Raw genomic sequence first — 72089 nt, 5'->3', positions numbered from 1 at the left:
TTTTTTTAATTTGTTCCTATTTTTGTGGGGTTTTTTGCTGTTTGTTTTTTTATTAACTATCACTGAAACAGTAAAAATTGTGAAATGGGTGGAATATTTTTTTTCTTACTTTCATACTGGTAACTTTGTCACAATCCTGATATTTATCTTGGGTTGAATCAGTAAATAAAAACCAGTCTCTATGGTCATTATCAGACTGTATTCCAAACTTAGTTCATTTGATTTATGAAAATTATTTGCCTATTAAAACAAAAGCAAATGATGCTGCTTTACTCTGAAGTATAGTGTCACTGTTTTGTAAACGACATAATTCTCATTAGACTGACAGGGTGGGAAGGATTTGTATATTTATACTCGATATGGTACAAGTACCAATACTGTGAATGTGTTCAGTTCAGTAATCCGTGTCTATTGACCTTGTCATTTTGATTCCACTGAGAAAGTGGGAACTGTATTTTCACATCTTTTATTTACTCACAGGCTGAAATTAGTTCTATGGCCTATGGGCTCCCTGAAGCTACTTCTGAGATTCACTGAATTGCTTCTGCTGTGTTATTGCACATTAGAAATGAAATAACTGCCAACAGCAGTTGCTTTCTGACCAATACTGCAGGCTAGAGATACTTATACTAAAACATGTTACAAGAGGTGTCTTCAGAATAAAATAACAATGTTTAACTAGCCATTATGGATGAGAGCAAACTGTACTTGAGCTGTATTTAATTCTGAGCCCAGGAAAAGGTTCCAAGTTAGGACTAAAAGTGTTTTTATTATCTGTGACAACATTATTTGCCTGCATCTTAGTAGAAGATCAAACTACTTCAGCCTGAAGCAATTTTGAGCCATACTTGAATAAAAATGTAATTTACAGCTGCTCTTCAGAATTCACTTTAAAATTAAAGTGATCAAAAATGTTGCAAATTACAGCATACCAATCCTAAGGGATCCAAGACTGCTCCTAAACTGTCAGCCAAGGTGCACACTCGGCCATGTCCTAGCTCTGTGTTAGGATGAGACCTGGCATGAAAGCCAGAAAGAGAAACACAGCTGAACAGTCTCCCAGGCTGGACAGCCATGCAATCAGCGTTACAAGCCCATACACCACCCTGCACACAACTGCAGAAAAGCACCCTAAATAAAACCTCTCAACAGTAGTAAATCAGTAAAATATTTAAACATTTACTTAGAGACAAGTAAAGGCTGCATGAAAAGGCTTTTCCAGATCAAGAATTCCATTCGTATTTATAAAAATTTGTCAAATCTGCACTAATGAAAGTATGTTTTGTCTTCTTCATTGTCATGGACCATCCAATGTCATGTGGTTGTACATTTACATGACAGGATGGTGCATTTCTTATCTTTTTTTGTATCAGCTTGTAGTAAGTATTCATTTAAACTTTTCATGCTGCCTGTTGTAAGCATGCTTGTAGCAATAATAATTATAAAAAGCTATTTGGTTAAATTCATATTTAGCACCCTGTACCTTCTGTGCACATATAGATAATTAAAATACCATAGGGTGCATCCACTATATTTAATAAGCATTTCTATAAGCATTTATACACCATACAAGGCACTGGGCAAACATTAAGTGATCTTCACCCCTTTCCAAGATTATATTCACTCTAATGAACATTTTCACAAGTCAGAGAGCACCAAGAAAATGTACTGATATGCAAGGCCATAATCTTTGGAGCCAGATACTTTCCTGCTTGTGCCAAGACTTGCAACGACTATGCCAGGCTGACACTGTATGTCCTGAACACTTTGAAGTCACATATTAGCAAAATATTCTATGTTATTTCAGAGAAAAAAAAAAAAACAGCTTTGTTGAATCAGTGTCTCCATTTTCCAACGCTAATAAAATTCTCCTTTCTGTAACACAAAACTCTGAGCCACGTAGTCCCTTAAGTTCCAAACTATTTCATGACAAATTCAACATACTAAGTTCAATAGGCCTAACACAGTTTTAAGCACAAAGGAAATAACAGGGCACCATGCACTGTGATCATTTTTAGAAACACATAACACAACCACAGCTGTTTAACTCTTGTCCTGCTTGCAAAAAGCTTAATTTTTCAAATTTAATCCAAAAATCATGGAAAATATCAATAGACAGTAATATTAGTAACTGCATTACATTAGTATATAATACATTTATGTCTGCTTCTCAGTGATAGTAAATCCACCAACACCCTCAAAATGAAACAAATATTAAGATATCATCAGTTTGCAGAAATTAAATTTTAAAGCCTCAAATAAGAGTTATCATTAAGAATTTATTGGCAATTGAAAGTTACCTATCTATACCACACAAATAAACATATTATCGTGTGTGTGAGATCCTACAAAGACAAAAGTGTTAGAATAATTAGAGATAGAAAGGTGTTGGGTTTTTTATCCCAAAGCTTAATATTATTTTGTCTTCCATAGCGACTTATTACTTTAACTATACATGAAAGAAGGGGAAACATTATACTTCCAACACATAATAAATATTAAGTATTCTAAAGAAAAATTAGTTTTGGCATTTTTGGCAAAACTACAAGCACATTCCATACTATTGAATCAAAGTTCTTATCATATGATTTCCTCAGGACAGTGAGAAGAGTGTGCAGCAAGCTCACTGCCCTGGACTTCAAAAGAGCAGACTTTGGCCTCTTCAGGAACCTGCTCAGGAACGTTCCATGGGATACAGCCCTAGAGGGCTGGGGGGCCCAAGGCTGTTGGTTGATATTCAAGGATCATCTGCTACAAGCTCAGGAGTGTTGCATCCCAAGCAGAAGGAAGTGGAGCAGGAGGGCCAGGAGACCTCCTTGGATGGATAAGGAGCTCCTGAGGAAAATTCAAATGAAAAAAGAGGCTTATAATAAGTGGAAGCAAGGACAGGTGGCCTGGGAAGAGTACAGGGATGTTGTCCGGGAAGGTAGGGACCAGGTTAGGAAAGCTAAAGCCCAGTTAGAATTAAACGTAGCTAGAGGTATTAAAGATAACAGGAAGGAATTCTACAAGTACATAGCAAATAAAAAACAGACTAGGGAGAATGTAGGCCCCCTCAGGAAGCTCTCAGGAGAACTGGCTACACAGGATTTGGAGAAGGCTGAGGTTCTGAATGACTTCTTTGCCTCGGTCTTCACTGGCAAAGGCTCTGACTGCGCCACGCAAGTCTTGGAAGGCAGATGCAGGGACTGTGAGAATGAAGACCTTGCGTCCACTGTAGGAGAGGATCTGGTTCGAGACCATCTTAAAAACCTGAACGTGCACAAGTCCATTGGTCCTGATGAGATCCATCCACGAGTCCTGAAGGAGCTGGCAAATGAAGTTGCTAAGCCACTGTCCATCATGTTTGAGAAATCATGGCAGTCAGGTGAAGTTCCCGATGACTGGAAAAAGGGAAATATAACCCCCATTTTCAAGAAGGGGAAAATGGATGACCCAGGGATTACAGACCAGTCAGTCTCACCTCTGTGCTTGGCAAAATCTTGGAGCAGATACTCCTGGAAAGCATGCTAAAACAAATGAAAAACAAGGTGCTTGGTGACAGCCAGCATGGCTTCACTAAGGGGAAATCCTGCCTGACCAATTTGGTGGCCTTCTATGATGGGGCTACAGAACTGATGGACAGGGGTAGAGCAGTTGATATCATCTACCTGGACTTGTGCAAAGCCTTCGACACTGTCCCATACAACATCCTTGTCTCTAAATTGGAGAGACATCAATTTGATGGATGGACCACTCAGTGCATAAAGAACTGGCTGGATGGCTGCACGCAAAATGTTGTGGTTAATGGCTCAATGTCCGGCTGCAGACCAGTAACGAGTGGCGTCCCTCAGGGATCGGTGTTGGGACCGGTCTTGTTTAACATCTTCATTGCTGACATGGACAGTGGGATTGAGTGTGCCCTTAGCAAGTTTGCCAATGACACCAAGCTGTGTGGTTCGGTTGATACACTGGAGGGAAAGAATGCCATCCAGAGGGACCTTGACACGCTTGTGAGGTGGGCTGATGCCAACCTCATGAGGTTTAACCATGCCAAATGAAAGGTCCTACACCTGGGTCCTACACCATCCCAGGCACAGCTACAGGCTGGGCAGAGAAGATATTCAGAGCAGCCCTGTGGAGAAGGACTTGGGGGTGTTGGTTGATGAGAAAATGAACATGGGCAGGCAGTGTGCGCTCACAGCCCAGAAACCCAACCGTATCCTGGGCTGCATCAAAAGTTGCATGACCAGCAGGTCGAAGGAGGTGATCCTGCCCCTCCACTCTGCTCTCATGAGACCTCACCTGGAGTATTGTGTGCAGTTCTGGTGTCCTCAACATAAAAAGGACATGGAATTGTTGGAACAAGTCCTGAGGAGGGCCACAAGGATGATCAGGGGACTGGAGCATCTCCCATATGAAGACAGGCTGAGGAAGTTGGGGCTGTTCAGCGTGGAGAAGTCTGTGTGGAGACCTCATAGCAGCCTTCCAGTATCTGAAGGGGGCCTATAGGGATGCTGGGGAGGGACTCTTCATTAGGACTGTAGTGATAGGACAGTGGGTAACGGGTTCAAACTTAAACAGGGGAAGTCTAGATTGGATATGAGAAGGAAATTCTTTCCTGTTAGGGTGGTGAGGCACTGGAATAGGTTGCCCAGGGAGGTTGTGAATGCTCCATCTGTGGCGGTGTTCAAGACCAGGTTGGACAAGGCCTTGTGTGATATGATTTAGCGTAAGGTGTCCCTGCCCATGTCAGGGGGGTTGGAACTTGATGATCTTAAGGTCCTTTCCAACCCTACTATTCTATGATTCTATGATTCTATGATTAACTAAAAATGAGAATGAACAAATACCGTATTTGGAGAAAATATTTACAGACGTTTATGTTCCTAAGATTTCAGCAGTAATAAATGTCTTCTGTATTACCAAAAAAAAGTAATGCTTTGTGTAAATGAAAATACCTATAGTCTTCACAGGAATCCATGAAACCTTATTCTCAGTTCATTAGGTAAAACACTAATTTACAACGGTCATATTATTTTTTAACTGATTATTTATGAGTTCCTTATACTGAAAACCAACACCCTGGAGAAATATTTGTTAACATACTGGCCCAGATCCTTTGGCATTCCTGGTCATTGCATAGCTCAGAATTATGTATAGAGCACCTCCATTTTCATTCAGCTCTCCTGCTTTAAGCTGTGAATATCTGAAAGCCATATAAAATTTTAAGGATCAACTCATTGCCCTCAAGACCTTCTACACAGATCTCAAATAGCTATGGACTCATCTCCCCTTTCTCAGTTTACTGTGGAAAGTGGCATAAAGGTCTTTTTGAACACTTCAGCTTTCTGGAAGATCAGCCTTAACACAGTAAACCAAATTGTAAATTCTAGCAGTGAGGCAAGATTCGTGATTGCCAGAAAACATTCAAAAGTCTCAAGAGAGGTTTTGAAGGAATCAGAAATAGATACAATAATGTTTACACTCTAGCTACTTGAATTTGTTACCCCACAGACAGCAAGTCAATTCCAAGTCTACATACACAGTCTCCAAATAAGGCTAGAAGAAAATATGCTTACATAGTTCTCTGTCAGGACAATACCATGACTTGTATATTGTTTGCAGTGTTGTCAGAGTGCCTCAATATAATACTGAAATGAATATCGAAATTATTTCTTAATTATTCCACTGACTGATTAAATTACATATGAAGCACCCAACTTTCTAGGCAGCTTAGAAACCTCTGTTTTGATATTTTAAACATACCACTAGCATTAGGCCTATCCAATATCTCTGCCACTAATTATCTCAATAGTCAAATGCTCGCTAATGTGGCAAGTGAAGGAAAAATTTTATGGTATGGAGGAAGTTTTTCCAAATACCCAAGGGAAACACACAAGGAATGCCTTAAAAAGACACTGAAATATGATAATTTCTTGGCAGTCTAGAGGGAAGGTCACTTCAGAATAGCCACACAGGACAATAAAATGGAATATTGCAGTGAAGTATTCTAATAGCACTGAGGATCTTTGCCATCACTTTGCTGGAAAGTCCAAGAGAACTACAAAATTTAAACCGTTTTCTTAATTACTCCAGATTTTCAGATGAATCCTCACTTATATCTATCTTATTTCGCAGTATCTGTATTGATCTGTAAAGATAAGGTTAAACAAAAGGTAAACAAAACAAAACAAAAAAAATGTAAATTAAATTTAGAAAATTATTAGACCAATACATGAATAAGTTACAATGAGAAAAGCTAACTCAGCTTTTGTAGTGTATTATTGTGCCTCACAAACCTATTGAAGCTCTTTGAAAAATTCAGGAGCATAGTAGCATGGGAGATGTGGCTGATGTAATGTGCTTGAATTTTCAAACAGCTTTTAACAAAGTTCCTCATCGAGGGATCTTATAGGCAGTAAGTTATTTGGAATAATAAAAAAATATTTCCCAAGATTCTTGATTTCACACAGTATCACAGTATGCTAGAGATTGAAAGGGACCTCAAAAGATCATCTAGTCCAATCATCTAGATTTGTTAAAGGATAAAAACTAAAGGATAAGAATAAAAAGAAAAAAAAAATTATATATATATAGATATATATATTCTTCTATGAAGAAAATTTTCCAGAAAAACCCAATGAGGATATGAATACCTCTTCTATTCAAAGTTTAGGTGCAGAATCCAAGTATGGTGATGAAAAGATGACAAATTTTGCTGACACTGTTAAATTAGGGCTATGAATACAAAAGCCAGCTGCAACAAGCTACAGAAAGTTATCATAATGAGTGTCCAGACGAGAATATATCTGATGAATATCAACATCTAGTAATACAAAACAACTATTACTATAGGGACAAATTTCACTATGTCCACTCAAAACAGAGTTTCGGGAGTCTTTATAAACTCCCCTATACAAGCTCAATACTCGTGAGAGGACCTGGAAACAACAGAATGGTAGGCATAGTTGGAAAAGGAATACAGAATAAATCTTTTTAAATCTTGAATGCAGTTCTACTTCCCTACATCTGAAAATGGACTCTAGAGTAGAGAAGACAGAACTGTATGCCTAGAATGACAAGAAGTTGTTATTTAAGGAGGAGAGATGAAAAAAACCTAGGTGAAAAAGAAATACCCATGAGATTAATATGGTGAAATCTTATAAAATATTAACTGGAATGAAGAAAGTACACAGAGAGCAGTTCCCTAGTTCCCACCATGCAGGAATTCAGGAGACTTAGTTATCAAGTGGCAGGCTTAACGCAAACAAAAGGAAACGCTTTTCACACAGCACATAATTAAACTGTAGAACTCATAGCTACAGGATATGGAGATGTCAAAAGCTTAGGTGGGTTAACGAGCAATTAGAAAAGCTTCTGGAAGAAAAAATTCATCAAAGGCTATTATGTAACACACATGTATACAAAAAAAAGGGTTCTCACTCCCAGGGTCCCTGAGCTATGGTTTGGCAGAAGTTAGAAGCAGTATCAGGAAAGTTTTTCTTTCTACTTGCCTTGTTGTGCTGTTCTCTCCTAAAGCTTTAGGTACTGGCCACTGTCAGAATACTGATCTACTTAAGTCTTTGTTTGTGTTCTTATATTTATGGTCATCACTTCATTTCACAAGAGGCTTATCTTTGAGATAATCACCTGATTAGAAATAAACTTGCTAAAATAAGGGTAATGATTACTCTGCAAACGCTTCTTTTTCCTATAGATGCTCAATGAAGCAGTATTTTACCCAAATTAAATGTCTATCCTAATTTGCAGGAACAGCATTACCATTTGTGGCATGTTCAAGACAGATTTATCTAACAGTCTGTACCAAATAGGTTTATTGGCCCTGTAGCCTGTAAAGTGCATTTTTCTGTAGTCTGCTTCTAGGTGCATCTCCAGACACTGACACCTTGTTTTACACAATGAAGCAGTTTAGATCAGTCTGGGAACTCGAGCTGATAAGTTTGAATTTAAATAAAGACAGCTGCTCTGAGGGAGCAGAGCCTAACTCCTGAAAAACTTTCAGGAATACTGTATTCAAGTGCTTTCTGAGATGACAGTAAAAAATTGAGACTTATTAGGATCTTATTAGGTATTTTTCTCTTGAGCTGAATGAGTTGTCATTTTTGCATTAAAAAGTAAAGCTATAAAGCTCTACAGCTGGCCTCTGAAAAGCAGTTAATGTCACCTGGTATTAGGCTTCCACAGATTTCCCAAGAGAGGTTACAGTTAATGAAACCCACAGTTAATTTACATACATTTCACAAAAGACCACATTTGGTATGAATTTCAGAACACTTTACCAGTACTTGTTTAACAACAAACATTATGCAAGAGTATGATTCCTCAGGTTTTTCTCAGATGTTAGACCAAAGCTATCTCACACCAGAGTACCATTACATAGCATGGGCCAGTATTCAGTTGATATAAAACAGGAATAGTTAACATTACGGAACTACACCATTTGCAGTTAAAGAGGATGTAACTCATTGTCATTATCTGACAATACACGTTAAAATTCATCCGTTAGATTCAATAACATGATTAGTAAAGGAATTGTTACCCAGATGCTTTGAGGCTATTTCTTCCCAGAGGGGATCATAACATGTCTTGCTCAAGTAGCACAGAAGAGCTCTTAAATCAATACAAGCCTGACAATGTGGGACATTTGAAGGAAGCTTCTTTTCCAAGTAGCACTGAGGCACTGACTAGAAATAAAACTCAGATTGCTTGCCTGATTTTTCTCAATTGAATGACTTCAGGAAATCTAGTCTATATTATTCCATACAGTGACTTTGCATACTGCTTATTTAGCAATACACAAAAAAAGCAGCTCTGCCCAGCTACCTATGGTGATCTGAAAACTGTTTCCAGTGCCACTGTAATTTGCTTTAAGTTGCTAAGACTTTCTGCAATGCACTGGTATTAATCTGCTTACAGTCTTGACTCTTTTTAATTCATTCAATTGCTTCTATCCATTCCAGAAATAAACCATTATCTATGTGAATTCTTGATTTTCTGGACTTCGGGCATTAGGGTCCAAGGAGGCATATGGATGATCTCTTAATTTCAAGACTCTGCTACTAAGTGGACAGAATAAGAGCAAATAATGCAGAGCCCATACCTCTCTAAAGCAACTGTATATTAAGCAATGAAATTTTATATATATAAATGACGTGAATGAAACCCACTGCCATTTTTGCTAGTTAGCTTCTCATTATACTGATAAAGACAAAAAATACTTGCCAATATTTACTAGAACAGCTGCAACCTATATTGATAGATTGCCAAGGGCAGGATCTAATGCACAGAGAGCAGTTTGCATAATTTATGTATGCCAGTTTGTTTATTCATGTGAATGTATCAGAAGCTACAACTTCTATGCATCATCTCCAGGATGTGATGTCTCTAAAAAGCACCTTATGTCCTTTAAAACCAAACAACATAATGACAGCAGCAAAAAGTACAAATGAAAAATAGTTGATATCATTCTCCAGCTGAGTCACATCTATGCTAGTACACATGAACAGCAGGGACCACTGACACTGTGAAAGCTGTCCTGATCTCACGTAAACAGAAATGGACTCCAAGCAACTTTTACTACCCCTTTAAACTTCAAAAAGAAAGTCTGAGTCATGTTGTATATTGGAGAAATTCCTTCTACTCAGAGGTACTAACTTGGCCTTGCTGAAACTGAAAATCCACTTAGAGATTAAATTCTTCTACACTTGAGTATGACAGCAAATAATTTGCACAATCAGAAGGAAAGTGTCTGTTGGCAGCCAAGCCCTTTCCATTCATTTCTGCCAGTCACTGTTTCTGTTGACTATTCCTAAGCATTAAAGAAAGATGCCAATACTGTAAATGCTCTGCATTAGTTATATTGATTGCCATTGGTAGGAAAAAGGCAAAAATCTCATTTTATCTAGCCTTATGTTATCAAAATAAAACAGGGAGTACAACCTCAGCAGGTAGTGTCTGGCACACCTCGAACGAATTCATGCTAATTTATTGATGTTCCCCAAGGTTTTTTCTCTATAGGTGTATGTAATTTCAACTTCTTATCACTTTGAAAAAATGTTGAGGTATACCTCCATTTCCTTCTAAAGTTTGTTTTTATTACTTACATTTATTAATTTTTTGGTTTAACACACTACCACTTCTATGTATAATAACATTCAATTCTAAGCACATGTGAATATTACTTTTTATCAAATTTGGGTCACATTTGAAGTTATACACATACAAAAAAAAATTAAAGTAAATATTATTCTTACTATAAATTATTTATACATGTCTTACAGATATAGAAGAAATGAACATCGCTAAATTCAGAGTTCATCTAAGAATCAGTCCAGCTGGAAGGTGACAGGGTTTCATATATCATCAGGGATTTTTCGATCTCATATAACACCCTAAGTTTTGATCCTGCAAATGCTCATTCAAGTACATTTTCATGTGGATGAGCTGTACTTTCAAAGTGCTACATATCATGGAAAATGAAACCAAATGAGTGCAATAAAGGTGTCAGTGAAAATAAAAAAAGGGAATAAAAAAATTCTTAAAACAGGTTGGATATTCCAGTAAGAACACCTCAGTCTTGACAGGGTGCTCTTTCTATGAAGATCATTCTCTATTTTCTGTTAGGTGGTCATCTGATTTGTTATTCAATGTAGGATTCTCTTCAACCTGTCAAATGAAGTGAAAATTTCCTTGGGTACAGCAGCAGATTCATGGCCAATACAGCAAGCACTGGAGACAGCACACCTGCAGTAACCAAACCCCGTTAGTAGAGCACTAGGCAAAGCAGTACAGCAACTGCCTGTTGATCTCTATTTCTTACTGGACATCTCTCCATTCCTTTCACTCCCATAACATGGAAATAGATAACACAGGTATGAGCTGTCTACAAATAACCTGCAGTATTATTACTATATATGGCAAAATTTCCATGAGGTCTGCCTGAACATCAAAAATCCTTGGGAAAACAGTTTCATTATTTCAAACACTGCCTTCCATAGCTTTCACCTTCCTCTACAATCCCTTCAGACATATAAGTGGCATATAAAGTATTATAAAGCAGAGAAAAAAAATCTCCATAACTAAAATACCGAGAACTTTCAGCTACCTGCTCTATGTTTCTGTATGTTGCGATGTCACCTCACACAAAGTCTATATCTAAAGTGAATAAAAAGAATATTGTCTGTAATTCTATTTGCAATCATGAACAATTTTGATTGTTTGGTTCATTAGATGATTATTGATTCTTCCCTATTTTTCTCCTTTGGCAGGCAGGACTATTCTTAGGCTGAAACCTGCACTGAGGATATGCAGAACCTGAACTACACCACAGTGGGTTAAGTTCAAGATACCCAGCAAGATAGCCAAGCTAGCAAGGAGATGAAAAGTTCACAGTAAAAAAAAACACAGTAATAGCAATGTTCTTACCAGAGTGCTCATAGAGAGCTCATTTGTAGGCTGCAGACAAGTATCTAGCAAAGAGCAGTGACAATTGAAGATATTAGCTACCCTAAGAGTTTTTTTCCTGTCTCTTCCTAAGAGGCTGCCAGTTCTGCATCTTGTTGGCAGAAGGGGTCATATGAGAACTCCATATGGAGGCATGGTAGTATTAATCAGCTGATGAAGGCAGTTTGAAAAGAGAACTGATTTTGCCTGAAGGGGATAAGGCAAAGCTCTCAGACTCCATTGTTTGGCAGAGCTGTGAGAACGGCAACTTCCATCTGGTGGATTATAGGTTTGTAGAGCTGAGCATAGTAACATCTTCATTCAGCACTGCTAGATCCAGAAGAAATCTTCTCATGACCCTATTTAGATTAGACAGTCTAAATTATTCAGAAGCTTTCTTTTTTTCACCACAAAGGGAAAAAAAATCCTGTGAATGATTGAAAAATAAAAGTGTATCAGGTTTTATTTAACCACCTTTTAATGGGGGAGGAAATATGTTTGGATGTGTGCCTTTTTGCCCCTTCATGATATGAAAAGAAAGCTTGAAGGTTTTTTTTTCTTTCTCTTTTCTTTTAAGGCAAGAAAATTTGGTCATTGCCTGTAGAATATTCTGTGACTAGAAGGAACAATAAAACAATGATTTCACAGAAGTCAGGAATGTGACCAGAGAACAGAAAGCATTTTCAGTGCAAAAGCCAGTATTTTAGTATTTTCTAATAAAATTACTTATTAAAGCTTAAAAATTTCTCCTCCTTAAGAAACATTTGAAGACACACAACAGGTTAAAGCCTTCATAAAAGCTTCTAGCAAAATTAGGTAAGACTTTCCGTATTACCATTAAATGTATGTAAGAAAGCAAGAAGTCATTGAAAAAAAGTCTGTTTTCACAAATTCTTTGTAAATCACGTGGACTTAGTCTCTTGTTTTTATCGCAGATCTCCTTCATTATCCAGCCTCTACAGTAAGTGCCAAAATATACTAAGGAATTTGCCTAATATAATTTGGCTGGTGTGTATTATCACATTATAAAACTAAAGTATTTTAGGAAAAACAGCTTCTTTTAGAATAGTATAAGTTGTTCTAGTCCTAAAGTTGTTTTATAATTAACCTTCAAAGCACCATGTTCTAGGATATAAACCAATCATAGCTGACAGAGATTAATAAGAAATTTCGTCTATGGGCAGAATATTTCATAAGCGCTCACTACAGGGTTTCTTGCACTTTCCTCTAAAGCATCTGGTAATGACCACTGTCAGCTGGAATAACAGCATAAGAAAGTTGTTACTCTGATCTGGAATGGCTCCTCTTGTATGCTAAAGCTTTTGTCCCTGATTTTCCTGTACCTTGTCCCTGCAGTTCAAAAGACGCAATGTAGATAGCTTCACACTTATTACCAGTTAACTAGTGAATCTTTCTTTTATCCTTACACACTGTGGTAGAAATGCAGCAACTTCCGTCACAGAGAATCATAACTCCTTTTAGCTATTACACACAAGCTCTGGCTATTCTTTTGGACAGACTTTTGGAAACAGTGCTCCTGGTTTACTGTTCCCAGAAAGAAGGTGTTAATGTAGATAGCTCTTCCATTAAGAGAACAGAAGCAAATAAACAAGGTTAATAAGAACAACCTACACAGGCTCATAAAGTTTTGATTTCCATATGTCAAATTAAATAAAGCACAAACTTCTTCAGCAGATACCTGAATCAAGAATTAACTTTTTTTTTTTTAAAACAGTTGTCCATATCATTAATTTCCTTATGAATTAACTAGTTCCTTGAGGAACATCTCACATCAGCTGATTTTTTACGACTAACCACATTTTGCATCAGCAGTGACAGAGCGCACAGAGAAAAAGACAGATGCTAATCTAATACCTCTCCATCTCCTGTTTTCTGATTCTGATTAAAAGCCTGAGAAGTAGAATAAGGAAAACTACTATTCAAAGGTATCTTATGCATATTCCTAGACATGTACATAAGACATACATATCTATGACTGTTTCTGAATATAGTTTCATATTTCTGTGACTGAAATAGTCTTACATCATGAAAAACCACTTTTGATAAAAGATATTAAGCAAAACCTTTTTCTTACCTGTTGCAGCTCAGTTTCTATATTACTGATGATTCTTAACATATATCAGTTACTGAAATTCCTATACTAAAATATTGCAGCAATACAGTTTTTAAAAACCATGAAAAATTATGAAGATTAATTCATCAGTCACAGCCCAATGAGTTTCTTGTCCTGATTGCATGCAGGCCCTGAGGGGGTTTTTAAGAGACATGTCTAGGGAAACTAACTTATTTTGTATCCTTAGTACTATGAAAAATAAAGTATCTTAGATACTGCTGTGGTAAACACTGGCATCTATAGAGGAACTAACACTGCCTCTGGCAAACAACTGAAACTAATGATGATATTACAATGTAAGTACAAAAAAGATCAGTCAGCAGTGCCTACAAGAGAACCCAGCTGTGCTTTGTGCTCCTTGGCACTGATCTGCTAGCTAAGTGCTAATGGAAACCCCATTTTCACAAGAAGAACTAACAGGACAAAATGCTAAGATTTTTTAAGTGAAATTCTGAGTCCTGTAACATTGTCTGGGTTTAAAAATCTGAGCTAAGATTTTAGTATAGTTGGGTCCTTCCTTGTATATATGCTGGGTTCCAATGACAGGTAAGAATCATGCAGGTAGTATAAATGCACAACTTTTTACTATGTCCCTTTTCGTATCTCCCTCAAATGCATGAAGTTTTGCACATATGAACCATAAAATAAAATAAACTGTAAAGGGCAGAGCCAAAAGCAAATATTGCAACTTTCTTAACATTCAACACACTGTATTAAAAATATTAACCTGTGGATTTATTATATAGTGCAAATTCTTAAAGTTTGATACTATAAAACTCTCCAGACAATGGATTTTCGAAGTCATTTCTCTGTGCTGTTTATTTTATAACTTTTTCCTCTTTGCAAGGAGAAATATACCCCCTGTGTTCACAGAAAAAATAATTTCCTCCTCCTATATCAGTGCATTAGTACTTGTAGTTCTTTTTGAAGTTAAACATGAGGCAGGAAGATTTCTGTTCATTCTAAATATGGACATGGGGAGGTTTCAAAAATCCTCAGCTTTGGTCTAAATTCATTGGGTGTCAATAGCAAAACTCGTTGATGTCAATAATAGCTTTAAGTGATACAGTTAAAAAAAAGAGAAAAGCCTATGAGTCAGGTCACAAAAATCTGACTGCCTTTAAAATAATTAATTTGAAAAATCATATATATGTGGATCTTTTTGGCTTGTGCCTTACATCAGTTATCAGACTGTTTTCCAAGTGGTTTCCCCTGTAGTCCTCAGGACTAGAAAAAGTTATTTTAAATGAAAACTGCGATTTCTGTGTATTTGTGTAAACCAGGGGGGTGAGTCATAATGGAGGCACACAGTATTATGATTCCCATCCCAATAAACTCTACAAATTGCCAACCTTGCTTCCCTGGACAGTAAGGTTACCCAACATCAAGCTTCCTTAAAAATCCCACCTTGATGAACTATGCTCTGCAAGACATGTTTTGAAAAGTAACAAACAGAAGTATCTTGGATTCACAAAATATTTTTGTGTGAATTTCAGAAATTTTATATGTCTTCTCCACATTTCTCAGTCCACTGAAACAACATAACCTGTTGGCAATTATTGTGAAGAAATATGTGGATGTTTTAAACCAGTATTTTCAATAGGTTAATACGTGTGTCAGAGAAATGGTAACAGTACCAGTGATGGAGAGTAGAATGGTGCAAAAATAGACAACTGAAACACAAAACCAGCCTTCTAGTAAGTTGCCATGGTCTGAAAAGTTAAATGGAAATTTGGACCAGAAGTGCCATATTATACCTGCGGAAATAAACACACTTCAAGGTAAGGTATTTTAATTCTCTCTGCCGTTCTGTTAAAAACTCATAAGGTTCGAATGGGAATTCTGCCATCTCGTGGTGACATTTTTTTCTACAATACTTTCCATTCCACAAATTGATGTTGAATATAAATACACGTAGGTTTTGCAAAGACTCATTTTAAATAATTTTATGCTTTAGCAGCTGTAGGATTAGTTGATAAATGTGAAATATTACCTAATCATCTTAATGTCCTTCATCTCAGTGAAGTTCTGCTCAGCGTGTTACCTATAAAGATTTTCTTTTTCTTGCCTGTTTATTCTGCGCAGAGGATGTAATTTTTATTTATTTAATGTTCACTACTTGAAAGTCTTTCACTGCACTTTCCTGTCTTTTCCATGAAACATACCTCAGTTTTATATAAATGCGGGCATTATATATAATTATATATAATGTCCAAATATATATTATAATTTATCTATTATATTATAATTTCTAGATTATTATATATAATGTTTGCTAACATGAAGATGCAAACATCCAAGCCTGTTTATCTGTGAGGTGAAGACTGTGGTTGGAGATACAATAAGTGATGATGGTCAAAGCCTATGAGTTCAAATTGCAGTAAGATTTGTAAATTATAATTCACTGTTTGAATACAGTGCAAGATGTTTCATTAGTGCTCCAAGGGAACATGCACTCATAAATAAGGTCTACATGGGATGATGAACAGAAGCAAGTGGTGACTTTCCTGGCATTCACCATGAGTCTTGTGACAGTTTGTCAAAATGATCACTTAAACTTCTGAGGTAAAAAGCTAGAAGTCAGTCATCACTTTCAAAATAAAGGCTTTTGAACCTGCTCAGCCACACGGAATTCACACATCAAGTTGATGCCAGAGAACACTGAAGTTCTTTGGAACAGCAGTTTTCTACTCCATCTATCCATTCTCCAAAACCCTCCTTTCCACCATCTGCTCCCCAGGCACACTCGCCCCAATGGTACCTGCTTTCCTGACACCCAAGAATTTCTTGCTCCATCAGATTACCATTTTTATCTCTTTAACTGCCTCTTTCTCAGCAGTTCAATACACCCTTTTCACAGCTTATGTCTCTCTTCATGCTCTTTATGCCTCCTTTCTACACTAACTCCCTTTGCATTTCTCCCAGTTTCCTAAAATGGAGTGAATGACCAACTGCAAGCGTAGGCAGAATAAGGCATGTATTAGTGGGTGACTGCATCAAACAGGAAAGAGATTGAATGGTGAATGAAATAAAACCATGTATGTAGGTGACAGCATAATGGGAAAAGTAAAGCAAGTGGGTGAATGAGGAATGAACAATCATAACTAAACTGAAGGACAGAAGCAAAGAACAATTAAGGAATACTGTGAGGAAACAGGACAAAGAAACAAACCTACTTGGGAAAGCTTTGATATAAAACTTGTGAAAGTGAAGAGGGGAATTACAAGTAACTGGAATAGAAGCCTTTAAGACACAAAAAGCCACTGGGCCCAAATAACAGCAAAGGGCTCAAACTGGGAATTACTACCATAATACAAACCATATAAACAGAAGATTTAAAAAAAAAGGAAAACAGAAAATGAATGATGTGTTCACTCCTTTCTTTAAAATAATTTAATTTCTATATTAAAAGGCAGGAAACTAAAACAGAATGAGGACATGGTTCAGAAAGGTGATGGTAAAAACCCTTTCATTCCTCATCTCATAACTCAGCATCTTATGCCCCTCCATGTCAGCCTGTCTATCTACATCCCAATAACCCTTACACCACGGACCAAGTCCATTCTTGGTATGTATCCTCATTATTCATTTAAAAATCTGGTCACTTTGTGTTCATGCTCTTTTAACCCTCCAAATACCATTTCATTCAGCCAGTTCCTTGGTGTTTCTTCCTCCTCATATATCAGACAAAACAATCAATTTTCTGTTAGGTAGATGCTGTATTCGTATCTTTATATTCTCGTTGTTCTCCCATTGTTTTTAATGCAATTGTTAGAGGAAAAATTTACTCTGTGCTTTAAACTGGCATGAAAAGAAACTGAAAAGAAAGCCCAGATAGACTTAATTTCTTTTTTTATATACCTCTATCTGTGAACAGAAGCAGAAAGCAGTAAAAAGACAGCATTTTTTTCTCTCTAGATATGATCTATTAAGTAGATTTGGATGTGCATCCCCAGACTCACATATACATAGAAAAAATCTGGTGACTGCAAACATTTCTCTACTTTGCTACTATAGGTCATGATCAGTTATCTTTAATAATGGTATCATGATAACAAAGTGGCATAGGTTTCAAAACAGTCTGCACAATCCTGCCGATGACCTTTGGATAATTATTCAATATCTGTGTAGCTACTCTACCATCATCACTCATGCTAGCTGCGAATAAGCAAATTTAGATATCTTCTGCACATGCTGCAATTATGATGTGCTTAGGACACAGTAAGGCCACAATTTCCAGGCTTCTTTAAAAATAAAATCCCATTTGAGAAGGGCAAAGAATTTAACCAAATTATTATTTCAACTATATATTAAGACAAATAATACTAAATAACAAGCTTTTATTACAATACACCCCAGCCACCAACAGGTCATGATGGCTTTCTCTTCAATTGGACATGTGGACAGACAAACAGTTCAATAAAAGCCCTGTAGTGGCATTGAGGGAAGTGACAGAAATTTCTACCTGGAAGTTGAACTCCAAATAAAGAAAAGAATAGGAAAAGCAAGATTTTGCTTGTTAATGTGTTAGTGAAAAGTGATTGATCATGCAACACAGTCATAAAATACACCGTGGAAAATCCATTTTTTCAAATTAATTTTATGAAGTTTCCATAAATATTGTTAAAAATTCCAAGCAACCTAACCTCATGGTTAGCTGTAATACATATGAGAACAATTCAGAGACTAAATATTTTTGCCACATCAGATTATTAAAGATTAGCAGTTGCACTTGTACCAAAAACAAGCTAAACTATGAATGCATGCTTAACTGGGGTAAAAATGTTGCTTTTATGTTGTGTCTTAGGAAGTCATGTTGTTGAATAACCAATTCCGAACATCTTCTACTTAAGGACATCATGTCAAGCCTATTATCTGCTAAATGTGCCTGTTAGAGTAAATGTATTCACCTACATGCTTTAGGTGTTTCAGTGGGGTGAAGAACAGATTTCAAAATAACAGTATAAGTACATCAGCCAAACCACTTCAGAAACCTTGGAACATGTTTTGAAAGAAAATAGAGAGCTCGTAGAATCTATGAGCTAAAACATTGAATCTATACTTTCCCTTATATTAAATCAAGCCAGAAACATATCCTGGAATAGAAATGATGAAGAGAATCAATAAAAAAAAAAAAAAATCTCTTTGCCAGAATAATATATTTAATAGGCAACTTGTCTCTTCTCTCCATTTTCTCTCCATTATGAAAAGTTCATAAGTGTTTAATATCTGTACATTTTGAATCATCTTTGTGAGTAAAAGTGCAACTCACTATTGACGCAATGGTATCTAATGACAGGACATGTTAGGGAATCATATCTAATTTAGACTGCGTAATCTTGTTCATTGCTGTCTGCTTAATATCAAAAATTGAAGCTAAGCCAGAGGTTATTATGTGTAGTTCACTGAAAAGTGCCATTAAAATTAGGAGACATCATTTCTTTTCCTGGCTTTGCTACTGAGTCAATTTTTGGCCTTCAGCAAGTAATTTTTATATACACATATGTATTTACGTACATATCTATGAGTGTAGGTTTACACGTAGATGCATGTGTAGATTCACATAAAATATGAATACAAAGTGTGGAAAATGTGAATACATCTCTTTCAAATGACAAATGCTCTTTCAAAAAAAAAAAAAAAAAAATAGATTCCAAAGCACAAAGTATTTCAAGGAATATAATACACTACTGATGAGCTACCAATGTTTTTCTCACCATTCTATCCTACAGAGAGTATTGGTGCTTCAAGTCAGTACAAAATTTGTGCATTACATTATAATGAATGCTGAAAGACCCTCAAAGGAATTGATTTATCCAACTCCTAGATATTTTATGAATTCAGAATACACTTAGGCAATAGATTGCCTGTGAACTGAAGACAACACAGCTACATTTCCTTAGACATGTATCTCAGAAGCATGAAAGCTAGCATATCTTTAATTTGTTCACACCAAAGGTATAGATTTGAACAACTTTAAGCTCAGGTCATTTGTGGATACTTATTTTACCTATGCAAACACTGTCTTAAAACTTGGTCTCATATTTTGCATTCTAGGAAGTATACCACCTGTGTGTGTCTGTTTACAGCAGACACCAGAAATCTTACTATAAAAATCAAGATTTCAAAGCACAGTGATTTGTTTCTTATACGTTCAATAAACAAAAACTGACACTAATTTGCATCTGAACATGGGGTAAGCTAACCAAATGTAAATCACAAGTACAAACAGTTTTCTTCCTCCCCTCTCTTCCCCAGTTATATTTTTGTGGCCTTCCCTAGAGTTTGTAAATAAAACACAACAGTGGCTCTGCTTTGGCAAGTGAAAAATCAGATTTCAAGATGGACTTCAGACCAATAGACTGCTATTTCATAGAGGAAGTCTGGAATATTAGTCCCAGAAGGACAATATATGTCTTTAGACAGAACTCCCAAGTTTTATTTTCTTTATACTTAAAACATTTATGCATACACATAATACTGCCAGCTTTAAAAGCATTAAATGTAATACCTATCTGTATGGATTAGGAACGTGTCAGCAATGTTCTTCAGTGCAATAATACAGAGGGTTTCACATTCCTGGAGAACAAAATTCCATACAAACTTTCTTTTTCATCAATACCCACAGCATCAAAACAGGGAGTAGCATAGTACCCATTAACCAAGTGACACAAGGAGGAACAGAGACATAACCATGATTTAGCCGGTTTTAGCATTCACAGATAAATCAGAAGACAAGTCAGAATTAGAACCCGCAAATTCCAGGTGCTGTGTTCAAAGTCCATGTGTCACACAGAACTTTTGCATGAGACATCTCCAGAACAAGCTTTCTTTCCACGACACCACAGGCTAATAAACCTCCCTTAAAAACGAGATAAATTTCACTGATGCATCTACATCTTTAACACTTCCAGAGGACAAGGGCTTCCATGATATTTAGTCTTACTGCAAAGGTTTCCACTGTGAACTCCTCAGAGTGTAGCTCATGGAGAAGGAAAAGTGATGTTATGCTTTTTTATTACTGTACTCAATTTTGCCTCTGAATGTCTTACCCTTGATGTAAAGATGTAGCTCATGACTCCCTCAGTTAAAAGGAAGAAAACTGGGAATTTTAATCTTCATTGGGGATGATTAGAACTACTAGACAAGAAACAAACCAAGAAAAAGGCATTGATGATTGCGATGAACTAATAGGTGGTTTAAAACATTTTTAGCATCTCAAAATTTCAAGTTGATGATTGCTATGTTACTGTCTGTAAGTGAAGGGCCATAAGGCTAAACAGACTGGAAGGATTAGTAATAAGCAAGAAAAACAGACTTTGATCTCAGAAAATGTGTGCTCACTTCCTATCCAGATCTTTACTTGAAACTTGCTATTAACGTATGGAAGGAGAGTCTCTCAAGTGAATTCTGAGAGCAACCAGAAAACTAAAAAAACCAACAAATATTATTTCACTTAGGTACCATCTGTGTTTTGTTGACCTCAGTAAAGACTTCATTCAGGGACTCTCCCCCACCATCACTGATATATACCAGGTGTTGTACCTGTTGCCAGTGGCCTCTGAGATATTGATGTGTAATAATATGCAAGAATGACTGGAATACTGGATATGCATCTTTAGCCTATATTTTAATTAAAGTGCATTGACAATGGAATGAGCTATTATTGACATTGGGATGCTGCAGTTCTGTGGACCCTTTCAGCATGTACAGATGGGTCAAGCACTTCCATTGACAGACTTTTTATGCATTCTATACAAACACCAGAAGGGACGGGCAAAGAAAATAAACTGCAAGAGGAAATCTGGATTTTTTGCAATTATAGACAATGTACAGAGTTCTTGCATCATTAAAGCACATGTTCTGAGAAGCCCCATCATCATGATTTGAATACAAGATAAATGACTAGGGTAATTGAACTTCAGGGCTTATCACAGATGACACACTGCAAGCAGATGTTAAAGTTCAGTTCATAGCAGCAATGCAAGGGTTATGCTGTCATTTGATCCATGAGACGTTAGAGTCAGATCCAGCCAAAGAACAGAATCTTCTCAGACGTATTGTATAAACTTGGCAGTATCTAAGGAAGGATGTTGTGAAAATAAAAGTTTCTTTTCCTCATTCTCATGCCAGGTGGACCTATAAATCTTTGTGGTAAATACCTCGTTCTTACACTTCTGCATATTAAATAAGCTGAGTAGAAGTCCTGTCCATTTTGTTCAGCTACTGACCCGGCCTTTTGTTTCATGAGATCTACTTAGATTATTTATTATAATTAATTGTTACACTTCATTGATTATTGAGAAATTTGATCCAAGGACATGCATAATCCTTGAAATTCATATATCTTGATATTACAAGGATCATAAACCTTAAATTAGGAAAGGATGGACTAATGCACATAAATTGCTCTCGGGTACTTGAGGAGAAGCATTAATTGTCTATACCAGGGTGAATGTGTACCTCTGATACCTGTCTATCTGCCACTGATGCCCTTGTTCTTAGCATAAATTAAACAGAACTGTTTATTCCCATAGTTGTTATAATTATGAACCTGCCCATGCAAGAAATCATTTCAGCATATTTATTACTCAAAAATTATAGAACTTGCTCAAGACCAGGTATAGCAATGAGTCTAATTCAGTTCTTACTCTTAAGACAGGAAACTCTTTTATTTAATCTTCCTTTAGCAGAATCATCTGAGGAATATAAAATGATCAGCTGTGTTCCACTGCTCTATTACTATATCCTCATTATAAAGCCTTCTCAGTTTCAGCAGAAAACACAGAAATACTTGAGTTCTCAGTTTTTCCATTCAGTATTTGGTGGCTTAGCCAAGCAGTGGTGCTGCTTACAGTGTGCAATAAACACAACAGGAGTGACAATGTTGCTGAAATCATTTAAAGCTGTACTTATTTATGGTTGAGCTTCAGCTGAGCCTTCAGCTGCCTGCCGGCTTCCTTGAGGATTTGCAGCTGAGAAGCTATCTGTACCTGCAGAAAACACACAGACCTTAGGGATATGACAGTGAAGGATCAAGCTTCAAAGACAGATTATTTTTGTGAACTCACTTTTAAACTTTCCTACTCAATATGACGTTCACTCACCTTTTCAAGTAGGATTTTGTCGGGCTCCAGCCCTCCTAGGCAAAGCATTACATCCTTATTCTCTTTTTCTTTGGAAAACAGATTTCCCCCCCAGTCACTGACTCCATTTCAAAAGATGCGAGGCAGAAACCCTAAGGAAAGTAAAGGAATATCTTTTCCCAGTACTATACTAGACCATAAAGTAGCCAAGAAACACACAGGTCGATTTCAAACATGGTTACATGTCAGTAGAGCTCTTACAGGAATAGTAACTAGGCATAAGGATTTTTAGAAATTTCTGCTTAGAAAAAAATTTCTGGAAAAGAAAAATCATTGTAGCTGCTTATTGATTTCATTCCATTTACAAAGCTTGGTTTTTCTATGAAAAGCTAATCAATTAAACAATTTGCAAAGCTATCTCCTCAAGAATTCTCCTCCAAATTAGATAAAGACTGAGTTGATCACTCCACTTCCTTCAAATAAACCCAGCTATATAAGTAAGGTTGGCAGTGTCCCTTGGATGTTAGAAAACTAACACTTTCTTCCAATAGCCCACAGCAGGGGTCTGTGTGTTAATGGGTCACCTAGGAATGCCCTGCTGCAGTCCCCCCACCTAAGCACTATCCCTATTTAAAAGATCCTAATTGTTCTCAACTGCCAGGGCTTGGGAAGTTCACCAGGACCTGTATCAAATCCTCTCCTACCTGGGCTGACTCAAGCAGCCTCCATTCCATGGGGCCCCAAGTGGGATAAAATACCTCCAGGGCACCTTGGCTAGCTCAGGTACCAGAGGCAGGGTGGCATCACTCCTGCAGCTTTCTTGCAGAGCTAATCTGCTAATCGGATGGGATTTCTTCCTTCTTTGACACCCCTCCCTTTTTTTTTCTTTCTGTAAGTGAAATAAGGAGGGGAGAGTGTGTCTTTCTACAGAACAAAGAGCTTCAGCAGAGTGATATCACCTCTCTTTCAACACATGCATATGTAAGTACATATAACGTTTCTTATGTGTGTACAGATATGCCTACACACACAGAGAACACACATACACATATATATAAGCATGCATCCATAGATCTATAAGCAATCCTATATAAATATGTGTTGTAGAAGAAAATGAATATATAGCAAGTATATTTGCTCTCCTCTTCTCTATTACCTTCCATCTTTTTGAATACTTTTTCCCCACTTTTGGAGCTCAGTGCAAAGTTTTAAAATTTCTTTGTACACAGGACTTTGCTCCCTCACAATTTAAAAGAGAAAATTTTCATATTTAAGCAAATCCCCCTTTTCAAGATATATTTTAATAAATAATTTCTAAAAAAAGGGATTGCTGGGGAACATCCAATCATCTGATATTAAATGGGAAATCTGCAAAAGCAGATTTCTTGGTTTAGACATTCCAAAGAAAGATAGGGTCAGAAGGGAGGTGACATCCTGTCTGGTTAGCTAGGTATTGAAGAAATAGAAACTAGACTTCGTACTTTCTCAAGCAGTTCGTTTCCTTAGCCCCTTGAGTGTCTTTTTAGGCATTTTTACTTGCAACTTTATTCTTGTCATTTTTACTTACAACTTTATCTATAACTCTCATTCATCATTACTAATTACAAAAATCCCAACAAGTCCTTAAGTTTCCACCATGTTGCCTGCAAGAATATTTCTCTCCTCTAACAACTGGCTCTGGAGCTGTGCAAGATAAAGAAGGAAAAGTTGTTCATCACTCTACTCCAAAAGGGCCCATGTTTAGCTTCTAAAGTTTAGAAGCTCCACCTCCCCAGTCTTAATTTCCAATATGGATAATAAGGTAAAATGCAATGTGGAAAGGACATCTCCTTTTTTTTCTTTTTTATCCCCCTACTCAGTTTCAGTTCATCTGCCCAAAAGGCAATGAGTAGAACATGTGAGATTTAAGGATGTTCCCATGGGGCAGCCATCTGGTTTATGATTTATTCTTTTCAGAATACAGTATTATATTTCATTTTTATGTGCATTGGTTCAGATTTATAACTTTTTATGTAACTGTGACCCATCATGATGAATATCACAGATGATGATAGGCTCGTTAAGCACATCTCATTTTAGTCAAACTGCGAGTGACATTTTGTTTATATGGTTCATTTCGCCAACAAATTAGATTTCAAACTGATTGCTTTCTGAAATGACTTTGTTCATCAATTTCTAGACTAGGCAATTACAAAGACTATACTAGTAATTAATAAGCCTCTGTATCAACAATGTTTTTAAACTGCTTGGCAGTAGTAGTGAAGTTGAAGGGAATTCAGATGTTAATTTTCAGGGTCTATCTGAGCTGCCCAAAATCTGATAACAGAATACCTCATTGAGGTACTTTTTCACTGTGTGAAATTAAAAGCCTAATACTGAGATAAGGCACTTTTTTCCTCTTAGCTTTAGGTAGAGGGGGAAAAGGCATTACACCTAATTTGTGAAACACTCAAATAAGAAAGTCAGTGTTACCTTTTTCAGTCATAAGTGAGAAGATCAGCAGGACCTATATTTAAATTTTGATTTGCAAGAGACTTGGTGAATGACACTGGTAAAAAGCCTAGGATTTGTTTACATGTCAAAATCTAACTCAGAAGGAACTAGTTCAAGTCAAATGAGTTTGGGCAGAATGCCACAGTAAAGCCATCACTCTGCTTCTGATCTTCACACTAACAAAGGAGCCTTTGAATGTACCTTGTAAAATACAATACAGTGACTTGCCCAAAACTAGCTATGCATCTCAGACTGAACTTCAATCAGTGTTTCTGGTTTTGGTATGTTAAATAAGAAAAACAGTATTTCTTATCTTACAATATTGAAGTAAGAAAAGTAAGTGGTTGTGAGGCTATCAGACATCATAGCAATGTGTTCCACGTTGTTAATGTAAAATTCAGGTTAACTCTTCTAAATGACAGGTTTTACTTTTTTTGGCTGCAGTAAAGTTAATTTTCTTCACAGTGGCTCATATAGTGCTATGTCTTGGATTTGTGACCAAAACAGTGTTGATAATACAGGAATGTTTTAGTTACTTCTGAGCAGCTTACACATGGTCAAGGCCTTTTCTGCTCCTCACACCACCTCACCAGTGAGTAGGCTGGGGGTGCAAGAGGAGTTGGGAGGGGACACAGCTAGGACAGCTGACCCCAGCTGACCCAAGGAATATCCCAGACCATATGGTGTCACGCCCAGCAATAAAGGCTGTGTGACAAAGAAGGAAGGTGGCAATATTCAGACCAATGGCATTTGTCTTCTCAAGTAACCATTAGGCTTGATGGAGGCCTGCTTTCCTGCGGATGGCTGCACACCTGCCTGCTGGGGGGAAGCAGTAAATGAATTCCTTATTTTGGTTATTTGCACATGCAGCTTTTGCCTTACCTATTAAACTGTCCTTATCTGAACCCACAAGTTTTCTCACTTTACCCTTCTAATTCTCTTCCCCATCCCACTGGGGGACAGCAAGCAAGCAGCTGTGTGGGGCTTAGCGGCCAGCCAAAGGTAACCCACAGCACAGGTTAAATCTATCCTAAGCCACAGAGTTTGCTCTATTGCCTTCACAAGCTAAAATTTTACCTAATGTGCCTCAAGATGTCAAAAATGTCTTCATGGGAGTGTCTATATGGAAGACTCTCTCCTACTCCTTCCTCCATGCTGACACAAATTGTGGGACCAGGCAGACCTTCTTGAAGGATGTTTCTAGGACAGGTAATCTACCACATGAGACATGCTAGTTCAAAATGAATTCTACCACATTTCTATCCAAATGCCCAGATGATTTCTAAATTAAAATTTTGAAGGGTTGTTAACCCAGGACATGAAGCAGAGCCTTTGGGATTTGGGATAAAAATTAGGAAGGGACATCTAAAGCATCAATTTTCTCACCATTTATCAGAAAGGCAGATATTAACCATCAGCATGTGCTAAAAATCAATGTAAACAGTTCATGTCCTGCAAGCTCTGAATATCAAGCTGTGGCAGCAAACTATTAAGCTGGCTTGCAGTGTGCATCCCTGAATAACTAAAATGACAGAGTATGGAGAAAAGCCAGCACCTGATAAAAATGGAAATGAAATTTTGGAAAGACTATGGATTGCAAAGGCCTGAAGTGAGCAATGAGCTGAGGGAGTGAACCGGTAACAACTCCAACCTAACACACACTACAAAAAAGTAATAGAAATGAAGAAACCAACAGAAAACAGAAGCCTCAGAGATGCAGAAACTGCAAAGAGTAAAGACATCTGTAATGCACACAGTCATACTTCTGAAGTTATTGATGGGGTTTAAACTTGGACTTTGAGGACTACATTCACAGCAAACTGTCAAAATCTGTTTAAAAGGGATGATTATTAAAAACAAATACTATTAAGCTTAGCCTATTATACCCCACTTTCTCTCTGAACAAGAATTTTCCATTGTATTCAACAACAATGAAACAACACAATCACTGGAATTATCTGCTGATTTTTCAGACTCCTTCTGCTAAATTTTGGAGTTTAGCCCAGGCAACTCAAGACCCTTCTACAGCTGCTGTTCTAGGAAAAAAAAATGCCATTTTTCAGACCATTGTTCTGGTCTGAAAATAGCTTTCAGTTTCATTTAAAAGGTCAGTCACAGTATGCATTAACATAACTACCTGACATCTGTCTAGCAGTCTACTTGGTCTTTTTTTGTTGTTTGATTTAAATCCTTCCAAAAAAAAGGATTCCAAAATCAAAAGTTAACTGATGAATTTATCACAGATAAACTCCCTTAAATTTTGTTCTGGCCTTGAGTCTCAAGTAGATTTGTGCCTCACACTAGATATTATCTCTATGTTAATAAGCTATAATGAACTACATTATCTTTGAAGGCCATAGGTATGATACCCAGTATTTTATATATGAAACACTACAGACCAACAAGAGAAATCAAGATTAGTTATTATCATCATGCAAAAATTATTACACAATTTCTTCAACCTTAAGAGGACAATTTCTTCTTAGAAACAAACCCCTTTTTCCCCATTAGTAATGGCATTTCAGGTTTTTACAGACTAAAACCACAACTATTAAAGCAAGTATTACCAAAAAATATATTCCACTTGGCCTTAATCAGCTGGGTCATGTGGAAGACATAAACCAGATTATGAAATAAAATGAGTTCAGTTTTCACTTAGATGAGAATGTATTTCCTACATCAGAAAAGTTTATTTTACATGCAGTATTAGCTCTTTAAAGAGACTCAGTGCATATACTGTAATGAATCCACATATAATACACTAAGGAATTAAAGGCTCAGAGTACTGGAATTAAAGGTTCCATTATTTTTCAGGTAATTTATTTTGCATCACTGTATTATAAGATTGAGGACAGATGCTTTGGCCCTTTGCCTCAACTCTGCAGACGGTTCACCTTATTTATGTGAGTACTTCCTATAAATCCAACAAGTCCCAGGGGTATAGTTAAACATGCACATAATATTGCCGGATCAGGGCCCTCATCTTGATTTGCTATGCTCACTGGATGCACGTTTTTCCTGTTGCTGTCAGATTCCTTGTTTGTTAATAATCTTTCCAGATGATTACTCCAGTTTTCCAAGTTCATCTCTGTGTGGGGCCACATAGGCACGTATATACATATACACCTAGCAGGTAACTCCTACCTATTTCTGCCTCACTCCATAAGCTTAATGTTTCAATGCATTCAATACAGTTCTCTACCTGCAACTCCCCTTTTCTGAAACCCCCAAGCTATTTCCTCCTGACCTCATATGTTTGAGTGTTCATAGTCCTATAGAAAATACAGACAAAGATTTTAACTGGACAGTATTTTATTAGAAAAACAAGATTTCTATGACTACATTAACAAGGCTTTCACCATATTTCTGACACAGGGGTGTCCTTGTTTATCTTCTTACTTCAGCAAGACTTTTAATGACTCTGAAAACTTATTACACTGGCATGTTTGGGCATCTGTGGAGTTGAGGGGGTAGGAAGTAAAAAAAGAGTAAAAGAGTTGTATGCTATTTCTGATCCAATCCCCTCACACATATAGTCCTTCCCTTCTTTTAGCTGGCATTTCCATACTTGATGGGGTTTCTAGCCACTTCTGAGAACAACATATTACTGCAAATAACAGAGATGCATTGTGTATATCCTGTCTGCACACTATAAGCATTTCATACATCATTTAATTGTTACAAAGACCCAGCAAGTTTAGTGTATTTTTCTTAAAGTTAAGGAATTGATAATTTTTTTTTTACCCTGGTTGATGGTTCCACAGTGTTTGCAGAGCAGTCCATTTGGCAGCAAGAAACTGTCACAGATTTCATTTTTATTGCACTGCATTAACATCAAAGTCGCATACTTTTCACTTAGTAAATGAATAAGAAAATACTAAATTTGTTTTAACCTTGGCAACTTCTGTAGTATTTCTGGCTACGTAAATCAGCCACTGTCTGCCATCCTTTGATGCAATATTAAACTGAGGCCATGAATATTTAAAGGCATTTAATTTTCCACAAACATAATGCAATAGTCCCTGTGTCTAGGTCACATTCAAATAGGATGATTTCCTCTTTTTAACTGCTGAATTCCAACCAACTATGTGGTCGCCCATGGCTATATTTTGCCCAACATAAATGCATTTCATATATAAACTGTATTCTGTTGCTGAATCAGTTCACAAATTCTACATTTAAGATTTACCTACATCAGACTAAAAAGTCACTTGAAGGGAGATAACTAGTTACTGGTATCTACTATCCAAAATGTTTTGCCCCTAAAGAAGTGTGCAGGTGTGGAAAGTAAATAATGTTGGTCACATGGCTTATAAAGATACACAATCTGACTGTTCTTGTGCTTTTAGAGAACAAGGTCAGAAAGAAATTAAATTCATAGAGTAGCCATGTGATATTCCTGGGTAAAGGGGAGCCTTGCTGGAAGATGAAGGGAACCTGATAATCTTTATTTTCTTACTTTTCCAAGAAAGAATATAGAAAGAATCAGCTTAGGCTGTAGGTGTGTCCTGAAAGTTATTGGCAACTAAAACCAGTTTTGTTTATGTACCTTCTTTCCAAAACAGCTCTTTTTTTTAGAAAAACTTTTAATTGAATATTGGTGGATAAAGAGGTGAGTGGTTTAGACCACTAATATCCTCAGGAGCTGTCAAACAAATACTCTGGTTCTCAGCCCATAATTCAGCTTTCATGACACAGGAAGTGTTGGATGCTCAGGCTGAGAGTATTAATATTACCCCAGAATAAGAAAAATATTCCAAGAAGATTACCAAAAACAAACAAACAAAAAAAGGTATTTACAGTTAAGTTGTTAAGTTCTTTTTTCTTGCACTGAAATAATGCCCTCATTTTCAGAAAAGCTGAAGTGTGCACCTTTTCTGGACTGGTTACTACTTCTCAAAATGTTTGAACTTTCATAGAGAACTAAATCAGAATTTAAGAGACCATATGGAGACAGACTCAGTTTAGTATTCTGGACATTTAGATTTATATCTTTTTTCTTCCAGTCTTCAGGTAATACTATTGTTTCATCTGTAGTCTGTCTAGTAAGACATTTAATCTGTATCTTTTATGCCAGAAAAAAATGTCATGATTTGTCATGATTTATCATTAGAAAACTATAGATTTTATTAAACAGATTCAATGTATCTTGAAACTAAATTGGTATCAAGCCCCTTCAGTTTACAATGGCATACCAAAATCTCCCCCAGATAGATGTAACTAGAGAATTTATAGCTGAGTTTACAGATACTTTAAAGATATAAGTATGCCTACAGTTTAGACAACATAAGATACACTGAATATGAAAAGCAGACACCAGTTCCCTTCAGAAACTAGGTTTGGTAGGCACATCATAGTATATTTGAGCTGGAACACTTCAACAATGAAAACAAAAGCATCAGTATTTTGACTGAAACAAAGCTGATAGATTGCAGAAGTAAACATCTCAATGGCTTTTTTCATCATGCAGCTGTAATATTCCATGAAGGAAAAAATCAGCATTCTTAAGCTGTTCCTCCCCTGTGAATACTAACTACAAGGCTTAGGATTTACTGATTGCAACTATTCCACAGGGTAAGTATGCTTTGCTGTGTGCCCAGCAGTCTTACTTTTGACTGATCCAGTCTGGGGAACATATTGAAGCACACTATAGGTTTGTTTCTCTTTGGCTGTGCACCCAACTTTCATTTTCTATTTGTATTTGGGACCTGGCCTCAGTGCAGAAAATATTTGCTTCACAGTCTAGACAGAGCACTTTCTGAAAATAAACATAATTTTTTTTATTTCCACTCAAATTTGCAAGGTTTTGGAAGACCTTCCAAGCATATATACCAGGAGGACATCTCTGACACCTAACAGCTTTGACCTTGCAGGAAAATTTATATTGGAAGTGTATGCTGAAGTTAAGCAAATTCAAAATAAAGTGTTTCATTTTAAGAAAGTCCCAGTGGTATTTATCCTTTGGACTGGCTTACATAGGAAAGTGACAATTTTTTTATCACCTGAAAGCCTTTCCTCAAGACTAAACATCTTTCCAAAAGATAAGTTATCTCACAGAAACAGCTGGAATTTGATGTTTTCTGGGAGAGTTTCTATCACCTGTGTAATGCCAGATTGAGGCACGGTTACTGCACAAGCCCCTTTATCTCCAAACTTACAATGGCAGAAAGAACATCTGTAAGAACTGTGGACATTCAGCAGTGATCATGGTCAAAATTTCAGTTTCTCTCATTTCCTTTTCATTCAGTGACTCCTAACTCTGCAGAATGCAGAACTTTAAGAATGTAGGTGCAGCTCTTGAACATTTTGCTTTCTCAGAGCCTGACAGAACTATTAATTGGCCAAGACAAAAATTGCCTTATTCCACATCTCGCTTAAAGAAGCAAGATGCGGTCATTGCTCAAGGCATATATGGCACAGTCAAAACCCTTCTCTGTTGCCTACATATTTTGAAACTACACATGGAGAGAAACCAATTCTTTAGAAAATCTCTAACCACATTTTTTTTCTCAGTATTTTCCATTTACTGTATTTTATTAATATGGCAGTTACCATCATACTTCAAACAGATCTTGTGGGTCCTTGACACATCAACACACTTATTATTCAGATTATAGATTTCATATCAAAATCATACATATTGAGTGACTAGACAGCCACCTACATAACTAATTTTAAGTAGATGCCTAACTTTAATATGTGGAAAAAACAATGAATCCAACTGTTACCATTTAACACATTACTGTTTAATCTCTTTCTAGAGAGACTGTGTGAATATACAAGAGTTACTGGGAATATTTGATTGTTTTTCTGAAGATGCATACTGAAGACCCATCCTTGCCTTTTATTGTGTGGTGAAACTGTTCATGCCTCTTCTGTATTTAAGAAGTTGATATTTGGAAAATATATTTTCCTCTTGTATTTTTTCTGCCATTTTAACTAGCTTTGATATGCAAACTATTCAGGTTCTGAACTCATGAGATTATCTGAGCTCAGTTTTTATTTTTGATGCTCTTGACAAAGTAATTTTGCTTGTAAAAATTACTTCCCCGGCTGCTAAAAAAAAATTAACAAAAAATAAGAAAATATTTTTTATTTTTACAATATCAAAATTTAATTCACTCTTTAAATTCTGAAGTACTTGGCTCATTATTCCGATCTTGCTTTTGGGCAAATAAATGCTATATGTGCTATAAAGTGATTTTTGCAAGTTATAAATACGGTTATTGCAGAGGTCTTGCTCTAGAGGTCACATGACTGTAAAGGAAAAAGCCTAAAACAAGAAGGAAAACAGTTTAAGAAAAAAAATGTTAGCATTGAAAGATGAGGAATGTGCCCCATCTAGAAAGAGATACACACAAAAGTAGACAAAGAATCATGCCAGTGACTGGATGACACTAAACGAACTGAATAGCATATTGTGAGCTCTCACCCTTCCCTGTAAGACCAAAATAACTCACAGTATGGTATAAAAAAAAGACAACTGCATTAGAAGACACTTGATTTTGTATCATTGATTTCTATAACAGTAGAGCCTGATGACTTTCAAACGTGCTTTTCCAACAAATAAAAGTTTTGCCTCTTTGCTGAATGTAATGTAGTAATTGGCTGAACAATAATATTAGCAATTCAGCTTTTGTAGTGGAGAAATGTAAGAAAATGAAATTGTCATGTTAAAAATCTACCACAGTACTGGACTGTTCTCTCTCTGATAGAAAAAAGCCATGAGCACTGCAGTGGACAATGAATAGGTTCAGTGCTCGCACGTGTTTTTTACTAAATCACAAATTTTTCTATAGAGCCTAGACTTCCTGAAGAAGCTTTTTATCCTAACATTTCTTGGTCCAATTTATTGTAATGTATTTAATCTATCTGTGGTGTGTGAGAAATGCAGAACATTAATTACATCTCCTTGTTAGTTTTCTCTGCATTTATATGAAGCCTGCTTTTGCTCTCTCACACACCATTGTAAATCAGAAGTAAATTTACTGAATTAGGTGGAATCCACTGGAACAAACTGGTATAAGCATGTGAAGAATCAGGTTCTTTATACTTTAATTCGTTGTTCCTGCTTTCTTTCCTTTCTGCCTCCCACCATTATTTTGGCACGGGGTAACTACGGTCAGTATATTCTACTCGCAGCCTTCATCATGGTTACATCTTCGCTGTATTTATAATGAATGAGGCAGATCAAAGAACTCTAAATCAGCTGCAGAAATAGCTGAAGCTTACTTAACAGCTGACAAACACTTTGCATTCACCATTTGACCTAACCTCAACTCTGGCCTCATGATGGATGAAGAAATACAGCTTTCTGGCTGAACAAATAACACCTACCAGCACAAATTATAATGGTAAATGGAGTACCATGTTCATTTACAAAACCTTAGACTTTCCAAAAAATTCCCTTTCAATTTGACAGCAAACATGGAAATTCTCAACTTGAAAAGAAACTTTTTTTTTCTCCAAGAAAATGCAGATGACAACTGAAAATTCCTGTTTCTTTTAACTAGAAACACAAACACAACTTCACAAATCCAAAGTATTTCTAGATAATAATGCCTTAAGCTCACTTGATATCTCAAGAGTTGCTCTTATCTGCACACACATAAGAAAATGAAAAGGACATTCAGGAGAAATGTTTCCCTGACATTTTGGATGCAGTGAAATCAGTACACAGGGCAAAAGGTGGGGCCACATCACAGCATGTTCACAGAATCACACAGTATCACAGTATGCTAGAGATTGGAAGGGACCTCGAAAGATCATCTAGTCCAATCCACCTGCTGGAGCAGGAACGCCTAGATAATGTTACACAGGAATGTGTCCAGGCGGGTTTTGAATGTCTCCAGGGAAGGAGACTCCACAACCTCCCTGGGCAGCCTGTTCCAGTGTTCCATCACCCTCACGGAGAAGAAGTTTCTTCTCAAGTTTAAGTGGAACCTCTTGTGTTCCAGTTTGTACCCATTACCCCTTGTCCTATTATTGTTTGCCACTGAGTAGAGCCTGGCTCCATCCTCGTGACACTCCCCCTTTATATATTTATAGACACTAATAAGGTCACCCCTCAGTCTCCTCTTCTCCAAACTATAGAGACCCAGCTCCCTCAGTCTTTCCTCATAAGGGAGATGCTCCACTCCCTTAATCATCTTCATTGCCCTGTGCTGGATTCTCTCCAGCAGGTCCCTGTCCTTCTTGAACTGAGGGGCCCAGAACTGGACACAATATTCCAGATGCGGTCTCACCAGGGCAGAGTAGAGGGGAAGGAGGACCTCTCTCGACCTACTAACCACCCCCCTTCCAATACACCCCAGGATGCCATTGGCCTTCTTAGCCACAAGGGCACAGTGTTGGCTCATGGTCATCCTGTCATCCACTAGGACCCCCAGGTCCCTCTCCCCTACACTGCTCTCTAACAGGTCGTTTCCCAACCTATATTGGAACCTGGGGTTGTTCCTGTCCAGATGCAGGACTCTACACTTTCCCTTGTTATATTTCATCAAGTTATTCCCTGCCCAACTCTCCAGCCTGTCCAGGTCTCGCTGGATGGCAGCACAGCCTTCTGGCGTGTCAGCCACTCCTCCCAGCTTAGTGTCATCAGCAAACTTGCTGATAGTATACTCAATTCCCTCATCTAAATCATTGAGGAATATATTAAATAATACTGGTCCCAGTACTGACCCTTGAGGCACTCCACTAGTTACAGGCCTCCAACTAGACTCCGCCCCATAGACTACAACTCTCTGGCTTCTCTCCTTCAGCCAGTTCGCAGTCCACCTCACTACCTGATCATCCAGTCCACACTTCCTCAATTTAGCTGTGAGGATGCTGTGGGAGACTGTGTCAAATGCTTTGCTGAAGTCAAGGTAGACCACATCCACCACTCTGCCATCATCCATCCACTGTGTTATTTCCTCATAAAAGGCTATGAGATTGGTCAAGCATGATTTCCCCTTGGTGAAGCCATGTGGACTGCCCCTCATAACTCTCTTATCCTTGATATGCCTTAAGATGGCACCAAGGATAAGGTGTTCCATCACTTTCCCAGGGATGGAGGTGAGGCTGACTGGTCTACAGTTTACTGGGTCCTTCTTGCCCTTTTTGAAGTCTGGAGTGACATTTGCTTTCCTCCAGTCCTCAGGCACCTCTCCCGTTTCCCAAGACTTGGTAAAGATGATGGAGAGTGGTCTAGCAATGACTTCCGCCAGTTCCCTCAGCACCCGCGGGTGCGTCCCATCTGGACCCATGGATTTATGGATGTCCAGATTGCTCAACTGGTCTCTAACCCATTCCTCATCGACTAAGGCAAACTGCTCCGTTGACCTGACTTCATCTAAGGTCTCAGGGGTACAGGGCTCTTCAGGACTGCCTGCAGCAGAGTAGACAGAGACAAAGAAGGCATTCAGTAACTCTGCCATCTCTGTATCTTCTGTCACCAGGGCACCCATCTCGTTCATCAGCGGGCCTACATTGCCTCTGGTGTTAGTTTTATCTGCCATGTATTTGAAAGCTCTTTCTGCTGTCCTTGAACCCTCTCACCAGATTTAATTCTAAGGAGGCCTTAGTCATCCTAGCTGCCTTCCTACATCCTCTAGCAGCAGCCTTATATTCCTCCCAAGTGGCCAGCCTCTCCTTCCATGACCTGTAAACTCTCCTCTTCCACTTGAGCATACCCAGCAATTCCCTATTTAGCCACGCAGGTCTCCTGGCCCTCTTCCTTGACTTCCTACGTGTCGGGATGCTCTGATCTTGAGCTCGGAAAAAGCAATCCTTGAATGCCAACCAACTATCTTGGGTCCCTTTACCTTCAAGCAGCCTTGCCTATGGGATTTCCCCTAGCAATTGCTTGAAAAGGCCAAAGTTTGCCCTGCTAAAGTCCAGGGTTGCAATTCTACTTGCTATTCTACTGGTCCTACCACACAAGATCCTGAACTTCACCATCTCGTGGTCGCTGCAACCAAGGCAGCCCTCAACCCTTACTGCTTCAACCAGATCCTCCTTGTTAGTGAGGATGAGATCCAGCAGCGCTCCTCTCCTGGTTGGCTCATCTACCATTTGCAGGAGGAAGTTATCATCCATACACTGGAGGAACCTCCTGGACTGCGGCTGGGTTGCCGAGTGGTCCTTCCAGCAAACATCAGGGAAGTTAAAATCCCCCACGACAACCACGGCCTGTGACTGTGAGGCCGCTCTCAGCTGCCTGTAGAAGGCCTCGTCAACTTCCTCACCCTGATCTGGTGGTCTGTAACAGACACCCACAACAGTATCGCCCCTGCCAGCCTGCCCCTTAATTCTCACCCACAGACTCTCAACTCGCTCGTCATCTGTCCCTGGACAGAACTCAGTGCATTGTAGTTGCTCCCGCACATAAAGAGCAACCCCACCACCCCGCCTGGCTGGCCTGTCTTTCCTGAAAATGCATGGCCTGTCAATCAAAGTAATTAGTTGATGCACAATGAGCGATGGTTTCTCTTTTTTTAATCCTGAATTACTATTTAAAGCAGTTATGAATAGAAACAGAAAAATCACCCATTGGCTACCCTCCATTTCAGATGTATGTGCTGGTAATTGCATATCTAAATATTTGATTGATATGACATTCAAGTTCTTCAGAAACTACCCCATCATGCACTGTTGTAGGTCAAAACATAGAGTTTTTGAAGAACCTTGAGACTACTGCAAATGCCTAATAAAATTTTCTGTAGAGTATTCTTGGCTTTCAGGATATTTCTGATATATCTCACAGGATATACTTAGTATCATACGTAGACATTCTTCTCAGCTCCTACTAACTGTTATCTACTAACTGCTACAGAAACATAAGATAACAGCCTTAAATATGCACTTCCCTTATTTTAAAGATTAACATTATTTAAGAATTGAAGAACTATCTGCTCCAGAGTAGAAAATTTATAGTCTGTAAATAGTTTCTAGATTTGTAAAGTGTCTCAGAAGTGCAAGAGCCAAATAGATATCACTTCCAAAGAGGTGTTCCAGCTGATCAGATCCAAGTACATTTGCTGTTTAAAATCAGGAGTTGACACTGCTAGAGCTGTATCATCCAGTAAGCAAAGCAAAGACTTTCTCCTGTGGTGACAGCATTTGACACTTTTCATATGTACAGTTACAACTCCATTATTAAAGAGGGATTATTTTTTCATTAAATTTTTCATTGTATACCTTCAGCATGCAGAGAAGTAAGCTGAAAGCGCCTCCAGTGATCTTGAATTCACTGTGAACAGGAACCTCTTGTTTAGTATAAATCCTGGCTTTTGTTAGCATTCATGATGTTTCTTTTGCCAGCAGAATCACACCACTAGCACATCTACCATACGTCTTTGCCTTGGGGTCTGGGAAACAAGTTTAGGGAGTTTCCGAACACAATTCAAAGGGGCTTTAAAGCCTGTTTGCTTAGCATCTGAATACAATCATGCAGTTAGACTTCTCATTCAATTTGCAATTTCACCTAAAACATTAGAAACAGTTTCTGCTTCCTAGCTAGTTTACTTGTCTTCTGTGCAATGTTTTTTATTCTGAAAGCAGCTATCTGGTGATAGAATATTAATTTTTTTCTCTCTTTTGTAAGAATCTCTAGGATACACCAGGTTATAAGCCTACATATTCACCCATGTGTGAAAAGGCGTAAATCATCACACTGCTGCTGTCAAAGGTCACTTTATGACTGTCAAGTTGTTAAAATCTAGTCTCTCCTTAGAGAGGTAAGATTCTTGTTTGATCTTCGGTTTTCATTTCACCATCTAGAACAGGAGGAAATGGCAGGAGGCAAAGTTCAGGATTCTTTATTCTCCTTCCTCTAAACATTGCTACACCATTCTAGGTCTGAATCCACAATAGTACTAACCTGCTTCATCAGTGAAAGTGTTTGGGGAAAAACACCTTTATCATGGCAGACTCTGCATTCTAATATCTACATTAATATGTGAGGACTCTCTAATCTGCCCAACTCCAAAAACATTTCAGTAATGAGTAGCTGAAGTCAATAGATTTCAAAGTAAGAAACACTTGACATATTGAGTAGAAATTTGGGTGGTTGGCTCACATTGGGCATCTGGCGGTTCTCCGCTGTACTGTCATGTTAATCCCAGTAGATAATGTAAAGATAGTTCAGGAAACATGAGCTGCAACCACTTCAATATAGGTATAACCACAAAAGATAGCATTCTTCATAAAATTCACATTTTTGCAAAAAAATAAAAATGTCAACACTCCTCACTATAACAGATAAGAGTAGATAGCATAGGAGCACCAGGAGAATCTGGTGCTTAATGAAGCAATAGAGTGCTGGCAACATCATGCTATTAACACAGTTCCAAGTATACACTCTCAATAGCAGCTCATGTAACTCATTGGCAGCACGACTATATTCCGGAATGAGGATACAGATGCAGAATGGACAGAAAGCTGGGGCTTTTAAAAGCACTATTAAAAAAAATAAATAATTAAAACACAATAATTATTATAAAAACTTCAAGTATTGTTCAGTAGAAAACAAACTAGTGATATAACAATACTTTCCTTCACAACAATACTATGAAATTGTAACCGTTAACTTCAGTGTCCACTAAAATTACACCTAAAAATAGTCAATTAAGGAGAATCCTATATAGAGGTCAAATTCAACACTGCTGAAGATTAAGAAGACACTTTGGGTGTTTTTTTTCCAAACATTCAAAGAGGCGTGGAAGTGGCATTTCCTGAGTGACATGCCACAGAAAAGAATGCAGAAGGCAAATGTAGAAACCACACGTGAAATTTCTCCCACGGATGAAAGAACAGAAGAAAGAGCAGAACCATATTAGCATCTTTTGTGGCAGTTGGGGGAAGGGCAGAGAGGCAGGAGAAATACTCTTCATGTTGGTTTCGCTCAAAACTGATTTTCAGTCAAGACTGGTGAGATTTGATCTTGCAGAGCTGTGACACTTGGTAGGAGTATAATGATGTGTTTCATAATATTAGCAGTATAATGAATGAAATGTAGTAAAGTTTAAATGACAAATCAAAACCCATATGCCAAAAGCATGCAGTATAACGGAACACACTTAAGGAAATAGTCCTGACTAGGATAGGAATATATAATACTAGACAAAACGGCTGCAGAGTGAAGAACTTTACCTGACACCTAGCCAGGGGCATATAGATAATTCCTTGACATAATAGCTTTGCTCCTTCCTAGTTTTTAAAGATTTGTTGTGACATTTCTGGATTGGTTTTTAAACATTTTTTTTTTTTTTTTTAATAAATGTCAAATTTCAAAACTCACAGTCCCTACCTGGGACAAAAGCACCGTTGAAGTGTTTTAAATATCTTAGGACTTTATGACCATTCATGAATTTAAGGAAAGTCACATAAATCTGTTAGCCTGATTAGTAAAGATGGTGAACAGTAGCAGTGCCTAACTTAAATCAATGAATCAGTCTGTAAAGTGGAAGAAAGTGTTTGTTCAGCCCGTATTCACAATCTAGATAAGGGTCTTTTGATGGCAGCTGTGTTATGAGGCACACTGGAAAGATCCACTGTACTGAATCAATGCTTGTACTGATGCATACATTGCTAACGATGGCAATAGCACAACAGGTTTGGCTGGGTTACTGGTTTTCTCTTTTTGTCCTGAACTTTTATTAACAGGTTGAATAAAAACTCTCGGATATATCTGGCAATATTGAAAGAACTTCCAGTTTTATGTCAGCAGGGAAACTTCCAAAGGAAGTGTCATGTAGTGGTCAGAATGAATAGCAGGAGACAGGATACTTAATTCTGTTCTCACATCAAGTACACCTGATGCAAGCCAACCTTTCCTGATTTCTTAAAAGCTGCCAACACATGATACAACTCCAGAGAAATCCAGTGCAAATTTCTTGTTTCTTGCTAGTTCCTCATTTCTCAGTTTTGGAAACACATACCGTTCTTTGAATGCAGGTGTTGTGGGGCATTTTGCTCCTAAATTTTACCTTGAGCTTTGATTCATCTGTCCAGTGGTATGGGTAATGAAGTAAGGTAATCAAAGAGTAATAAATATTTACAGACTATTCAAAAATGATTTGTATGAATGTTGTGAAAACTCTTTGATATAAGGAAAACAAGACTGTCATGAAGAAAATTCTGGCAGTAGTGCACAGGCAGCAGTACTATGATGGTGTATTTACTTTGAGTCGGAGCACTTAATGAAAATCTTCCAACGAGATTCAGGTAACACTTCATGATAGCTCCCAAACTACCTTCACAGTTCTCTTAAGAAGAATTATCATCCTCTGACCAGAAACACAAGTCATGAAAAAATGAGCAAAGAACATTGGAAACTGAACCTGATACAGATATAGTATCTGAATTGCAGTAGTATAACGGAGCATATGGTAAAGCTGTATTCTGTGTTGTAGGCAATCCTGCAAGGAGCAAGACCACAACCAAGCAGTAGCTCACTTGTTTTCTACCTCCAAACTGTTTATACAAGCCTTTAATGAACTTTGCTTTTTCTATTACAGAACATCCTCTAACATTTTTAAGGCACTGTTTTAAGGCACTGAATTCTTTAAAGGTCAAGTGTGATTCTGCTGAAATGCATTATGTCATCAAACAATACTGATCACAGAATACTAATCCTTTAATTTCGTTTAGTTTAAGACTGCATGAGAGTACTGAAGGAGCTATTTTCTTGTGTTCTCTCAGAGTAAGGATGCCTTTGGTAAGTATATAGGATGGAAAATTCCTGGAGAAAAAACCCTATGCGAGACCCCACTTTTGTTAAATTTCAGCAGGCAGCAGTATAGTACTATTTTACCTTCAGTCATTTCCTTAGTTCCTGGGAACTGACTCATTATTTTACATTTTGGCATACAAATATAGACAGGAACATTTCTTTGAGATAACTCTTGAACCAGAGTTGAAGGCTAGTATTGGTATTCCTGGAAGAAATCTAAACACTAGTAATTCCCAGAAGTACTGAAACATCCATTTAGTATCACTTGAGGTATTACCTCACATAAGCGTAACTCAGTTTACAAGGCCAGATATATCTCTCTGATGTCAGAGATCTGTTATGACATCACCCAGACACTGACCCACTTCCTATTCCATCAAACTAACTCAAAAAGTCATTAGCTAATCAAACTTGACTCTTATTTCAAAATTTGAAACTATTTCACAGCAGAATTTGATTAGAGGAGAAAAGGAGTTGCTTAAAATATCTTTTTTCTTTTTTTAACTTCACAATAAGTGAATCTACATATTTCATGACCCCTGATGATAGATAGAATACACAAAAGATTTTCAGATATTTTTTTCTAGGTATTTTACAGCCAAAATCTAAAGCCACTTAGGGAATTAATCCTGTCAAATCCAAAGTACTGACTCATTCTCTAACAAAATAAATAACAATTTATTGTGGACCTGATCTAGATCCAAACATCGTCTCAACAGGACAACTCCATTTTGTACTTCAACAATATTACTGGATGGTCTGTTACATATTGACAAAAAAGAAATCAGAAAGGACCACATTTTCTAGAAAAACAGGCAAATTGAGAGTATGGTAAGAGAATGAAATATCTTTGCTGTTTACTCATAACACAGAACATGAAAAGAAGTGTAAAGAATATGACAGAAATGTTAGCAAAGCACAAGTTACATTTATAAAAAATGAGTCAGAGGGCTTTATTTGAAGGCGTGCTGGTTTTCCATTTTTTATGAATATAAACTTGGGTAACTATATGGGCCTCCATACAGCAAATTCACACTAGCTGATAAATTCATCTCCTGTCCATTTCTACCATAAAGCAAAGAAAATTGTCATGAAAAGAACAAAAATAAGATCCCTAATATGCGTCATTACTTCTTGGCTAAAGTTCTAAGACTCTTGTACTGAAAAGATTAGAAGTATTTCTATATATGCCAGAAACTTCTTGTATAACTTTAGTCTGTATTGTGGGCCAGTATAACTGGATTGGTGAAGTCAACGTTAAGAGGTGGAAGGTGCAGAAAGCATGTGAGTTTCTACTAATTTGTTTCCCCAGTTCCTCTGAAACAGAAGATCTTCAGCCCTGTCAAGCAATGTTCAGCTACAGTAGGGGAATACGGTCAGCAAAGAGGACCCCAGGAACTCAGTTACTGCAGACAGTGAAATGGTGGCTAGCCCCAGGAAACAGCATAGAATGAAGGGTATCACCTCATGCATAAAAGTATGTACAGCTGAAACTTTGACTATCTGGCATTTCAATGAGCTGGCTAACGTCATAATTGCAGAAAAATCCATAAAATACACTTCAGCAGAATTAAAGGAATTGTCATGAACAGCAGGTAGAAAAATTTGAAACTGTTTGAAAAATGCTGTCCAAGGCAAGGAACCAGGATCTTCATTACTATGAGTAGAATTGCAATCAAGCTGGTACATGTTAAAAGCGAATCAAATTAGCACAACTGTTGTAAAAGTATATACAGTTTGTTACCATGGTTCTTTAGGTATCATTCTTAGGGCATCCTTCTCACTCTGCTGTATTTTTCCATTGTGATGATGAAAACTGCTGCTTTAATGGGGTTAAGGTTAAGCTTGCTTTCAACACTGATCTATAATTAGGATGGCTGTTATTCTATGGTTTCTGTGGAGCCATATGGTTATCTAATGCTAACAAGACCTGCAGTGCTTCACATTCTGTATATTGCTTCCTGTCTGGGTTCTGGTTTCCTCATTTTCTGCAGCATTTCTTGGGTTGTCTATATAAGGAAGGAAAAGGAAATCAAAGTCTGTGTTTATTGTGCTTCCTGGAGATTAATATTCCCCTATGAATAGCTTTGAAAAGATTTCAGCCATGCTTGTCTTGTTTTTTCTGCAAAAGGATATGCCCTAAGAGGTACAAGAAAAACTGCTCAAGCTTGCTTCTGTGTATTTGTCAGAACACTATTTGTTTTATTTGACTGAGTTGCACCAAGGGAGTACCAGTTAACATTCCTCAACTGATACTGCCACTACAACAGACTTTTTTTCTTCTTTTATTTCCCAGTGTTTTTTGTTTGTTTCCAATACTACCTAGAAGGAGTTAGGTTTCAGAAAGGTGTAGAAAGGAAAGATACTTCCCAATAAAATAATGACAAGACAAGCAGAAGGTTAAGAAAGGAGGTATACAGCAGTTACAAAGGGGATAGGCCTTGTCATGGTAATTCAGTGTTTCGTAACCCAGTGGTCTGGCTTTTGGAGAAGGTAAACTCACCACACATTTTGACTTTCTGTTCTCTGCCAAAGTTGGCGAGAACAGTTTCATATAGGGCTTTCTTTACCACCTCCTTTCCTCTCCCCCCCCTCCCCCCCAAAAAATGCAGCTGTAGACATTCTATAATAAATTACCTGTTTCTTAGAAATGAGCTTTTCCCATTTTGCTCTAATGCACTGGTTTACTTCCTGTTTCCTCTGGGTCCAGTTTTTGTGGTTTCAGTGCAGCACTTCCAATGCCAATGTCAACATAAAGACAGGAGCATTTCCAGTTTATGACAGGCCTAACAGTCATGCTTCCAGTGCTTCTATCTGGAAGCTAAACCAGTGGGCCAACCCAGATGTTTTTGCAATGAAAACATTGATTGAAGAAAGAAAACAGACATCTTGGACATTAATGGGAGCCTGTAAAGCAAACACCTCACATGAGAAATAACCCAGAAAATGACACCATTACAGAATACAAACTGATTAGTGGTATTTCAGAGGAGGAAAAAATGGCACTATCCATGCATATGGTTAAGCCCTTCTGAACTTGGCAGACATCTGAAATTGTGCAATGAAGTTGAAGATTGGGTGGAATATAAAAACAGAAAGGGAAACAGGACAATCTTAAGTGAAATTAGCACAGCTAGAAAACCTTTTGTAACACGTGAGAGAGGAATGCATAAAAAAAAGTTCTTTGTGCCAGCTTTTTGCTGATTCTTGATAAGTTCAGAGAATTTTCAAAGGAGATTAAGAGAATTTAGTTCCAATTGAATTTCAGTGAAGGAGGTACACATCTCCTACACCACAGTACAGTAAAAGATAATACATTCATATTTGCAAGTAGAGCAGTACTACTCTTTCCATTTTACAAATGGAGCACTCAGGAACAGAAGGATTAAGGCGCACATTCTCAGCACAGGTTGAGATGCCTGGCTGTTGGCACTGCATTCTTTGAGGATTTAAGAGTTATCTAAAGCCACACAGGATGTCTGTCAGGGCAGAAAGGAGCTGAGCTTGATCCTCTAAAAAACAGGCTGGAATCTTTACCTTTCATCCATCTTCCCTCTTCAGTCCTGACTTTAGGCTCAGAAATTTTAACAGCTGTGTTAAAAGATGCAAAACAGAGTAGCATATAATCTTCTATGTTACAAAAGGGATCCTCTCCACAAGACTACAGTAGGCTGTGAGAATTGGCTTGCCTCTGGAAAACACCACAGGACAGGGATTTCATCTCATATTTCAGAGAGAGAGAGCCCATGTATCAGGTTGTCCAGCAGAAACATATTTTTCACATGAAGAATAAAATAGATAACATCTTTTAAAAATCAGTGTTTCCACATCAAAACACTGTAAGTCAAAATTAGATACCATTCTATGGTGAAGCTAAAATGTTTTACCTCTTTGTACAAATTTAGTAGTTGAGAATATCATGGCTGTGGATAACAAGTCCAATGAACAATAAGTAATCAAATGATTAAACAGATTGATAAGAAATAATAACCTCAGAAGCATACCACCCAACCACATTCGCACTCAAAAACAAGGGAAAACTCACAGTTTGAGCAAGATTCTAATCCCTAATCAGCCTGCTGCTTGTGTAGCAGACCCCTTCACTGGGGATTAGAATGATGTAAATTATAGTACTGCTGCCACTAAATTTGCCCATACTTTAATTTGAAAAGAACAAGTTTTGCTGTTTCTGAAAAGCTATTAAAAATCCTGCAGCTTGTTCAGCGCCATCTACTGTTACATTAATTCTTGCTGCACTCGCAGTGTTTTGGGGCTGCAGTCTGATCAAGATTTTATTCAGTAACTAAAGCAGCAATAAATATGGAATTTATTTAAAAACTTCATTGCATTCTCTCCAAAAATCTGTTCTTTTTTCAAGCACAGAAGAAAAAAAGCAAAGCCATTAATTAGAGATAAAAGTAATTAAAAACAAAGTTTAGCGTCAGAGACAGTCTTTATCTGAAAAACTTTAGCAAGGAGACAATGTAGATCCTTAATCCTTTTCATATCACTAAATATATTGAAATACTGGGCACTGGTTACACTTGAGAAAAAAACAACAAACACCACCAGGCATTGAGCTACCAGTGGTTGTATTCCAATGGTTCTGAGTATCCAGGGATTTATATTTTTTTAAAAGAGGCAATAGCTTAGTTACCTAGACATAGTGTGACATCAGATGTAGTTCAGGTGGGCTCCTACCTTCCTAAGTAACTGACTTACAAGTAGTTATTCTTCAAGTTGTAGTGAATTTGCATAAGGAAAGGGATCAGATGGATGTCAAGACTGATGAACTATACAGAACAGCTGTCCATGTTCTCCTGCATCTGTAAGATATGTTTTTTGCATTCATGCTTTCAAATTGTTCACAGAATTGCTGTCTCCATGCATGAAGTGAGGAGGCAAGGGGCAAGGGTGGGAACCAAACCAAACCAAACCAGATGTCACTAGGTTTACTGGACATGTCATTTGCCTGCCTATTCTAGCAGCTCATGATCTACGTAGACAGAAAACCATTTGTGGCGGGCAGACTTCACTCCTCTGCACTCCTTGGCTTACTAGTGAATAAATCCTAGGAAATTACATGTTTAAAAAAAAGAGATGAAAAGTGATAATGTATGCTAGAAATATCACAAGTTTTCACTGGTTTTCATCTCCCACTTCAGGGCAAGTTTCACCTCTTGCCCTAAACTTGAGACGTTTACTCACAACTAATAGTCGTAATTCTGAAGTCATTAAAGAGGAGTGGGCACTTCTAAAAGGTAGTCTCCCTCATACTAAGGTGCTAAAGAGATAGATACCAACTTTTGTGGGTTTGTGTTTTTTTTTGAATTGGGTAAATTCACAAGAACATAGGTGGGGTATTAACCACAACTGTCACCCTCCATAATTCTCCTTTGAACAGAGTGACAACAAAAAGGCATCCAGCTCTACTGCTTTATCACTCCAAAACTAATGGGTGAGGAGCAGCAAAAATACTACAAAATATCCAGCTCCCATCTACAGCTGTAAAGATAAGCATGGGTCTTGGAAATGGTGAAATGCATCAGTAGAGCAGTGTTTTCAGGCTCTCTTTCAGAGAGCTTTTCTGAATAGAGTCAGCCTCTTCCTGTTCCACACTTCAATTATTCTGAGACATCTTTGGTGTCTTTAAATGACACAATATTGCAAACTGTAGACAGCCTGACATGAAGAGGACCAAAAGGAATGAAGTTAAAATCTATCTTTGAGAAGGCAAACTTCTGCCTGATTCCTCAGCTCTTTCCACACATCCTCACCCACGACGTTTTTCCATAGCAGTTTTGCGAGGAAAGGTCTGCACGTATCAATACTCTATAATGGATCAAGGGGTGGGTATGGTGAGAGCTGCAAAGGTCACACAGATAATACAGTAATGGCAGTGTGGCATGACTGAGAGGCAGTCTTTGTCAGCTGAAAGCCACATGAACAGGCTCACACTAGTCTGTGCAGGTTAACAGCACTGCTTAGCAAGTGGTGGTGATGCTAGTTTATATCCCCCTACATTATGGTCCATTCATTGCACATGATGGCTATTCAGTCTTGCAGTCCCAGTCTGTCCCTTGCTTTTGAGAAGCCATTGACGGGAACTGCAAAGGTTTACCAGATTGTCATGTTCGGCGGGCAATAACAGAGATTGTGTTACCCTGTAATCTTAACACTTCATTTTAAGGCATAAAAAAATTGCCGATGTTCAAGCTGAGCTTTCAACTGTAAATCTAAATTTGGACTTCAACCTGGGTAATTTTTCAACCACCACTTTGCATGAATACAGGTTTTATGTGTGAAGTAGAAAGCACACTTTATGCAGTATTAATATCCCCAAGCCTTGAGTGCTCATGAGTCAGACCTCCCATGAGCTATGACTAATCTATGAACTAATGGGTTTTTCTTTTATGTGTACAAGTAATTTGTTTTTTCCATCTACCTTTTGAATTATCAGGAGATCAATCAGAACACAGCATGTTTCTGCTTTTGGCTTTTGCACTGGGCAGAAAATTCCCAGAAGGGTTTTGCACTGGCTGAGATCCCAGACAGCTGGGACCTGGGAGCCTCTGAAGAGTTGGTAGAGGTAATTTGAACTTCCATGCTGACCTCCTGATCTTTCAGCTTTGCCTGGCCAGGTGGCTTATATGTAGACAGGTAAGAAAATGGGTCCTTAACAGCTGGAAACTATTATAACCCCAGGACATCATGAGACACACTGGTGGCTACTGGCCAGTACTGATTCAGGCTGTGAAAGGTAAGACTAACTGGGGTGTAGTAGGAAGACTACTACAGCTCCTGAACTCTATGTGGGCATCTTCAGAGTCTTAGCAGTTGCCAAGTGAAGAATGAACCACAGTGGGATCTCCAGAATCTCAGTGGAGATCATCTGATTCTTCAAACCAGCATACTCATTTCCTGAGTTAGCCTATCCAGTTAAAAGCATCAAGCTTGCTATTGTGCCAGATGAAATTGTTTGGAAGTTTAAGAGACTGCAAATGTTAGCTTTTCCTAGAACTCCATAAAAAGTGGAACAACTTATTATGAGTCATTGGAGACATCAGAGAATCTTGCTCTGAACTGAGATGTTTTGAAAGAAGAAACAAATGACTGCACTGTCTACCCAACCTCATTCACAACACCAGGTATTTATTTCTCAGATTGGAGGAAGACTTCTGAAAACAAGACCATGACAAAGAAAACACATGAAACTTTCCTCCATGCAGCTGGATAGAGAATAAAAGCCATTCCCATACTACTCAGCACCCCCACACACATCAAGTTTATGCTGAGTAGCTCTTAGTTACAATGGAAGTTACTACCACTAATAATGCTAACACAGAGGTAATTATGAATATATAATTTCCATTTGTGGACATGCTTCATTTAGAATGAGAATGTTTTTTCCTATTTAAACACCTGGAAACACAGAATAAGAGAAACCCCAAACCAGTACTTTACACTGAAATAGAGCCCAACTGCTTTGCTATGTACCAAATCTCCTTTTAAGTAAAGATTCATTCTTACGGATAGTGCAAACAATAGAGACAACATTTTACTGAATATAGACACCTCAAAATCCAGGCATTACCCCCATTTTTCCCACGGTGGCAAATTATTATATGAACACTGTATGAACTACACTTAAGCCAGTGTAGTTGCTCCTAACAGTGCATTGCCACACAGCTCTTAAAACAGCCTCAGTCATGTAACCATTTGCTGGTCAACATGATAGCCTGAAATACAGTAGCATCATGGAACCATAGAAGAGTTTGGATTGGAGGCACCTTTAAAAGTCATCTACTCCAATCCCCGCCTCTGCAATAAGCAGGGACATCTTCAACTAGATCAGATTGCTCCAACCTGACCCTGAATGTTTCCAGGGACAGGGCATCTACGACCTCTCCAGGCAGCATGTGCCAGTATTTCACCATCCTCACTGTAAAACATTTTTTGTTTATTTCTAGTCTAAATCTCCCTTCTTTTAGTTTAAAACCACTACCCGATGTCCTGTCACAACAGGCCCTGCTAAAAAGTTTGTCCCCATTATTTCTCATGGGCCCCCTTTAAGTACTGAAAGATCACTGCATTTCTTATGTGGGTAGTTCATCCAGTTAACTTGAAGTATTTTTCTATTAGTATTTATTTTCTGCCCCTCCAGTTTATAAATCAAACTTCTGTCCCTTGATACGTTCATTCATCCTGTCCTCCCTCTTGCTCATGTTCCAGGTTCTCACCTAATCCCTTTAACCTTAACTTGCCTGAAAAATCACAGGGAAGTGGCTCAGAGAGGAGGTGCTTTGTAAATCCTCCATAGGGATTGCATCGTTTCACTAACAGCAGAGTTAAAACCCTATTATTATAAAGTATAGCCAGAGTGTTGGCACTGATAGAAGTACAGGGGGGTTGGTTTTGGTTGTGTTTTTTTTTAAGTAAAACGGTTTATCCAAACTCTCAAAACTATTGCAGCAATGTTTGGCTCTATAATTAGTCAACTTTTTATTAGTGCAAGAAATTTAAACTGACTTTAAGATACCCTGAATTTGAAATCTTTAATCTGAAGTTTCTTGGATTTATGATCTTGGTTGATGATGAAGCCAAACGTACCGTAATACATTTTACCCTGAACTGTAATCTCAGTTCTAAATCAGTTTTTAATCTAAGCATCTTCCCCTTCTTTTCTCACAGATTCTCCCTGAAAGGTTATGGAAATAAAATATTAAAGATCAGGGATCATCTTCTTCTGTTTCTTTTATGTGAAGCACATACACACATAATTTCAGTCGTAGAGATGTTATTTAAATAAAGCTTTCAACAGAAGTTAAAGGTGAATGGATATGAATATAAATTATGTTTACTTATAGAAACTTGAACAATGGACTAAGGAAATAACCTTGAAGGCATAAACAACCATAGAAAAAATTGCTGTGGTGAGCATTTGTTCCCGGTGACAAGCTTTCATACCAGGTAGGTACATTTTCTCCCCTAGTTCGTGTTTTGTTTCATGGTCTCTTTTATTTCCATCATTTCCATCATGACAAAAGAACTTTGACATTACTGTACGGTTTAACAGCTAGTATACTAATCCATGGTGCCTTTATTTGCATGAGTTTAATCAAATCCAAGAATAAAAGTGAAGCAGCAGGAGGCTTAAGACATTTCTTAAATCCAGTTGGCAAACAGCGAACACCCCTTAGTATGAAATCAGCTTCCTAGCTAGGAAGCTAGGATAAAAACAAGTGATTGATTTAGTTTTTGTTTTTCTATCAGACTTCTTTTTCCCAAATGAGGCAATGTTTATTCCATAAGGATTTCAATTCCAGGACATTCCTGTTGGAGCTATCCAACTTCTACATGGCAGCAACCAACAAAGTATTAAGGGAGCTTTTGTAAAATCCCATAGTTACAGTGCAAAATGTTTCCACCACCAGAATGAATTCCTTCAATTGCTGTTCAGTTTTTGCTGATGGAATTGCAGCTTTTGAAAAGATGATACATATTTTTAGGATTATTGTTTCATGTGCTGACACACAGAAATACCCAAAGTATTAAAGTATGTCCTGATATTTGAGCTACACGTGGAACAATATCTGCTAATACTCTAAATAATAGGGTTTGCTGTTTTTTACAAGTCTCCCTTCCGAATTAGTTGGTTAAGGATATAATGACTATTACAAAATGCCTAAAAATACCGTGTGTTTTATACATATGCCCATACATACACATGCAAAAGCACACACCAAATAATACATTATAGCCAAGATAATATTAGCCATAAACAATACCTGTGCATTTCCTATCATAAAAGTTAAGCCTAGCTGTAAAACATGTGAAACAACTTACACAAAATCTGCAAAGCCATCCAAAGTATGCCTGCCAGCATGGCATTTTCTCATAAAAGAAATCTGGGTTGACACTTTAGTTTTAATATTTTATGTAAGAGATGACTAGACAGAAATAAAAACAAGAAAAAAGTTTCCTTTCTTACTACGGATATTTCATTCATTCGGCATAGAACACAAAGACAGTCTGGGAGTGCATTTTCCTCATCAGATTAAGCAGGCAGTCATGGACCGCTGCTCTCCCAGGTTGGACTGATGGTGCAGAGGGCAGTCTCACAGAAAAATATGATCAACTCAGATGGCTTTGCCCAGATTGGTTGCCACAATAAAAGGCTCAGAAACCACCACTCTGAGGTGATGTAAAATGGGTCCCAGGCAGTGAGTAATGACTCCCCAGAGAAGGGTCATTTCCTTTCTCTGAACCCCATGGGGCAGCAGGAAGTGCAGGACCTGGGCCACGTTGTGTGGCTGCCCGGCATCACCCAGCCTGCAGCTCAGGTGTGAGGAGACCCCTGGGATAGCTCCATCCTATGTGTGGCAGCCCTGCAGTATTGCTGGGGCCACCTCTCAAACAGCAGCCATCACACCAGGGAAGGTTCTTGCCCCAGGCACACTCAGGGCACTGACTGCACAGCCTTGGAGGGTGTGAGGGTCCCAGACAGAGCCTGGCACTGCTGGAGGCCCTGGGTGTGCTGGTACTCCTGCCAGGTGACTATGGAAAGGGAAACCAAACTGTCTGAGGTGTTTTAGCCAACAGCTGATGGCAGGCATTTAAAAACTGACACATCTCCTGAATGCCTAAAGGTTTCATCATTCAGTTTCTAGGCCTGACCAACATGGCTTAAACTAAAACCTGAAGAAACCCCAAACTTACCTTTGAGAAGACAAGGGAGCAGCAATAGCTGGTGGCTCCTCACAGGGCAGGAGCGGGGAGCTGTCAGGTCCTTCCTCCCCAGGGCCCACCCACCACACCAGGTCGGAGGTGGGCAGACCAGGGACCATGCCCAGGTCATCAGGCAAGTCCATGGTGATAGCTGGAGCCAGGGCACAGCTGGGACACTGGCTGGATCACTGGCTGTTCACGGCTCAGCAGGACCTGTGGCCAGGCAGGGCTACGGGGCTGGAGACTGGCCCTTCTGTAGCGTCACGGGCAGGGACTGACAGCCCATGGGGTAACAGGGGGTCCTGGGCCATGGGTGGGGTGTGAAGAGCCTGGGGGGGTGACAAAGACAGCAGGGACAGTCAAGAGTGGCAAAGAAATGCTCAGACCAGGCACACACATACCTTCCTTCAAAGACATGCTGCTTTCTGAGACCTGAGACAGTAGGTATAAACATGGACCATGTCAGTATTTTGAAATATGCTAAACTAAAGCTTGCTCTCTTAAGTAACACCTTGGTTTTTTCCCTTGTAAATCACAGTATACCCCTAGATAGCCATACTTCCCTTCAATGGGGTTGGTTACGAGAGCTTTAATTGATGGCAAGTAACGAATGGCTGCGTGATTTGATTCCAGATGCTACTGTTGAGCAGGCTGACCCCAAAATTATGGTGTTTTTCAGAGGATACAATTTTTCATAGGTTACAAATGTATTTGTGTTTCTAATGAAACAAATACACTGCAAGGAACAAATTTATGCTGAAATTTGACTGTGGTACCAAACTTTCTCAGTTCAAATCTTCGTGTCTGGCAGCAAATTCTGATGGATGTAAAAACTTCTGTCTTTAGTTGAAATTCCCATTTTATGTTTTGCTCAAAAGTGTCACAACAGGACAGTAAGGAAGAAGCTACTCCATTTCCTTTATCCCAGGTCCATCTAGAGGGATTCTTCCCCACACACTGAGGTAAGAGAAATTTCCCTGTTGCTCAGGGCAAGACTAGTAGTTTCTCTAAGTGGTCCAGGGAACTTGCTTGTGGGCAAAACAAACCCAAAGTCAAGAGAAGACAGAAAAAAAGAAACTTTCCCAGAGTCCCAAGCAGGGCTGTATATAGTTTGCTGCAACCAAGGCAGTCAGAGAAAGTGGCCGAACTACAGAGTCAGACCAGAGAGAAAAAAAATACACTTTATCAAGAGTGAGCAGAGCAGAGGAGAGAAGGGATTTGTTTTCAAAACTTTTGTTTTAATCCATTCAACAGATGTGGTCTCTCTTTAGTGTAAGATATTTCACCACTGAAGTTCTAAAGCCTGTGTTTGATATCTTTTAATAGACTTACTTTAAGCTAAAGATGGAACAGATTTAGCTATTGTCAAAGTCCTACATCAGGATGCTGGACAACTGAATATTCAGCAACCAAGAGAAATATAATCTGTCTTCCAACAGATGAGCTTTGCTGTGTGCATATACAGACAGGAAAAACTGAGCAGTGGTGCACCATCTCGCTAAGAGAATCTCACCATTTCATGTCCTGAGAGTCTTGGGTTCTTCAGAGGGCTACAGACAAACAGTCCCTTTGAGCTTAAAGTGTTAGTTCAAAGTCATTGTTCAACTTTTGTTCTTGTCATTTTTTGTAGTTTTAGCCATCCTTTATATAAATCTAGCATCACATTTACAGACACCATTTGTCATGCTCTAGCTAAGACCTCTATGCACGTGCACCTCTGAATTATAATATGTGCCTTTATGTCAAAATTTCATCTTAGAATATAATAATGACTTTACTGGAGATAATGATAATAACCATCATCATGTCTCACTGGAAAGACTGGGTAAATCAAATCATATGTATGAAGTGTTTTTTAACTAATTTGAGTGTCCTGCTTAAGTCCCAGACTCTTGTGGTTTTGCTATTAGGTGCAACTGACTACTTCAGACCCTACTGCTTGACTCTATAAAGCCATTGGTCTGTGGCAAAACTTATTCTAGGGAGCCAAAATTATGCAACTGTATAGAGAATAGAAAAGTTAACCCACTAAATATTTCTTAGAATTTTCTGGGCTATAAATCAACTCACAGTTACAAGATTACAAAGATGACTATAGTTGAGGCTGAAATTCAAAATAAGTAATGAGATTTTGAACACTGTGATTCCCTTGGATCCCTAGCACTTCCAGAAGCTGCAAAATGATGTAGCTGCTACATCTGTAAGTGAACAGAGCAATCTGTATTCAGAACTAGTTTAACATGCAATACCAATTTATCAAAAATAGAAATCCTCTGGAAGCTCAAACACTGACGGGGCTATGAATCTGTATGTATTGTAACATTTAAGAATTTAATTCTATGTAATGAAGCAAGATTAAGGAAAATAGTTTGCCAATTTCAGGGACTTTAATAATATTGCTTACTGCTTATCTATTATTTTTGTTCGCATGGGACCTGTAGGATGAGACTGTGCTCAAAACAATTTAAACAGACTGTAATAGGATACTAATTTCTCTTACTGAAGAATTCTTTCACAAAAAGGCTTCAGCCAGGTTTCATTTATTTTTGCAGCCATGTTTCTTCTCATATGAAAGCTGAAAATGTGCCCAATTCTGCAGCTGCAGTCACAATGGTAAATACTTTTGTATAGAAGGACTCATTCTGCTCCTCTGTAAATGATGCATAGCACATATGTATTTTAATTCTCTTTAGTAGACTGTTAAATGTTGAGATTGAACTCAAGAGATATAGTCACAGAGGCACAAGATATTCTGCCTAATAAAAAAAAATACATGTCTTCTGATGTGCATCTTTGCTGTTTCCCATCAGACTATCAGCTTCAGCTGTCCCTGTTCTCACTCAAAGATTCACATCTGTTAGCCAGACTATGGTAGGCTGAGATACTGACATGGTCTAGCGACAATCTTCAAGGCTACCTACAGATGCAGACTCCACAGGACAAAAACTAAGAAGACCGTCTTCTTTATCTACAGACACGACTGTTGGACTGCCTAAAGAATGGAAATTCAAATGGTCCATGTGACACCATGACTTCTCAGACTCCCTGCTCCCATGCAACAGTCACGGGAACAGAAGAAAACTTGAAGCGTATCTTCAATACACTGAGAGGAGAGGGGTGTTACACTGTCCATTTACTCAACACCAGGACTACTTTACAGGCATACTGCATTAGCAAAACACTGCAGCGCAGACATAGGTTCTATCTGCCAAATCACACACTTATATGGCTTATTCTAGCCACAGAGAAGAGAAACAATCTATGCAGAGCCAGCATGGATACAGCCAAAGTATGAATGAGAAAAAATTGACAGATGTGCTATAACCACAGCATCACAAAAATCAGAAGATACACACTCTACAGCAGGGGGTGTTAATGGAGAGTTGTAGACCTTCTAAACCCTTTGCTAAGTCTGCACAAGTAACAAGTCAGATTTTGCCACAGCATTTTAACACAGGTTTTTTTATGCTTTATCCATGTTAATTAGGTGCCACCATCCCTCTGTAGCTGTGTTAGCAGAGATCTGTAGAAAACTGAATGTTGATTATGCAAAACTCTTTCAATAAAGGCCATATTCAGTCTCTAGCCAAAACATGGCTCATACAGTTTCCAGTGTTCTATTATCTCCCATGAATTATTCCAGAGATTTAAACACTTGGATTTTAACATGAATCTTATGAAATTCATTGTTTTTACTTAATCTTCAGTTCTGGATTCCCTCAAATGTCAGATATTCCAAGGAAACACATGAACATCTGAAACCTAATAGCTATGAAACCTGAGAGGTAATTCACCAGGAATGTGAAAGGGATTTTTTTTTTTCTCCTCCTCTTTTTTCTTTACAAAAAATGAAGAAATACAATGGATTTCATTTAATTTCAAACATCACAGAAAGTATCTTTACAACCAAATAAAGTTGCATCATTTAAAATTCTGTAATTGGTTGAAAATTCAAAATAAATATTTCATTTCGAACAGAAAAAGTCAACTGCTTTGAAAGCATTCCCTCATCTTCTCCTGCCTCTTATTTGGAGAGGATGTTAAATATACAATGGAGCAAAGGGCAAGAACTTAAGCAGATAAAACTGCAGCAGATGACATGATCCTTTAAGGTTAATCCACATAAAAATAACCTCAACTTTTGTTTAAATTTCTCATTCAAAATGCAAAAAGGAAATTTCATTAAAATGTGTTTTTTCATCCTCCCCCAAACATTTGAGTCAATTTATCTCATTTGTTGTTCCAGAGTCTTCACAGAAAAAGGAGAAAAAATCCCAAACGCCACTCTTTTTCATCAACCAGCTATATAACCATAGGAAACGTTGTCTTCAATATAAACAACTATTACATAATTCCTTTAGTGAAGATATATGAAGACAGGATAGCTTTCATAGCCCCAGATAAGCTGATCAAGAGCACCCTTTTTTCCTATCCCTGCTGCTTTCTGTCCCAGTCCCTGAAAATCTAACTGGTGTAATGGGAACCTTTACATATTATCAGTTCTCTGAGCAGCAGGAGCAGCCCTATAGGATCCTTTAGCCTTCTGGGTGTATAGCTTTGTGCCTAGCTTCTAAAAACCTAGGAGTCAACATAAGCCAAACTTTCGAGATTTTGCATTCATTCAGCACTACTGGGGCCTCATTAAACAGTGTGACCCCAAGTCCAAAAAGGCATTCTTCCTTAAAACAAACAAACAAAAAGACCTACCCAACAAAACAAAAGCCAATCATTGTTTAATTTTCAGTATCACATCCATTCCTCCCAGTGAATCTTTTTTCAAGAGAATATAGTGTTTGCCCTGCTTGTAAAGCCTGCTTTATCCTAATAGATTTCAACAGAGATTTGCAGGGAGACTTCTTCAATGAAAGCTCAGCAAACTCAGTAAAAGGGATATACTTTCCAATTAAGGATTAGCATACTTAACAGGAGGCTGTTGATTTCAATTGGCATGACTCAAACTGAAATGTCAACCCACCTGCCATCTGGTTCATATGTATCTAGTCTAAAAAGCCGTAATGAAACAGCTGAAAGACTGCTACCATAGAAACAGTACACATACAGTGAATGTTACCTAGAGATCTTTTACATTCTTACAAATTATTGTACCAGTAACCTTGTAGTTCGGGTTTGCTTCTTCGAACACAGACAAGTTCAGAGAAGATTTAATGTGAAATGCAGCACATTAAGGCAAGTAGAAGAAAGATAATGGGTTTTCCAGGGACTGAAATAGAATCATTGTAACTAATGAGTCCAGGGCAAAAAATTAGTACATGAGTCATATATTTTAATTTGTTACAAAGGCTAAACAGGTGAAGAGAATATTAGACTTTTAAATGGGGAAGTCAACCTTCATTAAGCACCATTTCATAAGCATTCTACTTAAATACAGTACAAGAATAATTTGTAAGAAAGAATTGCCAATGTTTCTATCAAGAACAAACTTTTGTATCTGTGGCAATACATTGAATGGATCATAATGCATTAACCTGAGCTAAAACCTGTCATTAACTCATTTTGCTGAACGGGACTGACTAGAGCCCCACTGTTAACCCATCCACATTGCAATGTCCAGCAAGCAAAATGACCAGTACTTTGAAGAAATACTAAGAATTAGAGGATATCGAAGAAATTAAGATTGGAGACAAGGTTTGACATATTTTAGATACTGGGGAATGAGGACAGAAGCAAAGTACTATGATGTCTTTCAGATAAGCACACAGACTTTATCCAAACTGAGAAACTGAGTGCCCTGCTGTGCAGCGCCAGAGCACAGAATGTGTGTACAGCTACTCCTACCAACCTAGGGTGCTCTCCAGCACACATAAAGAATTGCTGCAGCTGAAAAAAAAAGCAAGTAATTTTTGTTTTTTGAAAGAGAATTCTGTCCATTGCTATCACAGGTCTCAGATTCTGAGGTGACTCAAATATGGAGCTGGGAGGAGTAAAAGCAAAGAAATGGATATGAACAGAAGGGGTTCTTCAACCTTGAGTTGAAAAGTCTTCCAATCCACTCCTGGCCCGTTTACAAGCAAAATTTAGTTGCCAAAACTCCTATCTCCTATCACAATGTTACACATGGTCACAGGTTTTCTTGTTCTGTTTATTAGTTATTCCTTCCCTCTGTGTTTAGGGATCACAGCAATCTTGCAACCATACAGCTCCAAGAATCACATGTAATTAACCATGACAACACTAATTCTATCAAATCACTCCTTCAGATGCTGAAGAATTAAATACAAAGCAGGCATTCCTGACTCCCTGGCATACTACTTCCTTTTTTGGCAATATAGTTCCTGTTTCTCTTTTGACTTAGTATTATCAACAGCTTGAGAATAATATTTTAAGTTTAGTGCTGGAGGGTTAAAGCTTGATCTAAGCTCTACCATTTGGAAGTTTTAGTCCTTGATGACTTGAATTCATGTCTCATTAATGTCACTTTTTGTGTATTAGTGTGACCAGTATACAGACTGAATTGGAAGTTGTCTTCTTTGGTTCAAGAATTCTACCAGTACACCTAGGAAAAAAAAGGATGTCAGACGTATGGAAAGAAAAAAAATATAACATTTACATTTAAATGTTAGGAACTCCAACATTACAGTAATAGTATTCCCAAATGACTAATGTTTTGTGTTGTAGCAAAGATACTGGTAAATTAGGTCATCATTTTTTAAAGGCTATCACTGTCCCCAAAGTCTCTAGTTTTCTCCTGTGTTTAAGATATTAATGAACTAAGCAAGTAATTTTATGGATTGAAGGCTTCACTGGAATTTGGACAGATAATAGATTATCAGTCACAGAAGACAGATGTTACAGGGAGGAATCCAAAAGCCATAATCAAGACGGGATCACAACCTGGAAATAAAATTCACAACTGACTTTGGAAAGAACAGACAAAAATCTGAAGCACATTTTTTCTTATAGGAGACTGTGAACTGTTAACTAACAAAGAAACGGAACACCAAAATTGATTTTACCAAACTGCACAGAACTCCACTGAAGTAAATGGAAATTCATCACAAAGACCTCAGCCCTGCAATATTAGAGTTATTTGAGGTTATCACATTTTCAAGCAGGTGCAAGATCAGTCTGCAGGAGATCACAGGATGTATAAGATAAATAGATGCTGTTGCCTAAGATAGGAGAAGACAGTCTCGTCCCATAGCTCTGGAAATCAGAAACCAAATGCCTGAACTTCCTAAAATAAAGTGAAAAGAACTTCTAAAAACTTAAACCACGTATCTGTCTTTGCTAAAACATGCAATACACCAGTGGCATTGTTTCTGTCGAGTCAGCAGGCTCAAACTGTATTGAACCAGACGGGTGTGCAAACTCTACGATTAGAAATCTGACAGTGGTATTATGAATTTAGGAGCGTAACATGAAAGTCGTAGCCAGAGGAAAACTCAGTTTATCTGGAGAAGTTCTTCAGTCCTCCCAGGTCCAAAGTCTCACAAATGATCAAATAATCTGGTTTTTTTTCAAGATTATAGGTTTTATGCAATATATTTTTACTATTATGGATACAAAGCCAGATCTAATAGGCAGATGAGGGAGTAAAAACGCTTTTGTCTTTTCCAGTTGTTGCTCACCCTTCAGCCACAAGATAGCAGTGTTTTCCAATTTTTCCTCCTTGCAAACATTTTTCAGCAAAGCCAAAGCAATTCCCATTTGGGAACTGCTGGATTTGTCAGAGGGAATGGATGTGGAAAGCAATTCTAATCATACAGTCCCTGCCTTCCTGTACTCCCCTAAGTATGTTTTGTATTTATGATAGCAAGAGTTTATAGTAGTTCACTGTAGCAGAGAAGAAGTTAAAAAGGAATGCCTTTCAGTAAATACTACAGAAGTAACTCCAGAGAAACCTGTTCACTGTGAGAAGTATTCCTGTTCTCCCCATACTACTTCTGGTCTTTTCTTAGCCTTATGCTCATGATTTCTCTGACAGCTTCAGTCGCAAAAGCTGGTTTAACAAAAACTATTGAAGTAAAAGCATCAGAAAGTTCTTACTGTAACTGAGAAGTCAAATCTATTGGTAAATAGCCCATGTGCATTTCTAGGATAGGCATTCAGTAAAGTAGGAAGAGTATCTCCCTCTCTCTTTCCCTCTGTCTGCTCATGCACAAAGAGGTTAAAGATTTCTTTAGGGCTAGGGAAAAAATAAAACATAGACCTTTCAAGTGCCTAGAAGCATTATATAAATACTACTGTATGTGCCCACTGGGCATTTATTCTGCTCAGTTCTTAGGCACCTAAATACACAACTCTTTCCCACATTAGGGCTGTGTTTTGGAGAAGCTAATTACTACAATAGCAGGAGTAGTCATGCTGCCTAACTTGAGGCACAGACTCTCAAGAACCAGTCTGATATTTAATAAAGACAGACAGTTCCAAAGGGAAAGATCAGAGCATCTGCTTTAGATTCACAATCATATCACCCTACAGAGAAGTATCTCTTACTCTTCTTCTATTCACTATAAAAAAGCCAAGAAAGAGTACATTTATCTGACTGGGGCTGAGTGCATAAGAAGCGTAAATTCTTTCCTCCTCTTAGATCAACTCTGAAGACTGTCAGTAACTGTATATGAATTTCTGGAAATCTACAGCTGTAGAGACCTGAATTTCAGGAGCAAGAACTGCTTACAGCTGCCATACAAAACATCCATGTCTGTTAACTCTAGAACTAGAAGTCACAAAGCCCCTTCACTGCTCTTCCCCAGTATTTCCTTTTGAGGCTGTTCCCTCTGCATAAATTATTAAACGTTTTCCAGTCCAGGGACTGGAACCCAGGTGTCTTAATCCACAGGCTAAAGCATTACTCAAATCTCACACTGTCTGCTTTAATGAACGTTAACATATTGTGTGCAAAATGGAAAAGTACCAAGGGAGAGACTTGACAAGATACACTGTTGATATCCTGTAGCCCAGTGACTTACATGAGAAAACACATTCAAATTCATTTTCAGTTTATACCTACTTTCTCAAGCTCATGGAAATGCTAAATGTAAGCAATAAATAGAACCTGTGTTAACTGGCCTCTAATTTTATTCGTTTTTCTTAAACAATTCTCTGGCAAAATTTTACATTTTAGCAAATACAACATTTGACACTAAAGGAGATTCCAGCCTATTTATTTAAATGTGAAGAAGCATGCACCACAGAGTATTAGTGTGCTTTTGCTAGTCATGACCAGTCAAACTGAAATGCTCTGATTTAAATAAAATAATTTCAGAGAAAATCTTCACCCTATATTAATGACCTGTATAGAATAATTACCTTATATGTTACTTATATATATTACTACAAGATATAAAGAAACTAAGACATTAAGACATAGTGAAGCAAATACATCTTAGAACTGCATATTAAATAAAGCCTTACTAAATACGGAAAGAAAAACAAAACAAACCACACAGTGAAAGGACAATTTTGACTCATTCCAAAACTGAAGTCAGGCTGAAAGAAGAAAAGAAAGCTCCAATTTTTTTTTGTAATGTTTACAAATTGCTAAGGAAACCATATACAACAATCTAAAAGTAAAATATTTCCAAGATGAAGTTTATGATTATACAAATATACATAAATATTTATATATTTACAAAGCATTCTAAAATACTATTTTTTTGTGTTTACACCAATCTAATCCAGCAGCTAGTTTCAGTTTACAGCAAAGAAATGCATTCATTGTGTAACCAAAATGAAAAGAAGTACCATGCACAGGCCTTTTCTTTCACATTTCTGGTTTAAGAGTCTTATTGCATATCTGAAGACTTAAAATGCTAATTGACCCTATTCTCCATTAGGAGAGGAAAAAGGCAGCACAGGGAGAGTTAATCCTTTTTCCATCTGAGACACAAGCAACTGCATAATTAGTTACACCCATGCTTTCACTTGTGCATGTGATTGGAAACAACTGGCTCTCCCATTTCACCAATGAAAGACTTCCACATTAATTTATAATGCAAACAAGTACGTGTGAGAGTGAAAGAGTGTGTGTGTGAGAGCATGATAGCTCATTCCTCCATGCTAGATTTGTTACACATGCAGTTATTAATATATTTTTGCTATTTGTTCTCTTTTATTTTAATGGGTATTCTTTACGTTAACATATATTTTAGGATTTGATTCATTCTATGTGGCAGCTTACAATTTTTAAGTTTAGGTTAACAAAGGGGGGAAATGGCAATTCAGAATTCTACTCAGGATGTCATTTTTGCCAAATTTTATGTTGTGATTCTAAGCAGTTCCTAACAGCAAGCTAAAGACAGAACCAAGTGTAAGCTGACTGCTGTAAACATCAGTTTAATAATATTTTTAAGTTACAATTTCTTAAACTAGCAGCACAATGGCTTTTAAGCAGTTGCTGTCTTAAAACAGTTTCTTTGGAACAAGTGCTAAATGCTGTACCTGGGAAAGTCACAAGCCCAAAAGCAGCAAGAGGCTCTAGGGAAAACCAAACCAATACATGTTCTTTAGGCCCCTGCCATATAATAATTCTTCATTGTTTATAGTTTATTATTGTGTAAATGTTGGCTTTTGGGGAAGGACTGCAACTACCACAGCAGAGCTAGAGCTGTCATGGAGTACTATTAGCCATTCATAATAAACAACTGCTAAGCAAACTAAGCATGAACTCCCTCTCCACAGTTATATCAATCAAACTGACAGCAGATAGATATGAGAAATTCCACCTCTCTGTCTGCAGGGAAAGAGAACAGGTACTAATTTCCAAGTATTCCCTTACCTGATTTTTATCCATGGCTACAGAATATTTAAAAGTATTCTTTGTTCCTCAAAAGTCACAAATTGTTACTGATCCCTGTAACAGGCTTTCACTGGCTCTGACAACACTGCTTTATGGGGAAACATGGTACTATATATTTTCAATTACTGCTATGACACTTTTGTTTTTCTTTGCTTCTTCAAGGCCAGTTCCAGAGGATGTATGAACTTGTTTTCTTCTACTGGTTCATTTTGTTTCTAATCCATTTAGTGTATTTTCATAAAACAATTGAAATAATATTCATTTTTTAGAATCATAGAATCGTTAGGGTTGGAAAGGACCTTAAGATCATCAAGTTCCACAGGCAGGGACACCTCACACTAAACCATCTCACCCAAAGATTCGTCCAACCTGGTCTTGAACACCACCACAGATGGAGCATTCACAACTTCCTTGGGCAGCCCATTCCTGTGCCTCACCACCCTCGCAGTAAAGAACTTCTTCCTTATATCCAATCTAAACTTCCCCTGTTTAAGTTTGAACCCATTACCCCCTGTCCTATCACTACAGTCCCTAATGAAGAGTCCATCCCCAGCATTCCTATAGGCCCCCTTCAGATACTGGAAGGCTGCTATGAGGTCTCCATGCAGCCTTCTCTTCTCCAGGCTGAACAGCCCCAACTTCCTCAGCCTGTCTTCATACGGGAGGTGCTCCAGTCCCCTGATCATCCTCGTGGCCCTTCTCTGGACTTGTTCCAACAGTTCCATGTCCTTTTTATGTTGAGGACACCAGAACTGCACACAATGCTCCAAAAGTGAGGTCTCCAAAGAGCAGAGTAGGGGGGCAGGATCACCTCCTTCAACCTGCTGGTCACACTCCTTTTGATGCAGCCCAGGATACGGTTGGCTTTCTGGGCTGTGACTGCACACTGCCAGCTCATGTTCATTTTCTCATTCTCATTTTTCTCTTCCACTTCTTTATATCTGAAAGTTGTAGGTGATAAGTTATTACCTGATTACCTGCTCTGGTTTCAGATATTAAGCAGATTGCCCCAGAACAATTTACTTTTGCTTTTGGTGTTGTAAGTTCTGCTAATTTTCTTTCACAAAAGGTCTTGCTCTATCAAAATGCAGAAACCCTTCTTTCCATTTCAGCTTGGTATAATACTATCAGTGGGTGTTTAGACATTACAATCCTAACAGTCTAACTCTCTTATCTTCTAGAGATTTGAGGCTCTTCACTAAAGGTTATAATTTCACCCTGGGGCATGGTAAGACTGAAGCAGTAATTCCATAACGGAGAAGGAAGCTGTAGCAGCATTTTGAGCTTAAGGAGTTCCCACCACAGCACATCTGTGTTGTGCCAATACAGCTGTTTGTAGAGCTGCTCTCCAAGTCCAAAAAATGGATTAATCCATGCATATAGTCTTTAAAGCACACTGTGGAGCACATCTATTCCAAATATAGACTGAAGCTTAGAGTGTCTGAACTCTACATTTAGAAATACACTTCTATGTATCACCTTCTCTGAGGAATGCTTCTTAGATAAATTAGACTTACTCCTGTCATTATTGAGCCAATATATATTCAAAATAATTCCACTGGGAAAGGGCTAATCTTGCAAACTTTTACAAGTGTTTAATTTATTACTGAGAGCAGTCCCATTGGAATCAATGGGAGTCTTCGCAGTAAAGTTAAATGCATGCAGAAAGTGCTTTACTCTGGAAAAATGGCATTTCAAAGCAGTTTTTAAACCATTTTGCTTAATTCATGTTTAATCAGAGTGCTGTGGTCTAACTGCTTCTGTGAGTTTTCTAATAACTGCATGCATGGACAAGGCCTCTATTTTGTACCTTTTGATGTGTAACTTGCTGCTGCTGCACAATGGGGAAGCTTTCTGCAGGCATGTGGTCCAGCTGCTCAAAACACTTCTCCTGGACTAGATATGGTGTTCTGTTGCATTCCATTACATAATGCTGGCTCAGACCTGCTCATTTATATCAATACCAAAAGCCAAAATCAATCCAGACAAATTATATGCATCTGAGGAGGCAAATCACTGCACCTCATGGAAGCCTCCTCCTAGAAAACAAGCCGTGATTCCGCATCAAAACTCTAACAGTTAACACCACTAAAAACATTTCTTCATTTTTCTTTTTAAGAAAACATTGCAGAGAAAAAATAATGGCCTTCCAAATATTTATTTACTCAAGAAATGTAGAACTATTTCTGCCAGCCTGAGTTTACTGACAGTTTAGGACTCACCCCAACAGCACTGTGAGTCACAAAATTGAAATAATGCTCTTTTTCCTTTTTGAAAAGGAAATTTTGCAAAGTATGTTTTCAGAAAGCTTTCTTTCAAGTCCAGTGACAGAAGTAAAAAGCAGTATAGCAGCAACTTCATTCCACTTTTGAGAGAAAAATGTTGTGGGAACTAGGGGTTGTCTGCAGAATGTGGCATGCCAAGATCAGCCAGCACACAACCTGCTCTGCCCAATCTGAGGAGGCCCCAGGAAAATGCTTTGCCAGTGACAGGATTGCCTGCACAAGGCTGCTCCTGCACAGGTGTAAGGAGTACCTTGAAGAAGTGTCTGGTCAGACTGTGCCCTTATTAGTCTGCAGATCAATAGATTATCTGTAAATCAAATGCCACAAGGAGGAGTTGTGGTGCTGAGAGGAAGAATGTCTTCTACCACAGAAAGAAGGTTCAGAGGAAATAGTAGATTACAGTGGTCTGTTTCTTCCTGTGAGGTAACTTAGCCACGTTCTACAGGTTTAATCAAAGTGTCTCAGCAGCAACAGCAGCATCTCCAGTAGAAGGCAGATGGTCACTTTGCACATGGATGGTTACTGATGCTGAAGTTCTGCACTGGAAGCCTAAAGCCCCAGCAATATTGTCTCTGCTCATGCACACATACCAAGGAAAAATACTATGTCCAGAGAGCTGAGCTAGTATTGTTGCCCCAGTAAACACTTTGCAAGAAAAAAAGAAATTATTTCAATTCTTTGCATATCTTTTGAAATAATAATCTTAATCAGACTGCTTCTTGTAATCTTAAAAAGGACACAATATCCCTTATGAAAAGTTTGTCTCAGCCTCGCAGAGCTTTTGTCCTCTTCTGCTGCTTGCCACTAATCTTCCTATTATTCCAACAACATTAAAGTGGTGAAGTTGTATATAATATGCAATAATATAAATCTTTTGTATCTTTCTCCTCTGTTATTAAAGTTTAGGAAATAATCAATTAACGGTTCTCAGGTTTTGTTATTCTCTATTTCTCTTGGCTTTTATACTGGAAAAAGACAAAACACAAAAAAAAATGAATAAAAATACTCAAGGTAACAGAAATCTCTGCTTCATTAATATTCTGAATTTCTCTTTCCACAGCTGCAGCCAGAAATTTTAATCCCAGAGAGCTATTTCAGTACAAAGTGCAGTAATTAGCTCATAAATGATCAGAAACAGATCTCTGCCCGGTGTTTCAGCCTTTAAAAGAGTGGGGAAGAAGTAGGGGTTTTAAATACCATATTTACAAGCCTGCTGAGGAATGATTTTTTGCTTATTTTTAAGAGCAAATTTCCCTTATTGTGTGGTTTGTCTGTATCTGTTATTTTGAAAAGTTCAGGGGAATGGTAACGTGTTAAATAATCCTTACCAGGAAAGCAGCTCTACTAAAATGTATATTTATACTAGGTCTGTTTACTATAGTTTACTCCCCTTGAATTGAAACCAGACCCTCAACCCAGATCCACTGTAATTTGAATTAAAAACAATTTTTAATAACCTTTCTATTTATTGAAGAATACTTCAAATGAGACACACAAAGAAAGTATGTTAAAGGCAAAATAAAGCTGTGGTCCTGAGCAAACCACTAGAAATTCGAGAGATTAATCTGAAAAATTCATTTCACCTTCCTTTTTTAATAAGCATTTGGATAGATTTTTAATTACTTGATCACATATGATTCCCCCCTAGTCCAACACCTTCCTCTGCGCACCATGCTGTGGGGACCAGGAGAGTGCATCACTGTGTCTCTTTTCCCTAAACTGTTCCAGTCTCTGGTCCCACCCTGGCAGCTAATTGATTCTCTCTCTTGCTCTCATTACAGACTCTCTCTCCAGCCTCACTAAGCCTTTTCCCATCAGCTCTTTTGTCTCAAATAGATCAAAATCAAGCAGCTACTCTGAACTGCTTGACAGCAGAATGAGACAGAAAGCTCCTAATTCCAGTGTCTGGCCTCAGATGACCATGCAGGATCATAGCTTTATCTAGCTTTGCAGTTTGACTAGATCTGGCACAGATCTGTTTTTCCTGTTAATATTTCACTTCCTTTGAGATCTGTTCATTTCAGTTTGTTCTACAAGAAACTGAGTTAAAGTGCAAAAGAGTTGGAAATATCATAGGAAGGTATAAGTGCATAAACCACAGTTTGTGCACAATTGATATTCTAGTTCCTTCCAGAATGAATTGAAGGTATTTTTATCTTCAAACTCCAGAGGAAAATCAGGAAAAACAATTCCTATAATTTAAGCAGCCATGCAGAACATTTAGATCTTTTTCCACACCTCCAGTCTGACTTTGATGTATAAGATCAGAGAATTCCATTTGTTCCTACATTCATTTCAGCAGCAACACTTTGGCCACTGAAATATTTTGAGAATTATTTTTCCTGGGACTGTTTAGCAAACCTTTGCTCATGTGTTTTGTAAGAGCTTCTCAGTTAAATACATTAACAAAAAAATGTCTACGTAGGAATGGAAAACTAAACTGAGTAGAATGTTCCCAAAAGAACCAGGCACAATGCAAAAATACTAAATAAACATAGCATTAGAAATTTAGTTACTGAAGCATATTTTGACTCTTACTGATGTGTGTTTTCCTTTTATGTCTTTTAGAACTTCTGGAACATTTTGAATCACTTTGTTTTCAAGGTCAAGCTCAGATAAAGTGTGAACCCTCCCTAAGAGCATGTTGTAATATGTTCTTACTTGTTTCACAAAGCTATCAGCTTCTGAGTTTCCTTCTTCAGTTTGCACATTGCCACGTGGCCTTATTTCTTTGATATGACCTTACAACTATTCATGTTTGCAAAAATCACAGATTTCTCACAAAAATCTGTTGATATTTACCTGATAAATGGCATTTCTGAATGTTCAGCCTGTCTAGTAGCAATTACTCTAAAGACATATAGAGTAAAATAAAGCACTTTTTGCCTAGTCCTGCTGTTTACTAGAAAGTACTTCATTGTCCATATAGCATAACTCTGACAGGAAAATTTGAAAAGCTATATGAGGCACCAACAGGGCAAGGTAGAGAAGTAAGAGGATATACTTTTATTCTTCCACAGTATTCATACTGTGGTTTCACCACAATATTCATAGCAACCACAGGGTGCCTACTGATTTCACAGATATTTGAGAAAAGAACATAAGCAGAAGGAGTGCAGAAGATGCTATGTATTGAGCTGTCTTATTATTTACTAGTTCAAATTAGGTATTTTGATGGTTAAACCTACAGAGTAAACTGAGCTAGTGCTGCTTTAAAAGGACTTCCAATGGGAAGTGATCAGAAGTTATGCCACATCTCACTATCCTCAGAGTTATTACAGGAAGACATAGAACAATGCCATGAAGAATGCCAAGAAATTCTTATCAATTACCTTCCAGCTTTATGGATGGCATTTTATAGATATGGCATTCTATGCACTCTCATACAGGTATAGAAATTAAAATTAAAGATCTCTGGCTCAGAAAAAAAAATATCAGTTAATGAGATAATTCAACAATTCCCTTTGCAGAGAAAAGCAAAAAATATATCAACATATTTCCCTCTATCCCTCTGTCTTCTAAAAATCATTTCTGCTCATGTAAGCCTGAAAACATCATCTGAGACACCATGGTAGAACGGATCAAACCAGAAGGCAGATGTAGATGTGGAACAGTGCATTAGTTGAAATAATATTTCTGTTCTGAGATAATAAATATCAAAATACACTATTTTAAGTATTTTCAAATTCTCACCCTAACTGTTCCTGAATACTTAGTCTTTCTACCAGTTCAAAATTCAGGCTTGTAGTATACATTGTCCTTTTAGATGTTATAATCAGGTGGTTTAAAATTAACTAACCTGATAGTATAAGATTCATTATTAAAGTTTCAATTAAAGCTCAACAGCTTTAGCTCTATTGGCCTGCATGTATCTATCTCTGCAGCCATATAACAAGACTCCAGCGTTTTGTGGGGAAAAAAATAAAAGTTCAACAGGAGATGCTTGTAGCTAAGGACTTGCAATCCTTTAGGATGCACAGTTCACCTGAGTGATATTTCCATAGCTATTTTTTCAGAGCAACTGATATATGCAAACCAGTCTATTGCCTCTTAAGATGAAAATTTGTTAGCTACTGAAGACTGGTCTTTTCGTCTGGTCTTTGGTTTAGAATTATATGTGTGTAGAAAACTGATTCTCCCCTACTCCAGAAACCAAGAACCTAGTCCTTTATCTGCTGTGGTATGACACACTTGTTATATCTCAGCACGTAGCAACTGTGTTATTATTATTTTTAAGGTTAAATACATTGGAGTTGTATTTTATAAAGTGCTGAGAACCTGCAAAGTCACTTCAATACAGAGATAAATCATCATTCCAGTGATGCACAAGCCCCAAGGACCTGAAGCATTTGCATGCATAGCTTTCAGTCCATCCACGGTCCCACTTAAGTCCAAAGAAAAAAGGCTTCTGAAGTCAAAAGGATTATCCAAGCTGGTAAAATGAAGCCTGTCAAAGCCAGGCACCCTGTGGAAACAGGTCCTGGAGCAAGGCACAGCCGTTCATCCCCATTCCCATTCATCACACTGCTTTCATTTCACCCAGTGTGGATGAAATGGTGTCTAGTGCTCCACTGACAAAGAGATCTCATGTCCTACCTCAGTCTTCCTAGTCTAGTGCATAAATCTCAGCACATATGTGTTATCTGTAATGATTCTCTAGCCTTCATATAGAAATAGAGAGAACAAAAACACCCTGGCCACAAATACCGTTACAAGAAAAAAATGAAAAGGCAATTATTTTATGCCAAGGATGAATTAGAATGTTAACTTGCTCTCCTGTGTTAAGCGTGGAAAACTATTACCAGTTTTGACTTTTCCCATCTGTTCTACTCCAAGCTTGCCGAAAGGCTGATATTCTGACAGCAATCTGAAACACAGTTTTGCCAACTGTTTCTTTTTCAAAGTCCATGTTCCATATGTTCTTATTATGCTTCTTTTTATTGCCTTGAAATTACAAAACTAGGAAGAAAAAGGATCACTGTTTTGTACAATTATATTGAATATTAAAAAAAATTGTGGAAAAGATAGATCATCAGAATATACTTCTCTCTTCTCCCATGAGTTACATCCTTGTCTTGTCATAATGTATAATCCTGTTGTTTATAATTGTTGTCTGTTAAACTCCACATACAGTATGTTTGATATATATCACATTCAGTCTCTTAAAAAAGAATGATTTAGAACAAGGTATGCAGTAGAGTAGGAGCACAGGTGGGGTTTATCTCCTTCCTTTCAAACAAGAGTTTTAAATATGTATTAGCTCTCAAAAGCTAAGAAGAAATAAATGTATTGTTTACACAAGGAAGGATTTCCACCAGCATTTGTAAATATTATCACCTACCAGGAATTTAAAAAGCAAAAATCTTGTATTTTAACCTCACAGTAACCTTTCAAGCCTGTGTAATAGAAAACACAATCATAAAACCTATGCAGCCCTGAAATCATTAATGTTGGCACATAATACTGATTTTATATCCACTGAATTCTCATCAGCTCAGGGCAAATCTCTACAGTTATCATTTATATGAGTATAAACCAGAAGCAACTGAATAAACCAATAGAGGAAACCACTGGTTTCATATCCATGTACCACAGTCTGACTGACATGAGGCCCAAAAAAAGACAGCAGTCAAAAATTAAACCATTGGAAGAGGTGACAGGATACTGAAGGAAGTGACAGGATACTGATGATAGCAGGCACAAGCTTAGCCTCATCAATAAAGGAAACACTGTGCAAGTGGTATGTTTTACTTGCTCACCTGATTGGATAACAAACGGACAAAGCTTGGCAGCACACAATTTCTTTAAGACTGAAATGGAAGCTTCAGCCTTCAAAGCTTAGATGCACAGAACTGTGTTGGTGGGCAGGGACTCTGAAGATTATCTAGTGCATCCTGCTCCAAGCAGAACTAACTACAGCCAGCTCTTAGCCAGATAGGCCAAGACTTGGTCTAGCCAGACAACAAATACTTCCAGAGATGGAGATTCCATAACTTATCTGATAAACTCATTCAAAACGGCATCTAGTGAAAATGTTTTTCATAATGTCTGAGATATATATGTGGTCATTGCCCTTGCTACATAACCTGTCCTACCAAGAAGAACCTGGCACCATCATCTTCATATCTAGCCTCAAAATAGTTTTAAGCAGAACAAGTATTCTCTAACTATATTCACCTTGAAAAATTTTGCTTCAATTTCAGATTTTGAAGAAAGATTAAAAGAATAAAAAAAATCCTTTTCAGCTGTACCAAGTCGATCTAACAGACATAGCTTTGTTCTACACAATCTCATTTATGTATTTCTGTTATCACAGGTGTAACAATAATACTATGGATAAGTACCCTGAAGCTCTAATTCACAGTTTGAAACTAAGATAATCAGTTTCCAGATTGTTAACTGTTCTTTAGGTTGTGAGTTATAAACAAGCAGTCAAAATCTGTCATCATTATAATTATGATATCAGTAATATTTTCTTTGTCATAAAATTGTCATTTGTAATAAAATAGCATTTGTTGTTGCAAGTCTTACAATCTTCTTTTGTATAAGCAACTAAAAGCTCTCAGAGAAACTACCTAATGTTTATCTCCATTCAAAGCTTAATGCACTCCATTAAATCACTCCAGCTGCTTTCTGAGGGTTTGGTGCAAGTCAGGAATCATCAAAATGACCACCCTCAAAATGAGTTTTGAAGTTTGCTTAATCTGCTCTAAACCTCTTTTCCCATCTTGCCTCCCTGCCCTGTTGCTTTGTCTGGGCTGTGGTGATGCTGAGGTGAACCAGCTCAGCTGATTTCCCCTGATGAAAACATTTGCCAGGAAGATCAGCTTCCAGTCTGATCAAGAAACTAATACAACTCACCACAAAGGAAAAGGGAAAAAGAAGGCACGTTCAAATTCCTTTTAGGAGCAATACAGTCTTAGAAGTCATCTCTGACACATTTTTCAACCCTATTGTGAAACTATTCTGTTAACAGTAAGCTTGAAATTGATGTCACCAGTAACTCTGTTTATGTTAATGGAAATCTCCACAGTTGAAAATAGCTTTCCTGAAGGGAAAGAAATAAGCCATGTCAATAGCCTTCATTTGTACTGCACGTTTTCTTCATTCTGTTGGATTTAGAATGACTGAGGGACTATTTTCTCATTTCCATTTATCCTTCTCTGACATGTATTACCTCAACTGCACACAAAACCCAAAAAATGGTAGACAAAGAAATCAGACGCTCAGGAAACAAGGGTTCCAGGATATGACATGCACATATACATATAATCTGGAGTGTAGATGAGCTGAAGGGCAGCATTTTGTTCTGAAGCCAGATCATCCATTTCTTTTATGATTGTCTATAATACTGATTATGATATGATTAACAGCCAATTTCATGATGAGAACATTATTCAAATTTATAGTCATTTGTTTGTAATGTGGGCTATCAGAAAGC

The sequence above is a fragment of the Pezoporus occidentalis genome, unplaced genomic scaffold (genome assembly GCF_034315485.1).
Source record: "Pezoporus occidentalis ecotype Australia unplaced genomic scaffold, CSIRO_AGI_Poc_V1 ctg48, whole genome shotgun sequence".
NCBI lineage: Eukaryota > Metazoa > Chordata > Aves > Psittaciformes > Psittacidae > Pezoporus > Pezoporus occidentalis.
This window is presented reverse-complemented; position numbering follows the sequence as displayed.